The 60,948-nt window shown below is 38.6% G+C and overlaps 1 protein-coding gene across 2 annotated transcripts; it reads right to left on the bottom strand.

Moving 5' to 3' along the window:
• Positions 1-1,642: 1,642 nt before the first annotated feature.
• Positions 1,643-41,186, bottom strand: MEP1A (meprin A subunit alpha). 2 transcript variants are annotated; one of them, XM_003923084.4, is made up of 14 exons: positions 41,112-41,186; positions 41,003-41,027; positions 40,864-40,914; positions 34,258-34,298; positions 33,663-33,738; positions 28,829-28,946; positions 18,745-18,920; positions 13,546-13,767; positions 12,620-12,769; positions 9,525-9,740; positions 7,511-7,984; positions 6,600-6,773; positions 5,830-6,130; positions 1,643-2,459 (listed from the first exon to the last, which is right to left on the bottom strand). In XM_003923084.4, exons 1-14 carry the CDS (start codon positions 41,178-41,180, stop codon positions 2,303-2,305), a joined length of 2,250 nt encoding a protein of 749 aa, XP_003923133.3. In that variant the 5' UTR covers positions 41,181-41,186; the 3' UTR covers positions 1,643-2,302. The 2 variants fall into 2 exon arrangements, with proteins under 2 accessions (XP_003923133.3, XP_010332276.3); XM_010333974.3 differs by having other exon boundaries at positions 2,159-2,459; positions 41,003-41,180.
• Between the last annotated feature and the right edge of the window lie 19,762 nt (positions 41,187-60,948).

Here is a 60,948-nt window from a genome sequence, read left to right as displayed (position 1 = left end):
CACCTTAAAAGAATAAAGTATCTGCTAGTCCTTCTGGAATGATTGAGGTTTTTGGGCTCAAAGAAAAGCTGAATACCATGTCAGATCTATAGTGAGGCAGATCATTAATCAATCCACAGAGGTGACCATTAATAACCAAGAGTGATGAACATAGATAGTACACATGGTGCTGGATGAGAATCTAGAGAGAAATAACTATCGAAATGCTCTACCCTCATTCTGGTACCTCCTTATCATTATTTTGACCTAGCAGTTTTAATCTGCAGTACTAGATGAAAATACTAGGTTGTCTTTGAAATCTGAGCTGCTGCTTCCTCCATAGAGAGAAACTCACATATTTAAGAAACATTGTCCTTGGTTTGGGATGGGGCCTTTCCCACTGAGATGGACCAGAGCATGCTCCTTTTAATAAAACAAAAGGAAAATAACAGCAGCGGCACCAATAAAGCCCGGAGTTCACTTCTGAGGTCAGATACTGAGCAGAGTATTAAGGGCATGGCTTTCTTCAGGCCTGGCTCTGAGTTAGTGGAGGGTTTGCAGAACTGTGAAGCACAGAGAAAAACAAAGCTGGAATCCATTTCCAATTTCATCTTGGACATAATATAACTTGGCTAGTGATAGGATAGCTTCCTATCTAGTCTGAACATTGAATAGTAATATTTTCATACATATTAAACTCTAAGATAGGTTCACATTCATTAGCCCACTGTATTACTCTGCTACTCTGAAGGTGGTAAAGTCGTGTGGAAGGAGATAGCTATTATCCACAAGTTAGTAAACTAAGACCAAGAGCTTAAATGATTTCTTACTAAAATTACCCAGCTAGCTGGTCGGGCAATCCAGGCCTGCAGCCACGATGCTTGCTTGGCTTCCAGACCTGTTTTCTGTCCACTAGAGCAGTGGTTCACAAGGTGTCTGTGAGGTGGGGGTTGTGGGGGAGTCAGTAGCAGTAGCAGCTTGGCCTGGGAACTTATTAGATCCTGACACATTCTTAGATCTTGTTAGATCCTTGCACATTTAAGAATGTACATTCTTAGATCCCACCCTAGATCTACTGACCTGGAAACTCTGGGGGTGTGGCCCTGCTTTGTTGTAATCAGCCATCCCTGGAATATGGATGCACCTCAAGTTTGCGGGTTATTGCCCTCTGAGGTGCCGTTTTCACTTGCTACAAACTGTTCTGATACTTCTGCATTAAAGAAACTCTTCTACTCTCATTTTGTTTCCAGTGCATTTTAACTCTACAAAATTGTCATAAAGCCTCTACTTAGGAAACCTGATAACTTAAAGGACCATTCAGAATCCTTAAAATCTTTTCTTTTATTAAACTTCCAGAGCTGGCTCTTCGCTGATTGGGTATAGAAACTTAGCTGTTTTTGTTTTTGTTTTTCAGTTGATCTATCTTGGAATTTCCTTGCCCCAGCTAGATTTTATCTCCTTAGGAACTATGAAAAAAAGCGTATCTAAAAATACTTTTTTAAAGTTCTCTGATACCTTCAGTTCGTTAATATGATAATGTGTATAAATAGCATATAAAATATACTATTACACTTAAAAGATCTGGGAAAGCTTTTGAACACCCCCACCCTTCAACACACACATGCACACCCATGCTTACATACAATACCAGATACAAAGAAGGTGCTAACTCAATATTTATTAAATTTATTAAAGGCTTTCTCTTAGAATCACAGAGGAAAGCAAATGCTGTGAAGCATGGCTGCCTAGAAGAACTTTTATTTGAAATCCTTAACAAGATCTTAAAAGAATAATGACACTACTGTGTCTAATGCTAAATGAGTATTTGATTCTAACATATTCAACATATGAATTTCGTTATACATATTTGATCTGAAATAGAAATGAGATTTTCTATATCTTATTCATTCTTTTATTGTTTTACTCATTAAATCTTTGTTGAGTGCCCACAATGTGCCAGCCTTGTGTCTAGGCACTTGGGCTAGCATGGTCAATGAAGATGACATGTGCCTGCCCACATGGAGCTTACAGTCTATGGGAAAGACAGTCAATCAAACAAGTGATTTACAATGAAGTGTGATGAGTGTTATCACCGGACACACTAGATACATTAGGAGCACATAGCAGGATAACAGAATTATGTGGGGCATAAACATTACAAGGGTTACACATAGGGCTGGAGGCTTAGTCCTTGGAGGTCTTATTCAAAGCAAGGCTGATTAAAAAAAAAAAAAAAAAGCTGCCTTGAACTGCACTGACCATGGGAAAGGAGGCCCTTTATGGAGGCGGTGCTTGTGCAGTCTGGCCAATGCCAGCAGGCAGGTCACTTCCTTGGCCTTTGGGAGAGGATGGTGATGATGGAGAAGATCAAGAAGATCACGCCAGCTGTGCCTCCAATGGCCAGGCCCAGGACGCTGCTGTGCACCTGCATGGCCTGACAGTGTTCCCCCGTGTAGAAGAAGGCATGTCCAGAGATGCACCTAAGAGAAAAGGATGTGAAGGGAGTGTGGGAACCACCCAGGCCTCAGGTGCCTCCTAGCAACCTATATCACCACAGCAATAGAAATGGCAAATGCTCACTGAGCAGGTCTCCCTGGTGCCTGGTTTCATTTCAAATGCTGTATATGAATCAACTGATTTAACCCTGCAACAACCCTTTGAGGTGGAGGCTATTACTTGGCCATTCTCATCATCTTCATCTTATAGGAAAGTTACAAAACTTGCTCAAGGCCACATTGTTAGTAAGAATTTCACACTTGCAATTTAATCCCAAGAGGTATGCCTCCAGATCCAGGATTCTCAGCCACCAAGGATTCAGGAGGAAGGTTTGAGACACTATAGGAATACATTGCCTGACACTGGCTAAGAATATAAGCTACAAAGGAGATTCTTGAGCTACAGTCTGACTTAGAGCATCAGTTATAGTTTGAAAACTTCTAAATAGTATCAAATAAAATATTACCGTAAGGTTATTGTACTGTCACTGTCTGAGGAGGCTGCCCTGAAGTTCACATGAAATAATGAGGACATGGCACTTATCAAGGTATTTGACACATAAGGGCCAGCCCTTAGTTTTGTACCTTAATGTTATCTAGTATAAAGATCAGCTGACAATCTTAGAACCAAAGCATATAAACAGTAATGTCTCATCCATACCTTTATAACAATTCCAGCCTTTGTTTCAAATATTCCCACTAGAAAGTCTACTCAGCAGAATTCTACAGGGCAGAGTGAAACAACCAGGAGTCAGCATCTTCTGGCCAGGTGCGGTGGCACATGCCTGTAATCCCAGCACTTTGGGAGGCCAAGGCAGGTGGATCACCTGAGGTCAGGTGTTCGAGACCAGCTTGGCCAACATGGTGAACATATTAAAAAAAAAAAAACTAGCCAGGCGTGGTGGCAGGCACCTGTAACCCCACCTACTCAAGAGGCTGAGGCAGGAGCATTGCCTGAACCCGGGAGGTGGAGGTTGCAGTGAGCCAAGATGGTGCCATTGTACTTCAGCCTGGGCAACAAGAGTGAAACTCCATCCCCCACCAAGAAAAGGAAAAATAAGTCAATATTTTCTTTTACAAATCTTGAATGATTTTACCTTCCAAGGACTCCTCTCTATCTTGGGAATTGACTTCTTAGAAATCAGTGAGTAATAGCAAGTTTATTCCATTTTTTTTTCTGACCCAGTTCCCTCCAAACACAACTTAGTGATATCCCCTAGTGTTACTTTAGAAAAATTTATTCTGCCAACTCTAAGCTGCAGGTTTCTAGGAGAGGCCAAGGAGAGGCTGACGTATAAGTGGCAATCCTGGCCTCCCTTAGCCTGAGAAGGATGATGCCTATTAGGGAAACATATTGGAATCTGGCATCCAAGGGCCTATCAGGCAAAGACAGGCAGATCCATGGCTTTGGAGGCCATAAACAGGTGAGCCTTCCCCAATAAAAGGAACCAGAGGGCTTCCTGGAAGAGTGATTGATTCTATGGGTGGGGCAGGGAAAATAAAAGATGAGCCTAGAGTATGCTATTGTGCCAGAAAGTCACATTGTGTTCATAAGGTCTGGTGTTGAAAGAGCGCAGGAGTCAACCTGGAAGAGCTCGCAGAGGCCAAAGCTGGGACAACAGAAGCAACAAAATGAATAATGAAATTATTGCAACAGAGCCCACTGAATAAAATAAATGTTTATGATTCCTTAGTGATAGAAATAAATAATCGCATAAACAAATTAACGGGGTGAAGGGGTCATTATTCTTTACAGAACAATTCAAATGAATGGATGTGAAGGAAATAGGAAATTAACATTAGAAGATCCCAGTGGTGAGTATTGCAGGTAGGATGTGTCAGTAGATGCTGAAATTAGTGTGAGGATTTGAGGAAAAGCAGAATGTCTCTGTGATCTTGAAATATCCCTCCCAAGATATATATTAATTACAGAGGAGGAAATGGTAACTCTTCCGTAGCGAGGCCTGGCCAATGTGCTGCTGGCCGGACGATGAAGGTTGACATCCCCGGTAATGACAGGTATCGGCATCGTGTACCTGCTCACATGATGCAGTGAGAAGGCATATCACGTATTTACCAATCTTGTCACAAATGTGTAACCTTGATCTCATCGTGAGAGAACAAGATAAACCCAAATTAATGAAAAATTTACCCAAAATATATCCCTGACCGGTAATCTTCAAAAGCGTCAAGGTAATGAAAGACAAGAAAGAACTGAGGAATTGTCTCAGATTGGAGGGGATTAGGAGACAGAAGACATAAAAGCTAAATATAACCTGAGATCCTGAACTGGATCCTAAAGCAAAAAAGGACATTAGTGGGAAAACTGGGAAAAGGTGAATAAGGCCTGTAATCTATGTATTAGCATTGTGCCAATGTTCATGTCTTAGCTACACTAATTGTACTGTGGTTTGTGCAATATGCTAACATTAGGGAAAGCTGAGTGGGTGAATGGTATAGCGAAAGTCTCTGTAGTATTTCTGTATCTGAAAGTCTAAAGTTATTTCAAAATAAAAGCTACAAAAAGAAAACAGTGGAGACTAAAAAGAACTAAGAAGAAATATAAAATTTTGAGATTGGCAGAGTGGTTTCTACATCTGCTACTGTCAAATGGAACTGTTGCTTCTGTCATCACCTCCATCTTTTTATGAGACAGTTTTTAGGGTTTTATACAAGCAAACATTGTAAAAAGAACTCTTAAATATAGCAAACTATGCTGCCAGACAGACCTAGATGCAAGCCCCAGCTTCAGCATTTTCCATCTGGGTACATTTTAGATAAATCACTTAATCTTTCTAAGCTTCAGTTTCTTGATACACTAAATGGGGCCAAGGAGAGCCCTTATGTCACAGGTGGCAGTGATCGTGAATTTAGATAATGCATGTAAGATGCTCAGGGTGCATAGCGAGGGGTCAGAAATATCAGGAGTTCTTATTACTATTATTGAAAATATAACTGTAATAATAGCACAGTGTAAATGACAGACCACAGAATAATAATCATTAGGAGCATCCATAGTCAGTAAAGATTTAACCTTCATCTTGAGACCCACTGTCATGGAGTAGAAAGTCCCTAGGCTGAAAGCCATCTTGGATGTTATAGAAATTCCAGGAGTATCCAAGATGCTGATGACAATGCCCCAAAGGAGGAAAAGGGATGAAAATCAAGAGACAAGGAGACCTGGGACGCCTCTGTCCTGGCAGCGTAAGCCCACGAAGAGTCAAGGAAAACCGCACCCAGTTGACCATTTTGCGTAGCCTTTGCCCTGCTCTGCAAACAGTACCCTTTACCAGGGGTAAGCATGCACACCACCCAGGTCTGCTGGCTTCCCTGTCTCGTCAGCCACAGAGCCTACCTGCAGCTCGCCATCCCCTTCTCATTCACACAGATGCCGTCATTTTGGCAAGGGTTTGGGTCACATGGGTCTCTGAAGTACTGTGGCCAGTTATGGTCCTCCAGGGGGCCCATGTTTTCCACTGACCGCTTCTGTCGGCTGGGCTGCCCCTGGCTGAGGCTGACAGGTGGGGCTTCTTCTATCACGGCCTTTCCCGAGCCTTCTTCGGAGACCTGCTGTTCCTGGCCTTGGAGAACGAGGCCTTGGGGGCTCAGTCTTTGGCCTTTAATGGGAACTTCAGTCTGCTCGAGGTGGGTGATATCTTCAGGAAATAGAGTCATAAGGAAGAGCCAGGATTAGTAACTGACTACAATTAACTCCCACTTCTGGTGAAAGTTCCCCAGCCTGCTTCTATCTCCCATGGACATCACCCTTAGTGACACGGAAAAGTGGCTTTTTAAAAAATTTTAAAATAATCAACTCACATTTTTATTTATTGAATTTGCAAAATGTAGTGTAAAGCTAGCATGGACAGACTGATGGAAACTAAACTGAAATCAGTGAACTGTTACCTTTGATAAAATTATCAAAAAGATGACACTAAAATTTCAGTTTCTTTCAAGGACAGTTAAAGATGTGAGTCCTTGGCCACTTGAATAGAAGGAGTATTTTTTCTACAACACATTTTTGTGACCTCGTCCCCACCCTCCACGAGTGCTTTAAAATCAGGATAAAATCAGTAGAGCACCAAGAGCATAGGATTATTTACTCACGAAGACCAACAAAAGTACCTTCAAAGTCCACAAACATGATGAGGTCATCATTTTTCAGGAAACTCCTCCTTTTTAGCATTTGGTGGGAGATGAAACCACTCCAGCCCCAGCTGATGCTTCTGAAACAATTACAGTCCGTATGATAGGTTCCCACCCTGGACGGCCTGTCCCAGATGACAGTGTCATTTATCTCTGCAAAGTTGTAGGTAACATAAAATCACATTACCTCTTTATATTTCACTTTCCAGTTTGTCTTTAATGAGGATATAGGGCTTTGTTCATCAGAAAAATAAAACTGTTGGAGAAAAGTTAGGCTATTTTCTCTTTCCAGGAGAACTGCAATTCAGATTTGAAAGATGGGAGAGGCAGAGAATCACAGCTCTCAGTGATCAGTTGTCTGCTACTGAGCGACTTCCTTAATGAAGAGAGAGGGACAGCTATGGCTTCTGTCTTATGAGGCCTATGTCTTCTCTTTTGTAAAGAAAAAAACAGTTTGCTCATTTCTTAACTGATGGAAGTTTATTTCATGGACATAGTGGCATTCAGTACTATTTTAGGAGTAAGTACATTAGCTCTGCACAGAGCCTAGCAAGTTCTGGGTATCTAATAAATGATTAGCAGTATCTGTCTCCTCAATCACAATGACCTCAATGAGGCAGTAACCAGCTGATTCACTTGTATTCTAAGTACCCAGCACAGAATTTGGCATATGGTAAGCCCTGAATAGATGTTTGATGAGTGAATTTAGGAAAGGGAAGGAGGATGTGATGGCATTGAACATCTTAACTTGGAACTCCAACATGACTATGTTAATGAGATTGCCAAGGGGACCATGTGAGGAGAACGTTACTCTTTCTTGGACTACAGAATCACATCTGTGGGCCTTTCTGGGTTGAGGGGCAGTGCTTATTTATGCTGACATCACCCACCTGGAGATGTGTGCAACTTGGAGGTAGTGAACACCATGCTTGAGGACATCCTATTCCTGACATCAGGCTCCTGATCAAGGATGGTCATTATCACCTGTCTGTTTTCTACCGGCCACTCCAGGATAGCATCATTCTCCCCACTACACAGGTGAAAAGTAAGTCCCAAGTAGCCAGAGCTGCCAGAGCTTGCTCTGCCGTGGGGGTATAAAGTTAACCCAAAACCATATCCCTCTGAATTGTAGAATCGAGGGCTCTGCAGCTTGTCTCCTGGGCTGATGTTCTCAAGGACTTGGGAGAAATTCCGGACTGTCCAGACCCCTGTGGGGCAGGGGGTTTCAGTCAGAGTGATGTCATCCAGGTAAATTCCCCCAGTTGAGTTCTGAGGGCTGCCTTTTGTGCCCTGGAAAAGGTAGCGAAACTTCCGTTCTTCTTTGAGCACCACATGGGCAATTTTCCAATTATGATCATCATCTCCTGAGGACAGAGAATAATGTTGGTGAGAATTGTGGCCAACATGTAATGAGTACTTATTATGAGTTTGGCACAGTGCCATGTGCTTCCCATAAGTGATCTCATTAAATCCTCACAACAGCCCTATAAAATAGGTACTATTGTAAACCGGTTAAGTAACTTCCAGAGTTACGTATCTAATAAGGAAAATGGTTTTTTAAAATGCTATGATTTATTTTAAAATTCATATTCAAATCTTAACCATGAATTTGTTTTCCACTATCAGTATAATTCTACAGGTACTGGATTTCCTCCTGAGTTCGCTGGTTCAACTGCAACCCCTAATGTTAGCACCGAAAGCCCAAGTGTTAGGCTTAATCATATAAAATAGCCATTTTGTAAGCCAACCATCAGAAAATCCTAACTCTGTTCTTACAAATGACCTCTAAGGAAGCTTTCTTCTTGAAAAGCAGCAGGTATATAAAAAATAATTCCTTTCTCTGGACTCATTTCAACTGAGAAATTAAAGGCTAAGATAGGCAGTTGGATGCTAGGATAATCTGGCCATAAATCAAGATCCAGGGTTATAAACAAAGTATTTGTTTTCCTTTGTTGTGGTGGTGGTTCATTCATAACTAGAAAAAGGGAGACAAGTTTTCCTACTTTTCAACAAAAAATTTCTCTATCTATAATCATTTAGATGCTGGCCTTCTTACGTAAATATAAAAAGTGACACTTAGGAACACATAAGTGATTGTAGAAAGATAATATATACAAATGACTTATTTCCCACCGACTTCACAAGTAGGGTTCAAATTACTTTAGCATGTTAAATGATGGCATCACTTGGTTTTCTGAAACAGATGCAAAACACCATGGTCAACTATTTTTTTTCTTTTGAGATGGAGTCTCATTCTGTCACCAGGGCTGGAGTACAGTGGTGCAATCTTGGCTCACTGCAACCTCCACCTCCCAGGTTCAAATGATTCTCCTGTCTCAGCCTCCCAAATAACTGGGACTACAGGTCCATGCCATGCCCCGCTAATTTTTGGATTTTTAGTAGAGATGGGGTTTCACTCTGTTGGCCAGGATGATCTTGAACTCCTGACCTCGTGATCTGCCCACCTTGGCCTCCCAAAGTGTTGGGATTACAGGTGTGAGATGGTCAACCATTTACTCTCTCTCCAGCAGCATCAGTTCCCACATGTCTTTTACCTTCTGATCTCCACTCCTGAATCATCCATTTTCTCAGTCTTAGCCTTTGCTTTCTTTAAAGTTCTAGTGAAAACTGGATTTCTATATTCTGATTGGCTTCTTACAAAAGTATATTTCAGCCCTGCCTAAATCTAAGATACTACTTCTAATTTCTGAGTAGTTAAAACATTCAGAGTAATTAAAACATGCCATATATTATGTTAGGCTCTGAGAAGAGAAGAAAGTGGGTGGAGGAAAAGGAGGAAGAGAGAAAGAAGAAGGAGGAATAGGAGCCAAGATGGAAGGAGGAGAAGAAGGAGGAATCCAGGTTTTAAGCCACACGATTCCTTGTATGAATGTCTCTAAGTACCTTGAAAAGTCTGCACCTTGACCAGCTTGCGAACATTGCCTGTGCTGTCATCCCTCCTGACCCAGACAGTGAGTCTGTCTGAAGGGCTTCCTGTCATTTTATAGAAAAATTGCAGGCACTGCTCCTTCCTCTTTGGGTAAAGAATCCGAGACTCCAGTAGGGCTGCCTCTTCTGCTGACCCCGAGCTGGTGCTGAACTGCATGAAGTAGCCGGCACCTATGGAAAGAGCACCCAAACATCACATCTCTGGCTTCCCACACCCCAGGCTGGGGGAAATAGTGAAATAGTGAACCACAGCCATTGTCCAGGCAACAAAAGCTAGAACTCTTCTGAGAAAAGGAAAAAGAAGGGCATTTGTCAGTAAATATTGTGTCTCAATGGACTTAGTCACCAGCTAAAGCTCGCTCTTCACAGTTGCATTTGATTGCCTTTGCTCCAAGATTGTGAAATGTATACCTCTGACTTAAAGAAACACAGGCTTCAAGCAACGTTTGTTTGTTTGATGGAATTTGGTGTCTGTGAGATGAATTCTATTTTCCTCATTGGCTTCATTCTTTAAATTAGAAATTCATTCCAAGGAAAAGAGTTAGGATGGTCTCCTCATTGTATAAGACACTGTGGAATTCAAAGGCTTAGGATTTGGTTTTAAACATTGACAATGATAAGGGTTCAGTTTCCCCTGTGGCTAGTCTGATAACTGGGTGTGTTATCAGTGGCAAAAACAATCTTTACTGTATTATCAGAAGGGCCATTCAGGACACATGACAGACTAAATGGGAATTTCTCCTGAATGTAAAGGAAGGCATTAGAAGAACCCTGAAGAGGATGAAAAGTGTCTACATTAGTGCCAGAGGTGGTATTTACCTGACTCAGATAACTCAAAACTCTTTCCCCTAAAAACAACCAAGCCAGCTAAACAAATACCACTTGGTAAACCACACACTTGTCCGAGTTGAGTACAATGAAAAATTCTTGAATATAAAGAGGTTCTTTAAACGGTGTTCCTGCAGTCAACCCCATGTAAAAATACTTCAATCAAAACATTTCACAAGATAAAAATAAAATGAGTGCACAGTATGGTGCCGGGCACTGCAGCAATGCTCCATAATGCTCCCAGGTTCATCCTGCGTCAACTGAGGCACTTGCCTTTCATATCAGCAGCAAGCAATGATGGTTTAAATAAGCTTCCCACCAAGCTTAAAATATCACGATGGCTTTAATGCTAAATCAGGGCAAATTATATTCCCTTGTATTTTCTTCTCAATATCTGAACTTGCCTGAAACCTCTGAATTATAATTATGTATTGAATGACTGTGTTAGGGGAAAAAAAGAGCACACAAGGCTAAAAATGTTTCTAGGTAATTCTTACTCAGGAATTCCTGCCTAGGTGTACTAGGAAGTATGAATTGAGAGTCAAAAAATTCAAGCCCAGAACTCAGGAGGCCTGAATTATCCCCAGCTCTGCCGATACCTAGGTATTTATTCATTTCTCTGGGTTTTGAATGAGAGGAATCATCCCAAGGGATCCTTTGAGCTCTTCATGTCTACGCATCCACCTGAATTATGCGAGAGCTCCCTACCAGCAAGACATATTCCATTAAATCACTCCTGTGGAAGAAACATAATAGCCTCTCAAGTTAATATGACACAACTTTTCCAGATCTTTCTTCTGGGGTGTGGTCCTTTCATCTTACTAGGTGCTAGAACATTCTTTCAGCAGATTCCTCTCACAATAAAGATCACCTTTGTGTTTAGCTGGTCATTGCACATTAACCTAGCAGCAAGCCACGGAATAGGTTGGATTAGAGGCTACAATGGAAATTTAGAGAAAACTTCAGGCTTGGATCAACCTTTGGACACTTGGAATGATATGTTTGATAATCTGATCCGTGACAGAAACTTCTACTCTCTGCCAAAGGTAAAGGAAACATGTCAGTGGCTTATCACCTCTGACATTCCCTGTGGTGGCCTGGTATCTGGGTGACAGGCTGTGACCCTTCTGGGAAGGGAATCTCACCAACTCTCAGACAGTTATGGACTAAGTGACTTTGCAACAGTCTAGTCTTTAAAAAGCTGTAATAATCTGTAACTTCACCAGCTTCCAAATATAGTTAAGATGATTTCAATGGTGGGCACGGAATACAAGAATGCTAAAATAGAAAAAACAAAATAAATGGAATGTCTGGAGAGAAAGGGAAAATGGGACAATGGAGGGTGAAGCTGCTGGTCTGCAGGTGGGGGCTTTGTATGCGTTATTCTTCCATTGTCACTGTGAAGTAGGCAACAGTATCTTGATATTTATGGGGGTTTGTGAAAGCCAAGACTTTTTTAAAAAGCACACAAATGACAACAACTTTCTGTGGTCACCTAAGTAAGTGGTGAAGCCATATTTCAAATCAGGTGTGTCTTTTTCACTACACAAATGGCATACAGGAACTATCTGAAGCTGTGCTATCCAATACCAAACCTGTGTGGCTATTGAATGCTTGAATTGTGGTCAGTGCAAACTGAGAGGTACTGTAGGAGTAAAATATGTGTCAAGTTGAAAATACTTAGCATGAAAAATGTGAAGCATCTCATAATAACTTTTATATTGATTACATGTTGAATGCTACTATTTGGATATATTGAGCTACAAAATACATTATTAAAATTAATTTCACCTGTTTTCTTTGATTTTTTTATGTAGGTATTAAAAGTCCAATGCATTACCTGTTGTGCCACAGAGCCAGAGTCACGTGGACATTAGAAAATTCCACAGTACACATGTGGCTCACATTATATATTTCTATAGGAGGGTGTGGCTCTACAGACATTGCCCTTATTTACGAATTTTTATCTTTTTTTCTGAAATTTTATCTTATCAACCATCTATCAATATCAGTTGTGCTTAAATGCATCTTTCTTTTGCATGCCCAGAGCCTGGATGCTTTTCATTGAGTTAATAATTAAGATACAAGAAATGTTCTTTGTCCTTGTTCAGATTTTCAAGTTTAATAACCAACACTCTGATTGAGGCAAAACATAGTGGCTGGCAGAACCTAGTTGAACCTGGTGAACCATATCAGTGTGTTTACTTTCCACTTTCACTGACCTGTGCATTGTCCCACCAAGGTGTGATCCACTTCTCCAGCCTGACCACTGTCCTTATGGACCCAGTCAGTGTCATCTCTGGTGCCCTGAATCATCCCACAGATGTTTGCCTTCTCAAAAGTACAGTGGTCCAAAAGAGTGTGAGTTGTGGCTGGAAATGATATTTTTATCATGGTTAAAAATGAAATACATTTCGTTCCAAATAGCTAATGTCTTAAGCCACTAAAACCTCATTGTTCAAATACAACAGGATCGCAAGCCTGTTATCTTGACTTTTTCTCAAATGCAAATCTTACTGTCATCACATGTTAGTACATGCTAATATAGACACAGCCCTAACCTACCTCACAGATTCAAGATTAAAAAAAAAAATGTATAATCATTCTCTGCTATGTAAATACGAACCATAAACAAGGTACCTCTAATACTTGGCTTTGTACGTAGCAGGTCTTTTGTATATAATTACTGAACAGAATCAAACATTTTATCTCTGAAGGCTAGTGGAATCATCTTTAGAAAACATCCCACCCCAGAAGATTATATTACTCTAGGAATAACTAATGTAGGTAAAGAATTTTATAGGATACAGAATACTTTCAAGTCCATTACCTATCTTGACCTTTGCATAATAATGCATCCTTCAAAGGAAGCAAAAGAAAGTAGACAATAACAGCTCCTTACATTTGTTCAGTACTTTGACTTTACAGAACACAACTACATAATTGGTTTTTCATAACCATCAAGTAAGGTTGGTGTTACAGTTTTTTGTTTGTTTGTTTTTTGTCTGGAGGTAGACCAACAAAAGTTATGCAATTTGTTCTTATTCTTTTAGCTAGAATATTAAGGAAGAGTAAAAGGAAATCTCTAAGGCTGAGAGAATCTCTGTTGAGGCCAGTTTGCCCAGTTCTCAGAAACTGAGGTACTCACTGCAATTGTACATTCGGTTCAGCCTCTCTAAATCAATGTCACTGAAATCCAGGCGCTGTCCAATAACGGAGTTAAACTCAGGGATCTTGGCTGTGATGGTGGGAACACTTGCATTCTTGTTAAATGAGAAAGGTGCGTAGTGCATCAGAGACTCATAATCATAGGGTGTATTAAGGTCTGTGATGAAGCTGTCATCATAGGTGTTAAAGTTGTGCTGGTAACCTGTTAGGGAGAGAATCCACAGGTCCTGCTCAGTCATGTTATTTTCCCCATGCTGCTCTCTTTGATTACTCAGAGACCCTCCAAAAGAGGAAAATAATCAGTTCTATTTAAATGTGTACTTAAATAAATCTATTTAAATATGCATTACATTTTATAAGCAATATGATATAAAATTAATATGCATAATTATTAACATTAGCTAATATCATATTAATATTTAATGTGTATAATGTTGTAATAACTGGGATTACAGGCCTGAGACCGTGCCTGGCCTTTGACTTATTTCACTTAATATAATGACCTCCAGTTGCTGAGGATGACAGGATTTCATTCTTTTTACAGTTGAATAAGATCCCATTGTGTGTGTGTGTGTGTGTGTGTGTGTGTGTGTGTGTGTGTATACCACATTTTCTTTATCCATTCATCCATTGATGGACACTTAGGTTGATTCCCCAAAAAAATGTTGTAATAACTATAAAATACATATTATAAAATATAAATATATAAATATTAGAAATTACTAAATATGTGTACATGTTTATGCCAAAGATACATAATATATATAAATGTGTGTGTGTATCTGTGTGTGCATATGTGTGTGTATGTATTCTCTTTTCAGAAAGAGAAGGTAAAATAGCAAAGCTGAGGAAGGTATTCCAAATGACAGGAAAAAAATTTTGAATTCAGGAAAATGTTCACAACTTGATTATGTTCAAGACACATCGTTCTAATAGCTGAGTACCTCGTCGCCTGAGTCTGCCCAGAGCTGTACCTGCAGCTCTTCATGGGTTAGGAGAAGGAAATCTGAGGGGCAGAGGTAAAGGTAAGCAGCTGAAAGCAAGACAGGGGATCCTGTCAATCAAGGCTCACATCCTTCTCTTCCAGAAATAGCCTCATGGAGAACAAAAATAAAATAGGGGAAAAAAAACATATTTTCCAATTAAAGAGGAAAAGTAAATATTTTTCTTGAGATTAGTGAAAGTGAGATAAAATATGCTGCTATGTAAAAAGCTGAGCAATATAACTGATCAGAGGGTCTTTGAATTGACTAATACCATTGGGAATTCACTGTTTGGGCTGCATTAATGGAAAGGCTTGCAGATTTTTAATTTTCTTCTTGGAAGGACAGAAAAACTGAGTGAGAATGCGACTAACTCTTCCAGTCATAACTTCCCATCCTCATAGCTTTCTCCTTCTCTAGCTCCTCATCCAGTTACTTTTTGTTGTTGTTTGCCTGTTTCGTTTTGAGGCAGAGGTTTTGCTCTGTTACCCAGGCTGGAGTGCAATGGCGTGATCTCAGCTCACTGCAACCTCCACCTCCTGGGTTCAAATGATTCTCCTGCCTCAGCCTCCCAAAGTGTGGGGATTACAGGCATAAGCCACCGCACCTGGCCTCATCCAGTTACTTTGAAAAATTAGAGAGAAGAAAATGTAACTGCCTCATACAGAGCTACATGCAGGGCTGCAGAAGTGTGGTGTGGCTAGGTGGTGCTCGAGTAGGTACTTGAGGGAGTCTCTGAATGCTTTTGGAAAAGCTAAGGAATAAGACCTTCTTTGAGCAATATCTTGCCTTAACTGTAAATTCTGAAAGCTGATGTTTCATTCTCCCAACTGATGGGGATTACTTGAGAGAGATTAAAGCATTTTTGAAGGTGGGACAGGTTTAAAAGAAACAATAGCCTTAACAGGGAAGAGGAAAGTTAATCCCCCCAGAATATTTGGTCCTAGGGTATCATTTGAAGCAATGGAATTGTAAAGAGCATCAAGAGTCTGGGATCTCTTGGTAACTCTCAGTGGTGCCTGAAGCAAAGCACTTTCAAATCACTGGATGTGTTTTACTTAATTTCCCATAAAATCATCTGGTTAGGGGCTGGGTGTGATGGCTCATGCCTCTAATCGCAGCACTTTTTGAGGGTGAGGTGGGTGGATCACTTGAGGAAAGGAGTTTGAGACCGGCCTTGCTCACATTGTGAAACTCCATCTCTACCAAAAACCACAGAAATTAGCACGGCCTGGTGGTGGACATCAGTAACGCCAGCTCTTCAGGAAGCTGAGGCATGAGAATCACTTGAACCCAGGAGATGGAGATTGCAGTGAGCCGAGATTGTACCACTGCACTCCAGCCTGGGTGGCAGAGCAAGACTCTGTCTCAAAACAGAAACAACAAAAATCCCATCAGGTTAGAATAGATTATTTTAATCTGCATTACTTAAGGATTCTTATGAGAATGCCTTAAAACAAATATTTTGAATAATTTAAAAAAATGTATTCAACGTGTTTTTGTTGGGCGTAGTAGCTACTGGGAGCTGTGCTCAGTGGATAGCGGCCCCCAACAGTAAATAAGATAGGCAGTCACAGCTGAGAGCTGAAAAGGGGCTATAATCCAGGGCATGGGATCCTGTAAACCAGGGGTCAGTCAACAAACCTGTTCTATGGTAGATAGAAAGAATGTTCTCCTTTGTAACTGCTCAGCTCTGCCATTGCACACAAAAGCAGCCATTGACAATACTTAAACAAATGGGTATGATTGTGTTCCCAAAACGCTTTCTTTACAAAAGCTAGTAGATATGGTCCATGGACCATCATTTGTTCATCCCTGCTAGGCCTCAAAAGTTGAGTTTTTTCCCCAGCATAAGGAAACAAATTTCAAAAACACAATTCTGATTCAAGAACTGGAGATGGACATTGGGAGAGAATTGCATTGCCAGTGTCTTCTCAAGTTAAACAGAAAGCTTATCATTAACCAAAGTTAAATCAATAAAACTCATAAATTACCCTGATAAATTATACTGCCTGTGTTGATAATCTTATTGGAGTTGATGTCTCTTTTGAGAACAGTTCTCCCATGGTTGCAGGCAATTTAGATATATGGAATTGTACCTTATGAAAATACAGATAGGAGATGAGCAAATATGCAACCTATGCTCAAACCAGAGCTGAGCAAGTCTGCGCTTGACCCTGGCAAATGTGTTGGCTCACTCTGATAAAGGAAACCTCATTTGGCCTAAAACCATTTTAAAAGCACCAAGTATTGTCTTCTATAAGACCTGGAAATAGGAATATTTTCTGCTTTCTTACAAAATTTTCAGCAAATCCAAGTACATGTACAGGAAGGTAAGAAATTGAGGCTGAGAGGCAAATACAGACAAATTCTAATATTACCCTGAGTCGTGAAGAGATTCAGTCCTTCTACCTGTTACTCCATTTCCTTCTTGATTCTACAAACACACAGTTATAATACAACTACCACTGAGGAGAGACAGGTACACTAAGGCTGAGTTATTATTTCATCTCTGGGTGAATATGCTCCAAAACTTTTCTAGATTGTCCTGGGAGGCCAAGAAGAATACTATCTGGCCTCCGTTTTAGTGGGTGGTGGTAAGATGGTGGGAGTTTGTGGGTAGGCTCAAATCTGATGACCTAGTAGACTGTTATAAGTTACAGTTTTCTTCCTTACTACACCAATCCACATTCATAGAATTACCAGAATATGAGAGACTGGGAAGCCACGGGTTGAGAAACCCCACAGGTAACTTTGATTTGCCAGCTCTACCCTGGCTTCATGTGAAAATCATTGACCATCTTACTCCAGAATGAACTATTATAGTCCTGACAGAACATTTTGAGGATTCATATTTAATTTTAAAGCTTGATCAGTTCTTTCAAGCCCCTAAAAGTGAAATTATTATAGATGTACTGCAATATATTAATCAGCATATAAAAACTGGGATCTAAATAAAACAGATACCTACACAAGGCTATTATTTATTTTATAAAAGCCATACATAGAAACATTTAAGGTATTTTAAATACATTAAAGTTTCGCTAATCTCTTACTTCCCAAAACAATGTTTTTCCATTCCCTACACTAATTTCTACTTAAAAACTAGTTACCTTCGGAAACATAGCATTGACGTTTTTTTTTGCTAGAACATCAGGAAACTGCTCAACAAATGTTTTAGTGTGCTCAAAACCACTCTACATCGTCGTCTCAATTAAGGAAAGTAAGAGTTGGGCACGATGGCTCATGCTTGACATCCAGTACTTTGGGAGGCCAAGGCAGGTGGGTAACCTGAGGTCAGGAGTTCAAGACCAGCTTGATCAACATGGTAAAACCCTGTCTCTACTTAAAAAATACAAAATTAGCTGGGTGTGGTGATGCACACCTATAGTCCCAGCTGAGGCAGGAGAATTGCTTGAACCTGAGAGGCAAAGGTTGCAGTGAGTCAAGATCATGCCATTGCACTCCAGCCTGGGCAACAAGAATGAAACTCCATCTCAAAACAAAACCAACAACCTAAACAACAATGAAATTGTTAGAATAATGTAACTGCATGGTATGTAAGACAAAACTGTTACCTTTTGCGTAGTATGAGGTGAAGACAGAAGAAGCAAGTTGCTTAGAAGTGAAGAAGAAAAAACATTAACCTTTGATTAATCAGAACCCAGGTAACTACCCAGAATTAACGTAACTGGGTGTTATTTCAGACAAAAGCATCCATTTTTGTTTTTGTTTTTAAACACTTTTCGTTGATTTGGTAAAGTAACTGAAAAAATACTGCTAGAGTATGTCCTGTAGTCATGGAATAATCAGCTAACCCTCAAAAAGCCTAGAGGCACAGGAGATTTCGCATACAGAAAACTGACTTTAATATCTGGATTCACATTACTCATTAAGACAGGAAAATAAACAGTTTTAGACAGAGTTTTAATGAAAACACTGATATAAAGTGAAGCTTCTGGTTAACTTTCAGTTGACCTCTACAGTGAGTTACCACCATTCCCTGAGATCCTTATGTGCGATGAATTATGGTCAGATCAGCACAGTCCACATAAAGGGCCAATAAATCATAACCTCTTCATAGTCTGCATTCCCACTAGAGAGGTTGAAGCTCCTGTCCTCACAGATTTGGCCTGGTCATCCCAGCTTAGTCTCAGCCAGTGATAAATGTGACAGCAATCTCCACCCAATCACACCTGGAAGAATTTCGTCCCACCAGATGTTCACGTAATCATCGCGGTCAGTCCTTGACTGCTCGTGGTAAAATCCCAAAGCATGCAGGATCTCGTGTTCTATGATGGCCTTATAGTCACATCCCTGGCCAATGGAAAGATTCTGTCCCACGTGTTGGTCACCAACCTCAGACCAGCACCTTCAAAGAGGAGAAGAGGAAAAATATCTTCTAGAGAATTTTTAAGTGGCCATCATTCACAGCACTTCAAAACACAAATTAAGAGGAAATTAGGTTTGATTTTAAAAAGAAATTACCAACAGCATTCTTGTATGCTGATAGTCCAAAGGTGGGGGATGCTTAAATAAGGAACATTCCCTAGAGGGAAGACTATGCAGGCTTTAAAAGTGAAGATACAATACATTATAAAAACGGCACATACTCAGAAGCAAATCAATCCTATCATAATAATTCATCAAGGTAGAAAGCAGTAAGAATTGGCAGTCTTCCTCACCTCCACAAATTCACAGGGCACGCCGAAGAATAACACTATTGCCTTTATCTAAAAAACTGTTGTCTGAGGGAAAACTGTGGTTGATTTAACTTTTTTCTTTTCTTTCCTTTTCTTTTCTTTTCTTTTCTCTTCTTTTCTTTTCTTTTTTGAGATGGGGTCTCACTTTATCACTCAGGTTACTGTACAGTGGCACAGTCACAGCTCATAACAGCCTCAACCTTCCTGACTCTGGTGATTCTCCCACCTCAGCCTCCTGAGAGGCTGGGACTTGGGACTTCAGGCATGCACCACCACACCCAGCTAGTGTTTTTATTTTTATTTTTTTTTAACTTAGATAATTTATTTAGAAAGTAGAAAATAAAAAGTATGATTCTAACATCTATTTAGAATATGAACAAAATTAGAAACAGTTAAACTACAGAAAAAAAGGCAGAGATACTGAAGTTGGTATAATGGCTATCCAATACAAACAAGCAAAACCCAAGTTACTTTCATGCAAATAAGCATTAAGCAAAAGAATATGGGAATGTTTGCAGAATGCACCATGGCCAATATTTTTCAAATTTACATGAGAAACTGTACATAAATGAAAAAATAAATTAGGTAAGTTGCCAGAAGTGTTTTACAGGTTATAATAGGCTATAAGTTAGTTTATTATGAATAAAATTTGTAGCACATCATACATTTTTACATCAGAGACTCAGTGTTAAATGAATCAGACATGATAAAGCTTAACTATAGTATACCTTCAAAGGCTAACAGATTTGATTTTTACTCAAAGATGAATCTTATTTATTTTCTAATAACTTCATTAAGGTATAATTTACAAACCATAAAATTCTTTAATTTTAAGTATACAATTCAATAACTTTTAGTATATTTACAGTGTTATGCAAATGCAACCATGATCACCTTACCTCTCTGATAGTGACATTTTATTACCGAATCAGAGTTTATTCTGCAAAATGTCCACAATCCAAAGAAAGCATTTGTTATTTATCTTTCTTTATATATATGTATTTTTTTCTTTTTACATCCCTCCCCCTATAGAAAGATATAAGTTGTGAAAACAGCATACATTCCACCTCGCTGTGAACTTTTGACCTTGTCTATCTGAAAGAGCCCTAGTTAGCCTCCAACTTCGGGGGACCAGTGCCCTGAAAGGTTAGGGGCACTTTCGGCCAGTTCCTTCACAAAACCTCTTCCTCTCTTTTCTCCTCTCTTAAATTATTTGTAGCAGAGGCACCTCCTGGCCATAGGAAATGGGGTTGCCCAGATTCAGCACTTTTACAAAGAATGTCTCCCAAAGCTGACCTACCCCTTAATCAGATACTTGGGACACAGTTAAAAACACAAAAGATGCCAGGAGAACTTCACTGGGAAAGGGAGAACTTTTAGAAAGTGATTATATTGATTCTGTCTTGTGTTTAAGGAGTTTCTTTGTGGAAAAAAAAAATTATGCCAACGTCATAGTTGAAGAATGGAAATAAAAATGTTAAGAAAATTGTTTCTCTGAAATTTTCAATAAAAAATGAAAGGTTTTCAGCACTTTTTTGAAGGTCAGAGATTGCCAAAGAACATAATGAAATAGTTAAAAGCAGAAGGCCTCTAAAATGTGTGGTCTTTGCAAGGCCTGAGATATACTTTAAATGTTTCCCCTTTGTAGAAAGACAAACTGTCCAACTATGATTGATTATCTCCATTTATATGACCTGCAAAAACTTCAAGCAATAAAACACAGGCTGAAAGATGAGTTTACTCTCCTGCCTCATCAGCAAAGTTATTCTTTCAGCAATATTCTCAGCCTCAGCAAACGAAGTTACTAATTGCCAGTCATCCAAATCAGAAATCTAGACATTTTGTACTTCTCTCCCTTCCTAACTCCTCCCACTAACCAATCTGATAAGTTTAGGTTCTGATAAGTCTACTTTTTCACATATTTCAGAAATTCATTCCTTCTTCTTTATATCATCTGCCTCTTCCTTGGTGTAAGTCCCTTCCATTTTTCCCCTGGAAAATTGGAGCATCTGTTAATTGATCTCTTGCCACCAGTCTTGCTCTATTTTAATTTTTTATCCATGTTGATCAAGTAATCTTTCTACAATGGAAAACTGAGCATAGAATGAACCTTGTACCAAACAAGAAATTCCCTCACACATGGCTGTTCATCACCAGGCTCCTGCTCACCTTCCTGGCTCCTGCTCATTATCTGCTCCTGACATGCAAACCCCCAGGCACACCGAACTTAGGTTCATGTTTTCTCTCTTCTCTTCCTCTCCCTCTTCTTCCCTTTGATCCTCTCCTCCCTTTCTTCTTCCTTCTTCCCCTCCCTTACTCTCACCCTCTCTCCCTCTTCCTGGCCCCAATTTGTCCTCCCTTCTTCTAACACTCATCTCAACTCTCTCTGATGCTTCATCCCACACTTTCTCAGAGGTCCCACTCCTGTAGCGCTGCAACCCAGGACATTTGCTGTCATGTATTAAGACAATGTACTCATTTTCCCATCACCCCCACCTGCCAACTGTAAGCCTGCTGAGTGCTATGACCATATTTCGTATCTTGTTGCACCTATAGTCTAGCATATTTCCTGGAATGTAGTAGGTGTACAATGTTGCTTTGTTTTGTTTTATAAAAGAATGAGCTACAGTAATAACTACTCAGGTAAGTAAGGTATTTAATTTCTACCTAAGTAGTTGTCAGTATTTTGCTTTTATTTAACTGCATTTTTTGCATTTTCTTCTAAGAGGCTAAATGATGTGCTGACTTCCATTTTCATCATACTATTCATCCATGATTATCAAAACCTCATGATCAGGATTTGGGATTAAGATGGGGAATAGGAGGCAGGACTAGCTTGCAGCTCTCTGGATAGAGCAGTGTGTGGAGGTCAATTATTAAGCCAATCAAGGAGGCACCAGAGAAAGGTAAAGTTCAACTTAAAGAAATCAGAAACATCATGAGGATATGAAAGGAAACTTATTCACTGAAATAGATAGCATAAATTAAAAAAAAACAGTAACAACTTCTGGAAATCAAGACACATTTGGAGAAATGCAAAATATGCTGGAAAGTCTCAGCAATAGAATTGAACAAGAAGAAAGAACCTCAAAGCTCAAATATAAGGTTTTTTAATTAATCCATCAAAGACAAAGAAAAAAGTATTTTAAAAAATGAACAAAGCCTCAAAGAAGTTTGGGACTATGTTAAATATCCAAAACTAAGAATAATTGGTGTTCCAGAAGAAAAAGATAAATCAAAATATTTGGAAAACATACTTGAGGGAATAACAGAGGAAAACTTCCCCAGCCTTGCTAGAGATCTAGAAATACAAGAAGCTCAAAGAATACCTAGGAAATTCATCTCAAAAAGATCATCATCTAGGCACATACTTATCAGGTTATCTAAAATCAAGACAAAGGAAAGACTCTTTAGAGTCATGAGGCAAAAGCATCAGATAACCTATAAAAGAAAACCTATCAGATTAACAGCAGCTTTCTCAGTGGAAACCCTACATGCTAGAAGGCATTGGAGTCCTATTTTAACCCCCTTAAACAAAACAATTATCAACCAAGAATTTTGAATCCAGTGAAACTAAGCATCATAACTGAAGGAAAAATACAGTCTTTTCCAAACAAATGCTGAAAGAATTCATCACTACCAAGCCAGCACTACAAAAACCGCTAAAAGGAGGTCTAAATCTTGAAAGAAATCTTCAAAATACACCAAAATAGAGCCCATAAAACATAAATCTTACAGAACTTATATAACAATAACACAGTGAAAAAAAAGGTATTCAAGCAACAAATTGCACAATGTATAGCATAGAACCTCATATCTCAATAACATTGAATGTAAATGCCCTAAATACTCCACTTAGAAGATACAGAATGGCAGAATGAATAAGAATTCACCAATCAAGTTTCTGCTGTCTTCAGAACTGTCTATTTGTACTCTTTCAGCCTTTTGATGTCGGCATTTAATGCTATGAACTTAACTCTTAGCAGCACTTTTGCTTTTGCTGTGTCCCCGAGATTTGAAAGGTTGTGCCACTAATATCATTCAGTTCAAAGAATTTTTAAATTTTCATCTTGATTTCATGCTTGACCCAATAATTACTCAGGAGCAGGTTATTTAATTTCCACATACTTGCATGGCTTTGAGCACTCACCTAACACATAAGGACTCACATAAACTTAAGGTAAAGGGGTGGAAAAATATATTCCATGCAAATGGACACCAAAAGCAAGCAGGAATAACTATTCTTATATCAGAAAAAAACAAACTTTAAAGCAACAGCAGTTTAACAAGACAAAGAGGAACGTTATATAAAGATAAAAAGACTAGTCAAACAGGAAAATATCACAATTCTAAAAATATATTCACCTAATACCAGAGCCCCCAAATTTATAAAACTATTACTATTAGACCTAAGAAATGAAATAGATGGCAACACAGTAACAGTGGGGGACTTTAATACTGCACTGACAGCACAAGACATGTCACCAAGACAGAAAGTCAACAAAGAAACAATGGACTTAAACTATACCTTTCAACAAATTGACTTAGAAGATATTGACAGAACATTCTATGTAGGAAATTTATGACCCCCACACATAGGGTACCAGAATATAGGAATTTATTAGCCTTATGTTGGGCACCAAAATATAGGGAGCCAACCCTACATTACCCGTGGGTACCCCATTTGGTGGCAACAAAGGAATGAGAGAAAGACAGACTAAGAGAAAAAGTGGGACCAGGGGACCATCACTTTATTACTTTGGAAGTGACAGAGAAGGCCCCCAGCTCTGATTATCCACACTATTTATTGATTACAATTACTTTGCTTTACAGGGTAGGGATGGAGTAATGGTGGGGAGAGGGTAATGGTGGAGTGAATTAGTGAGCCGGAACTGGTATATCATTCTAGGGATTGATAACAGTGGCAGTCTGGGAGTTTCACAAAACAGGAATATGTGGTTGTCTTTACCTTCTTATCTATGTACCGTTCATGGAACGTGGGCCTTACAAGGAGCCTACAAGTTTGGCTATGTTATACGTGCTGTGAAGGGGTTTTAGTCCTTGAGCACAATATTTATGGTAACAGAGCAGAGGTTACCCTGTACTGGAACATAAGGCATAAAAAGGCCTTCCTCCTTAGAGGCTTCCTGCAGCCCTCTGCAGTTTGCTATTCCTTGCTTACATGTTACTTGTAACCAATTTATGTAGACACTTTGTAAGTTCTTTCTCCTTTGCAGCTTTTCCCAACAATTCTACCCAATAACTGCAGGATATACATTATAGTCATCAGCACAGGGAACATTCTCCAAGCCAAACCATATGATAGACCGCAAAACAAGTCTCAGTAAATTTAAGAAAATCAAAATTAAATCAAGTACACTTTCAGATCACAGTGGAATAGAATTGAAAATTAATCCAAAAGGAACTCTCAAAATCAGGCAAATACACGGAAATTAAATAACCTGCTACTGAATGATCACTGGGTCAACAATGAAATAAAGATGGAAATTAAAAAAAAATTTGGACTGAATGAGAATAGTGATATAACCTATCAAAACATTTAGGATACAGAAAAAGCAGTGCTAAGAGGAAAGTTTATAGCATTAAATGATACCAAAAAGTCAGAAAGAGCACAAATATATAATCTAATGTTACACCTCACAGAACTGGAGAAACAAGAACAATCCAAAACCAAACCTAGCAGAAGAAAAGAAATAACAAAAATCAGAGCAGAACTAAATGAAATTGAAACAAAAAGAAAAATACAACAACAAGAAAAAATGAAACAAAAACCTGGTTCTTTGAAAAGATAAATAAAATTGATAGACCATTAGCAAGATTAACCAAGAAAAGAAGAGAGAAGTTCCCAATAAGCTCAATTAGACATGAAACAGGAGCTATTACAACTGCTACCAAAGAAATACAAAAGATTATTCAAGAGTACTTTGAACACCTTTATGTGTATAAAATAGAAAACATAGAAGAGATGGATAAATTCCTGGAAATATACAACCCTTACAGATTAAACCAGGAATATATAGAATCTCTGAACAGACCAATAACAAGTAGCAAGATTGAAATGGCAATTTAAAAATTGCCAACAAAAAAATGTCCGGGACCAGATAGATTCACAGCTGAATTCTACAAGACATTCAAAGAAGAATCGGTACCAATCCTATTGACACTATTCCAAAGATAGAGAAAGAGGAAATTCTCCCTAAATCATTCTATGAAGCCAGTATCACCCTAATACCAAAACCAGGGGAGGACATAACAAACAAAGAAAAGTACAGACCAGTATCCCTGATGAACATACATGCAAAAATCCTCAACAATATACTGGTGAACTGAATCCAACAGCATATCAAAAATATAACCCACCATAATCAAATAGGTTTTATCCATGGATGCAGGGATGGTTTTACATACACAAGTCAATAAATGTGATATATCACATAAAGAGAATTAAAAACAAAAATCACATGATCATCTCAATAGACAGGGAAAAAGGATTTGACAAAGTCCAGCATCTCTTTATGATTAAAATCCTCAGCAAAATTGGCACAGAAGGGATATACTTTAAGGTAATAAAAAACCATTTATAACAAACCCACAGTAAACATTACAGTAAATGATAAAAGTTGAAAGCATTTCCTCTGAGAACTGGAACAAGACAAAGATGCACGCTCTCACTCTCACTACTTCTATTCAACATAGTACTGGAAGTCCTAGCCAGAACAATTAGACAAGATAAAGAAATAAAGGGCATCCAAATCAGTAAACAGTAAGCCAAACTGTCACTGTTTGCTGATGATACGATTGTATACCTTAAAAACCCGAAACACTCATCCAAAAAGCTCCTCGAACTAGTAAATAAATTCTGCAAAATTTCAGAATCCAAAATTGAGGTACACAAATCAGTAGGTCTGCTAAACACCAACAGTGCCAATTTGAGAATCAAATCAAGAACTCAACCCCTTTCACAAGAGCTGCAAAAAAACCCCAAAAAAAACAAAACAAAACAATAAACTTAGGAATATACCTAACAAAAGACTGAAAGACCTATACAAGGAAAACTACGTAACACTGCTGAAAGAAATAATAGATGACACAAACAAATGGAAACATATCCATCCAAAGCTCATGGATGGGTAGAATCAATATTGTGAAAATGACCACAATTGCCAAAAGCAGTCTACAAATTTAATACAATTCCCATGAAAATACCACCATTATTCTTCACAGATCTAGAAAAACAATCCCAAAATTCATGTGGAACCAAAAAGAGCCCACATGACCCAAGCAAAATTAAGCAAAAATCACAAATTTGGAGTCATCACATTACCCAACTTCAAAATATACTGTAAGGCCATAGTCACCAAACTAGGAGAGTACCGGTATAAAAATAGACAAGTAGACCAATGGAACAGAATAGAGAACCCAGAAATAAACCCAAATACCTACAGCCAAATGATCTTCAACAAAGCAAACAAAAATGTAAAGTGGGGAAACAACATCCTATTCAACAAACGGTGCTGGGAAAATTGGCAAGCCACACATAGAAGAATGAAACTGGATCCTCCTCTCTTACCCTATACAGAAATCAACTAAAGATGGATCAAAGATTTAAATCTAATACCTGAACCCATAAAGATTCTAGAAGGTAAAATTAGAAAAATCCATCTAGACATTGACTTAGGTAAAGACTTCATGACCAATAACCTGAAAGCAAATGCAACAAAAACAAAGATAAATGAATGGGATTTCATTAAACTAAAAAGCTTCTGCACAGCAAAAGAAATAACTGGCAGAGTTAACAGATAACCCACAGGGTGGAAGAAAATCTTCACAATGTATACATACAACAGGGGACTAATATCTAGAATCTACAAAGAACCCAAACAAATTATCAAGAAAAAAAAAACAAACAAATAATCCCATTGAAAAGTGGGCTAAGAACATGAATAGACAATTCTCAAAAGAAGATATACAAATGGCAAACAGACATAGGAAAAAACATTCAACATCACTAATTATCAGGGAAATGCAAATCAAAACTACAGTATGATACCACCTTACTCCTGCAAGAATGGCCGTAATCAAAAAAAAAATATATATATATATATATATATATATATATATATATATATATATATATATGCTAGTGTGGATGTAGTGAAAAGGAAACATTTTTACATTGTGGGTGGGAATGTAAACTAGTACAATGACTATGGAAAACAGTGTGGAGATTCCTTAAACAACTAAAAGTAGATCTACCAATTGATCCAGCGATCCCACTACTAGTTATCTATCCAGAGGAAAAGAAGACATTACACAAAAAAGGTATTTGCACACACATGTTTATAGGAGTACAATTTACAATTGAAAAAATATGGAACCAGCCCAAATGCGAATCAATCAAGTGGATAAAGAAAATATTATGTACATATATAATATATTATGTACGTGTGTGTGTGTATGTGTGTGTGTATTGCCTTTGTGTCCTCATAGCTTAGCTCCCACATATGAGTGAGAAGGTACAATGTTTGTTTTTCCATGTCTGAGTTATTTTACTCAGAATGCTCTCCAACTCCATCCAGGTTGCTGTGAATGCCATTATTTCGTTCCTTCATAGACACACACACACACACACATACACACACACATCATGTAATACTACTCGGCCATAAAAAGGAAGGAAATAGTGGCATTCACAGCAACCTGGTTGGAGTTGGAGACCATTATTCTAAGTGAAATAACTCACAAATGGGAAAACAATTTTATATTCTCACTCATATGTGGGAGCTAAGCTATGAGGACACAAAGGCAAAAGAATAATACAATGGACTTTAGTGACTCAGGGGAAAGGATGGGGTGAGGCAAGGGATAAAACACTACACTTTGGGTACAGTGGACACTTCTATGGTGATGGGTGCATCAAAATCTCAGAACTCACCACTGAGGAACATATTCATGTAACCAAAAATAAATAAATCACACTTGGTCATAACTGCACAACCACTGCAGGCAAGGCCTGGAGGCAGCGATGGGAACTGCAGTGTGAGGAAGGGAGGAAATACCCGCAAGTGGAGCTGAAGACACAAACATATAGGGTCACAGTAGTTGGTGGCTTTGCTTCCCGGTCTATTGGTTGACAGAAACACCATTGAAGAACAATGGCTTCTTTCTTGATATACCATTCAGTTCTTCTGAGAAATAAATCACTATGAAGAACAAATTGATATCTAGAACTTTTCAAAGAAGTTTAGCAACAGAGTACTACAATTTAGAACAGTACTCTTTAAAGGGTGAAGTTTATACTTCAATAAAGTTGACTTTTTAAAACATGACCTAAATCTAAAAATAGTATTGAAATGGATTTCTCTGAAGCCCAGACATATCCAAATAATTCATCCCGTAAGGAGTATGTTAAAAATGTTATATAACTTAAAGATTCAGAGTGAATAATTTGATTTTGCTTTCAGTTTTGATTTCTTCTTTTCCCCTTTGAAAGAGATATGCCACTTTTTATAAACCAAAGTATTCATGATTTTCACTATAAAAATTTCATACTAACCCATCAAATTGTTGAAATATGATATATGAGCTCTCTCCTTCATAGGGCTTGAAATCCACACAGGACTTAAGGCGGAACATTTCAAAGGCATACAGAATGGCTCCTTTAGCATTCAGCCCTGCAGAAATCAGTAAAAATATCAATGAACATTATTTAGACCTTGGATAATATCTATAACTTATAGTTTAGAGAAAACCATGCTACCACATGAAATCCACAGAGGTGCATTATAGATTTTTTGGTAATAAATAGATTTCCTAGTAACTAAAACTGCAAAATTGGTCGTGGGCATCTGTAAAATTAGTTGTGGACATAAACATTAAGTGCATACTTTAAATGCCCAATGCAGATATATCTATAAAGTAAGAATACACACGTGTATATGGCTAAATAATATAATAAAATAACTTCCACTCTTTCCCTTTCGCTTTCTCCCACTGAAGCAGAGATTTGGAGTCACATGGCAGAGCAGAAAACAGAAGTCATTTGTGAGTAGCTCTGGCTTTAGTTGATATAGATAAAGTATTTTAGAGTGAGGCGGTGAGAATAGTGTTCCTTACCCCTATCTAAAAAGATATTCTGTCTTTCTGGAGCAGAAAAGCAGAACTTAGAGAGATTTGTGGGTTCTGAAAGTGTAAGAAGCACATGTGGTATTTTACTCTGCTTCCCAGGAAGACGCCTGAGAGATGGCAAGACTAGATAGCTTATACTGCACAAAGCCTTAGAAAAGATTTCTGTATCCCAAGCTCAGTACCCAAGCAGCAGTGGACTTGAAGGAGCAGGAAAAATAGATGCTGATTAGTAACCTGTGGGGACCAATGACAAAAGATCAAATGCCTTTCCTTTCACCTAACATGCATGCACTTTGGCTCCGTTAGACAAAGATGGGGTAGAAAAGAAAGATGCTTCAGAGGAAATGAGATTATGTTTTATTTTGTGTGCATTTTTCCCTCCAATCAACTCACTAAAGATTAGAATCTAAGTTAAAAATTAAGATAAGTTATACAAAATTAAATTATATTTCTTGCACATTTGAATTTAGTTCTTTCTCTCAAGGAGTTTGTAATGATTGGCCAGGAAATTACATCATGTTTTTCTAGCCTTTATTTCATTTAATAAACTATCAAATTGGGATTCCACAGCCTAGGTGTCATAATATCATATCAAGATCATTAAAGAAACAGTCACTGGAGTAGTCAATAAACTAATTGTGGAAACAACACAGATAACAATAACAAGAGCATTCATTACATCTTCTGGGAGATTTTCATGCACTTTTACCTATTCTTACTTAGTTACTTCTGTAATATAACGAGCTCTACCCAAGATAACTGTGGTGTCACAAAAATGTAAGAAGAAAAGGTGTGGAAGGCTATGTGGCTTTTGTTATCCTCAATCCAAACGGTGGGATTTCTGAGAGTGGTTAATTTTAAAATCATACCTCTTCTTCCTTCTCCACACCTAAGTAAATTTTAAAGAGGGAACTAAGAACCTATGTAATAATTTTGTAAAAACTGCCTTAACATCATTGGGATGAATGGAAATAGAATCCATTTAAAGTCTTCCTCTTCTCCATGAAGGCAACCCTGAGTGCCCCTCCTCATGTGATTTTCTTATTTATTTATTTAATTTTCTCTCTCTTTCTTTCTTTTCGTTTCTTTCTTTCTTTCTTTCTTTTCTTTCTTTCTTTTTCTTCCTTCCTTCCTTCCTTTCTTTCTCTTTTTCTTTATTTCTTTTCCTTCCTTCTTTCTCTCTCTCTTCTTTTCTTTTCTCTTAGGAACAAGAATTACAAAAAGACAAAAAATGTACCATGATGTACCATGTTTATGGATTATAGGACTCAATATTTTTAAGATATTGGTTTTCTACAAATTTATACACAGAATCAACACATGTCTATCAAAATTCCAGCAGGCTTTTTAGAGAAATTGATTATAAAATACACATAAAAATGCAATAGATCTGGAGTAGGCTAAACTGTCTTGAAATTGGAGAGCAAAGCTGGAGCACTCACTTCAAGGTTAACTATAAAGCTAGAACAATGGACATAGTGATTTTGACATGATGGTAGATAAGTAGAATAAGATAAGAAAATAGAGATACCAGATCAAGAAACAAAGAGTCTTCGCAAACTTGGCAAACAAGAGTCTTGCAAAGAGTACTCAATGAGGAAAGCAAAGTTTTATAGCAAATGATGCTAGAACAACTGGGCTAATAAATTACCAATCAATCAATCTCAATCTCTTCATCCTGATGTACACAAAATTAGTTTGCAATCAATTATAGACAAAAATTGAAACTATACAACTTCAAAAAATATTGGAAAAATATCTTTGTGACTTGGTTTAAGTACAGATTTCTTAGAATATAAAAACACGAACCATAAGTTAAAAAATTGATAAATCACACTTTTTTGGCATTTAAAGCTTTCATGTTTCAAAATTCAATGCTTGAAAAACAAAAACAAATAAGTAACAGACTAACAGATAATATTTGTAATACATATATCTGACAAAGGGCTTTAGCCATAGCATATAAAATCTTGCAAATAATAAAAAGACAAACAATGTAATTTTTACAAATTGTGAAGGAGTTGGACACACTTTCATAAAAGAAGATAAAGAAATAGCCCATAGCATTCTAAAATGTGCTAAATATCACTAATCACTACAGAAATGCAAATTAAAATCATAGGGAGATACCATTTTACAACTGCTAAAATGGCTATAATTAAAAGATTAATACTGTCAATGTGAGGATGTGGAGCAAATGAAATGCTCATATATTTTCAGGAGGAATGTAAAATGGCACAGCCACTTTGGAAAACTATTTGGCGTTTTCTTACATAGTTATTCATATCATCAAGCAATTATGTTCCTAGTCATTTACCAAAGATAAATAAGAAATTTATTCACATAAACCTGTAAAAGAATGATCATAACAATTTTCTTCTTACTAGCCCTAACAGGAAAATGGACAATAATTTGCAGTATATTAATATAAAGAAATATTAATTAGTAGTTTAAAAAAAGGAATTAACTGTTGATCCACAACAATATGGAAGAACTTAAAAAACATAAGTCAAGGAAGCCAGACACCTAGTATTTATAAAATAAATACTGTGGCATATGAGCTCATATATCTGTTGTAAATCAGGCAGAACTATGGGAAAGAAATAGAATGGTGGTTGCCTCTTAGGGAGTGGAGATGGCTGCCTAGAAAGGAACTTTATGGAATGATGGAAGTGTGGATTATATAGGTATATGTGTTTGTCAAAAGCCTTATATATTGATTTGTGTATTTCACTCCATGTAAATTTAACTTGAGTAAAAAAAATTCTATACAAATACTGACTGAACTCTAGTTAGAAAGTTTGCTTTCACAATGGTCTGAGTCTGGGCATCTGAACTTTAACACTAAGATGACCTTCACGTGGTGTTGCTTGAGAGATACTGCTGTATCCTTACTACCTTTATCTTATGTCAGATCACTTGTCTCAAATTACTCTCAGTTATAATTTCTTACCTACCTTGCAACTATAGAGACCTTACTACTTAAGCTGTGGTCTGTGTGGGGACCAACAGCACCACCATCACTGGGGACTGCTGGATATGCAACATTTCACACACCAAACCTGACCTACTCTGTAGGTTCACAAGATCTTCCTATGAGTCCTATGCACATTAAAGTCTAAGAAGCACTGCCTTACACCTCCCAGAGACATGGTGAAGGTTACTTAAAATATTAGATAAAGGCACAGTGCCTGGCACATAATACAGTGGTGCAGATGAGACAACCAGGATAAGAAATAATTGTAATAGGAAAGAACCCCTTTTAAAAAGCTGATGTTTCTTAAACCATGTTCCATTAGGTATTGGTGTTCCATGAATTTGCAAGGCAAACACTGGATAAAATAACTCAATTTTCCAACTAATAACTGAGAACAACAGCATTTTTTTTAAATATCTAGCTGTTCTCCAGAAAAGAGATAAAAGGCAGCACTGATAAGAAGGATGGAAAATACTGAAACATAATCTACATTTCCTAAGAGAGGAGCTGCCTAGCAGCCCAACAAGATTAAGCAACCTTGTCCTGACTTCCCCTATTCACTCTAATCTTGTCTATCTGTCTAAGCAGGAGTGGTCTTGCAGGCATTGAGTCATCATGGCTGCTCAGCTGTCCATCAACTGCTTGAGGATCAGCCAGTGACTACATGCGGCTTATAATATTTATTTATTTCTACCAGTTGTTAGTTCTATACTCAATTTTAGCTAAAAGGTGAAGTGATTCCACCAGTTATTATTTCTAACAATGAGTAAAATGTAACATATTCAGATATTTTTCTTAAGAGAGAGAAAAGAGTAGACATTACTAACACCAAGAAAAAAGGATTATGAACATGCGAAATTTGGACTTTTTCATTTCTTTTTGTGGCATGTTTCTCCTGTAACAAAAAGAGAAGAAATTGATATGCTAAAAATAGTGTACTCCCACTACATTTAGATTTACCTAAACAAAGTACAAACTTTTCATTGCTCTGTTGCAAAGTATGTTTCATTGGGTTTTTGCTCTTTTATATTGTTCCTGGTTATATTAATACTTTAATGTGTATGGCATTTTAAAAGTTATTTTTGGATAGTGTATATCTCAGACTAGTTAAGCAACACTGGTTTTGATGTAATGTCATGTCTTTCTCCCCATGAGATAAAGATTCATCAGGACTTGAAAATCCTCTGGTTTTCCTTGTGTTTACTCCCAATGTGAAACCCATGAATAGGCTAACGGGGAAAGAGAGTTAAACTGAAACCCCCTAATTAAGAACAATTAATATTACCCAAATTATCAGCCAAAATGTAAGGAATGGGGAATGTCCACCTGCTGTTTGGGTCTCTCAGGCCATTTCTGGAGTTCTGTGAAAACAAAGGTAAAAATGAGTGGGAAGTCCAGTCCTCAAGGTCACCTTGACCCCCTCCTTCACTAAACTCTCACACAGCAAATAGTCTATCATGCAATTCAAACAGTTTAGTGGCAATTTGTCTTCTGATTATGGAAGCAATAGAAGTTCTTGAGAGATAATTTGGAAAAATCAGAGAAATTATTAAGAACAAAATTAAGGGGGCCTGAAATCTCAAAAAACTGAGATAGCTGTTACAGATGTGTTGGTGCATTATCTTCCCTCTCATTCTTCATTTATTAGGAAAATTGGATAGATAACCCATTTAATTATTTTAGACTCTTTTGTGCTGTTTGCTTATTTTCCCTCTGTTTTTGTGGAACTATAGTGGAACTCCTCACTGGAACAGATTATAGATGAGATTTCTCTTATCTCCTCCACAGTGCCCATCCCAGGGCTGGCCACAGAACAGCAGCTCACACCCAGTCATACTGCCTCTCCTGAGGAATTTATTGCATCATTTAAAGATACTCACCTGCAAGAGGATGTCCCCTTGAAAGAGATCCAAGCCTGCAGCTAGAAGTTAAAAATGTTTTTAAAAAGAATATTTGAGTAAACATTATTAAAAGGCATCTTTCGTAATAAAATCTTTGCCATTATAAGTCTTTGAATATTAATCTTTATGTGGCAAAACTCTTTTTGAAACAATGCAAAAATTCCAATTGAGCAAATGTGAATGACCGATGAGTATCACATCTTGTCATAGCCTCTGTTTTCAATTTTGGAACAAGAAATCTTGTCTAAGAATCTTAGAAGTAAGAAATAAGTTAGAAGAGATTTTACTGATCACTGACTATAAAAAAAGGATTAGAGGCAGTGCTATTAAGGAGGATGAAAAATATTGAGAGAATGGCTGGGGGTGGTGGCTCACACCTGTTATCCCAGCACTTTGGGAGGCTGAGAAAGGTGGATCACCTGAGGTCAGTGTTGGGATTCACTCAGGGTGGCTGGCAAAATATTAGGGAAATTTTGGATTTTTATTTGGTTATTTATAATCTTTTAATATAAGATTATAGTCTCAAATCTTTCAGAAGGCCAAAAGGTTTTAATGGGACAGATTAAAGACAGCCAGTTCTTACATCAGAACTTTAAGTCATAGGGAAAGGGTTAGAATAGTAGAAGCTTCTACAGTTAAGTCTGTTTACCCCACATTCCTTTGTCTCCATTTACTCATGTAAACTTTGTGCTGAATGGTCCTCTCAGGGGGAGTTCAAAGGGAAATTACCCATTAATAGTATGTATTCTAGGACCTGGAACCAACACCTTTTATCATTAGCAAAACCACTCTTTTAACCATGTTAATTATCCACAAGAATGTTGACTTAGAACTTCTATCATTAAACCTATACTAAATAAATGCAAGGAGGAACAAAGAGTCATGGTTGGTTAGCTACAATCACCCTCTAAAAACAGTTGACAACCATCCCAAGCCCACTCACATCACTGTACTGGGTGTGAGAGTGTATTTCATTCATCGGTTGCTAAGTCAAGGTCTATAAAACAAATCTCTGCATGTAGTAATCAAGGTCTCAAGTAGTAACACTCATCACAGCTGGTGCCCGAACAGAGACATCAACGTGACTGACACCACAGCCAGTGCCCCACTCTGAGGAGATCTGACCAAGACAACATTATAGCAGGTGCCCAAACATGGAGCAAACCTATATGATCATTGCTGCAAAAAAAAAAAAAAAAAAAAAAAAAAAAAAAAAAAAAAGCGGTGGACCCCTAGAAAACCAGAAGGAAGAAAACTACACAGTCAAGTAAAGTAATCAGTAAGTCATTGGTACCCACTTAAGCAGCTTTGGAGGGTTAACTTTTAGCCTGCCTGGTAATTAAAAATCAGCAAGGCAATCAAATACATGAACCCATTTCTTTAGCACTTATAAAGAACTCAAAAAAAGTATAAAGGAAAATGGAGCTGCTAGCCCATTAAAAAGGAATGATTGAGGTTTTAGCAGACTACTTCCAAATAACCCCATGGGATTGGTTAACGCTAGCTAAAATCACTTTGGAGCCCAGCCGATGCCTCCTCTGAAGAGCAAAATGCGAGTTGTGTGAATAACAAGCCAAAAGGAATCAGGCAGCAGGGCAAGATACAACAGCTGCCATGCTCCAGGGGAAGAGGCCCCATGCCAAGGCATCACAACAGCTAGATTTTGACTCCTAGGCCATAATCAAGTATTGTCATATGCCCTCAAGGCCTAGGACTGAATTCCAGAAAGTGGACCTCAGCTCTTTTGTAAATGCTCACCAAGGGCCTCAGGAGTCATTTGTTGAATTTATTGATTAGTTAACCCAGGCAATTAAAATGCAAATTAGTCATGACCAGGTTGTGGATATTTTATTGTTGCAATTGGCTTATAAAAACACTAATGTAGATTGCCAGCAAGCAATGTAGGCAGTCAGAGGAAAGGCAGCCACAATCAGGGAACTTACAAAAGCGTGCCAACTAGTAGAAACAGAGACATAGAAAGCCAAAATACTGGCTATGGCATTAAGGCCTCCTAGAATGAAAAGGGAGAGGAATTCTAATTGTTTTCTATGGGGAAAGCCAGTTATATGAAAAGACACTTCCCAAAGAATAGAGACCAAGGTTAATCAAGGAAAGAATTTCCTTTTATATGTCCCCTATGTAGAAAGGGGAAGCATTAGGCAAATCAATGCTATCTAAATTTAATAAAAACGGCAACCCCATAGGTCAAACTAAGGCAATGCTAGCAGCTTTCCTCAGCCAAATGGAAAGCCCAGGGTCCTCTCTTTCAAAGCAGCCACCACTAGGAGCACAGAGCTAAGCTTACTCTGCCCAAACAAATTAGTCTTAAAAGAAGGAGATGACCCCAAAAGAGTTGCTACAGGGAGGTCAGGAGTTTGAGACCAGCCTGGCCAATGTGGTGAAATCGCATCTCCATTTAAAGTACAAAAATTAGCTGAATGTGGTAGTGTGTGCCTGTAGTCCCAGCTACTCAAAAGGCTGAGGCAGGAGAATTGCTTGAATCCTGGAGGCAGAGGTTGCGGTGAGCTGAGATCAAACCACTGCACTCTAGCCTGGGTGACAGAGCCAGACTCCATCTGAGGAAAAGAAAAAAAAAAAAAAAAAAAAAGAAAAGAAAAAGAGAAATGGAGAAAGAAATAGAGTCCAGAGACATGAAGTGATGTGCTATGTAATCCAGCGGCAAAGTGAGCATCAAAACTCCTGCCTTCCCATTCAGGGCTCTTTCTGCCACTGTACCATTCTGCCTCTTGTCCCAAGGTAAATAAGAGTGTTTTGCTCTTTCCCATGAAAAAAATGATACCCTCTAAAACCAAGCTCAAGGTGCTTTCCACATCCTAAGGAAGGCCAGGAGAATGTAGAAAGATTCATTCAAAACCATATCTCCAAACATCTGTTCTCAGGTGCTTAGCAGAATATACTCTCTCACTGCTGGTATTGCTTAATCCTGGTCTCATTGTGTTTCAGTAAGCAAGATTCTTAAAAGGGAAGATCTTTGTGAGAAAATTTCTCAAGCATTAAAAGATCATCCCTTGTCAACTCTCACATGACAAGCAACATTTTCTGTAAAATGCAGCAACTTCAGACAGAATCACTGGATTGAACTTCATTCTGAGACTAGCTCTGACTTACAAGCTGAGAAACCAAGGCAGAGATTAATCACCACAGCCTCAGAAGGCAACAGAGGCCCCATTTGGCAAAGCCTGTGGCTCCTTCAGGAACCGGCTCCATTTCTGCATAGGACACCAAGGACGTGTTAGGTATTAGTAGGCATCATGATTCTACTTGCTAATGACTAACTAGGGCTATCCCCACATCACTGCCTTCCTCATGCACACATTTCCTAGAGTGCTTAACCTCCTTAACCCTGACCTGTTCCTATGGTAGCAGTACAATTAAACAACCACAAACAGTACTGACATCACTGCCTCACTGTCAGTAGGACCCAGATTTGAATCATCTTTGAAATAGAGGGACTGTTCTGGTTCACCTATTTTATTGAGATTTGTCCTATGCAAAAATCTGTGTTTCCTGACACCTGGCCTGGATTATAATGGGATTGAGGGAGCTCTTCCAGAGTGAAGTGAACAAGCCCACTCAGACTTTGGCCCCAGTAGTCGGTCAGAATGGATGGGGTCACTGGGGACAGGGAGAACTTCCCAAAGAAATGTACGTCCAGTGAAAGCAAGCCTCAATCTGTTCATTACCCAGTGTGTTCATGTAGTGCACACTTATTAAATGCCTAATGTGTCTTAAGCATTTTTCTAGATGCTGAGGATATAGCAGAGAATAAAACAAAGTCCTTAAGAGGAGATGGCACTCTTGATTGGGGGAAGAGGGAGACATACAAATAAGCAAGTAACTGTAAAGTATGACAAACGGCAAAAAGTACAATAAAAAAGAAACATACCAAAGGTAAGTTGGGAAAGTGCTGAGGTGCGATAGGTTTGCTATTTTATTAAAGAGTGGTCAGAGAAGGCCTCCCAAAGTGGTGGCATTTTAGCAGAAATATGTTGAAGTGAGGGAATGAAAGAAGAGTAGTGGAGGTAGAGGCAACAGCAGATAGAAAGGTCCTGTGGCAGTAAAGCCTTGATGTCTTAGGGCAGTGATCCTAAACTTTAGCGTCAGAGTCCCCTGTAGGGCTTGATCAACACAGCTTGATGAGCCCCTACCCTTGAACTTCTGGTTCATTAAGTCTGGGGCAGAGCCTGAGAATGTTCATTCCTAACAAGTTTCCTGATGATGCCAATGCTGCTGGCTGGGGGACAACACATTGAAAACCACTTTTGTAGATGAGTAGCTGTGCAGTCAGGGTGGCTGGAGAGCTCAAGTAGGAATGGGAAGAGTAGTCACAAATGAGGTCGGAGACGCAGCCAGGGGCAGATTGACTCACTCTAATGTGCATAGAAACCACTAGAGGTCTGTCAAAATGGAGATGCTAATTTGGTAGGTCTGGGGTGGATCCCCAAATGATGCATTTCTAAGAGAAAGTTCTTGACACAGGTCACACTTTGGGAATCAAGGCTTGAGGGCCTTTACTTTGTGTTGGAGAAGAAGTCATTAGAAAGTTGGAGCAGAGAAATGACATAATCTGAGGGAGACTAAAAGGAGAGCTCCATGCCGTGCAGAAAGGGAAGCACAGTTATGAGGCCCCTCAAAGGACCAAGATAGACATGAGGTGGCTGACCAAGGTGGGGGCAGTAAAAGTGCTGAAAAGTCTCAACTGTGATATTATTTCAAAGTAGATCCAGATGGTGTAGGGTGACTCACACTGGTAATGCCGGCACTTTGGGAGGCCGAGGTGGGCAGATCACAAGGTCATAAGTTCAAGACCAGCCTAGCCAACATGGAGAAACCCCATCTCTACCCAAAATACAAAAATTAGCCTGGCATGGTAGTGGGACCTGTAATCCCAGCTACTAGGAAGGCTGAGGCAGAAGAATTGCTTGAACCTGGGAGGCGGAGGTTGCAGTGAGCCAAGAAAGTGCCACCGAACTCCAGCCTGGGCAACAGAGCAAGACTCCATCTGAGAAAAAAAAAAGTAATTCTAATCTAATAGTATTTTCTGACAGATTGTGCATAAGGTGTGTGAGAAAGACAAGAGTTAGGGGCAACTCTAAGATTCTGAGCCTAAAATCTAGAAGGAGTGAGTTGCATTTAGCAGGTCTTGGGGCGGAGGAAAAGAAACGTTAAGTCAACTTTGTGAGGTGAGAAGAAGATGGTGAAAGGTGGCAATTTTCTCCATATGCTTTTTCCAGTCAGTTTATGGTGTTAGAACCTGGCCATATGGCTAGCCCAATCAATCTGGTGGCTTGGTTGAAATGGCTGAAAAAGGAAATACACATGGTGATGAGATTTCTTCAGTGGGGTCAAGGTTCAGAGTTGGCAGTGGGCCTAAAGAATACAAAATGGCAAAGAAGTGAAGAATGAATTTTTATTAGATAAATAAGGATGACATTAGAAAAGCCCTAATTCTAATTCCAGCCCTGTTGTAAAAATACAGCAGATTCTCTGAACTGTTTACAAAATGGCTGACTCTACAGAGAGATATTTTAGTGCCTGCTCTGAAGTCTTGGGACCCATTTCTGCTTTCACCCATTTACTTTCCTAAACTATTTCTACTCTGCCTATTCAGTCATTCTCCAGCTATTTCAATTAAATATCAACTAACTGGCTTCTTTGTGAGCGAGACAAAGCCAGAAACATTGACCATTAGGCATGAGAATTTTAGTTTTGTAGTCTTCTTCAGGTGGCACTGAGCTATTAAGGTATGGGCTGCAAGATCTGGAAGGGAGCCTTCCACTGCTACCTAGGATCTTGAGCAAGTTACTATAATCATGAGAAGCCACCTGTCTCTTCCCAAAAAATGAAAACAGCACTTACTCCACGACAAGACTGGACACATCACTATGCAATTGGATATAAAGGCTTTTTGTAAACTGAAGGTAAATGTGATCATGAATACCTCTGCTTCCACAAATCCTGACCAAAGACACTAGGAATTCAGAGGCTTCTCTCTCATTCCAGAAGCAGGACAACAGAGAGAAAAGATAGATGATGACTCAGCTTCTTTCTCCTCTCAATAATGAGTGAGAGTGATGAATTTCTTCAAGAAATATGTTTATGAACAAGTATCTAAGTGGAGACTTCTTTACACTGACCTCTAAGTCTCAACCAAAGAGTTGTTAGTGAATATGATGGGTCAGTGGAGGGGTTGGGTTTTGTTTCCCCACTGAATATAACCAGAGGCTTATTCTTGTCTTTTTCTTTAATGATCAAAATAATTATCTATTTGCTTTCCTTTTTTTCCAAAAACAAATTCGAAAAAATAAAATGTTTAAAAGAAAAACTTGTTATGTGTTTCTAGATCCATTGAGGACTCCCTAGCTCTCCTAGAAAGTCTGGTCTAACTATCTTCTCTTTCCACATTTTTATCTTTCAGAAAATGCAACTTCTCACAAAGCACCAATAAATATTTCTTCCCAAAAGAATCACAATACAGTATTATGAAGAAAAGAGCTTTTCAGTAATCCCATCATTGGGTTTTAAATAATTTCAAGACTTTAATAATGCAAAAATTGAACTCACCTAAATTGATTTCTGAAATGTCCTTCTGTTCACCAAAATCTGCTTTGTGTACTGATAAAAGTGAGAAAAAAATTATTATTAGTCTTGCTAAATGAAAAAAGTTCAAAAACACTCTCTGTGCATTTGAACTAATTCTTACCATTTTCTTTAGGAAGATAATTAATCTGCAAAAAATAAATATACAGAAAATGGGTAATGTATACTAGAATTAATATTTCTAAATATTCAAAAAACAGGACTCTACTTACCGATACAGCTGCTATGTGGGCAAAAAACAAGGTAAAAGAGAGAATGCAAGTGGATATAGTCCAAGCCATTCCTGCGATGAGCTGCTTTTAGTAAAGACAGCTTGCCGTAAATGCTGTTTAGACTTTACCCGGATTATCATATTAGAAACTTTGACCCTTCCATATGTACTGTAGAGATTACAAAATATAGTCAAAGATAACATCGTTGACTCTTTTGAGGACAGATAATAAGTTGACCTTAAATACTTAGGCTCCAAAGACTGGGAAAAGTTTGAAAAATTAATACTGAAATGAGCATATAAGAACTAATAACATTCCTATAGGGCAGCCATAGTCATTCTTATAACAGAAGATCCTCTTAACAATAAAAATAATTTATAAAATAATTAAGTTTTAACTCTAATAAAATATAAATTAAAAAAATTTTAAATTTTACTTTAGGTTTTGGGGTACATGTGCAGATTGTGCAGGATTGTTGCATAGGTACATACATGGCAAGGTGGTTTGCTGCCTTCATCCCCCCCATCACCTCTATCTAGTATTTCTCTCCTCATTATCCCTCCCCACCCTCCTCACCCCTGATGTCCCTCTCCTAGCCCCCACCTACTGACCACAGTGAGTGATGCTCCCCTCCCTGTGTCCAGGTGTTCTAATTGTTCAACACCTGCCTATGAGTGATAACATACTGTGTTTGGTTTTCTGTTCTGTGTCAGTTTGCTGAGAATGATGGTTTCCAGATTCAATCACGTCCCTGTGAAAGACATGAACTCATCATTTTTTATGGCTGTGTAGTATTCCATGGTGTATATGTGCCACATTTTCTTTATCCAGTCTATTGATGATGGACATTTGGGTTGGTTCCAGGTCTTCGCTATTGTAAACAGTGCCACAATGAAAAACGTGTGCATGTGTCTCTATAACAGAACAATTTATAATTCTTTGAGTATATACCCAGTAAAGGAATTGCTGGGTCAAATGGTATTTCTATTTCTAGGTCCTTGAGGAATCGCCACACTGTCTTCCACAATGGTTGAACGAATTTACACTCCCACCAACAGTGTAAAAGTGTTCCTATTTCTCCACATCCTCTCCAGCATCTGTTGTCTCCAGATTTTTTTAATGATCGCCATTCTAACTGGTGTGAGATGGTATCTCAATATAGTTTTGATTTGCATTTCTCTAATGACCAGTGATAATGAGCATTTTTTCATATGTTTGTTGGCCTCATGTATGTCTTCTTTTGTAAAGTGTCTGTTCATATCCTTTGCCCACTTTTGAATGGGCTTTTTTTTTTTTTTTTTTTTTTCTTGTAAATCTGTTTTAGTTCTTTGTAAATTCTGGACATCAGCCCTTTGTCAGATGGGTAGACTGCAAAAATTTTTTCCCATTCTGTTGGTTGCCGATTCACTCTAATGAGTTTCTTTTGCCATGCAGAAGCTGTGGAGTTTGATTAGGTCCCATTTGTCTATTTTGGCTTTTGTTGCCAATGCTTTTAGTGTTTTGGTCATGAAGTCCTTGCCTACGCCTATGTCCTGAATGGTTTTGCCTAGATTTTCTTCTAGGGTTTTTATGGTGTTAGGTCTTATGTTTAAGTCTTTAATCCATCTGGAGTTAATTTTAGTGTAAGGTGTCAGGAAGGGGTCCAGTTTCTGCTTTCTGCACATGGCTAGCCAGTTTTCCCAACACCATTTATTAAACAGGAAATCCTTCCCCATTGCTTGTTTTTGTCAGGTTTGTCAAAGATCAGATGGTTGTAGATGTGTTGTGTTGCCTCTGAGGACTGTGTTCTGTTCCATTGGTCTATATCTCTGTCTTGGTACCAGTACCATGCTGTTTTGATTACTGCCAAAATTGAAAGAGCTAGAGAAGCAAGATAAAAAAAAAAAACAAAAAAAAAAAAACAAACAACAAAAAAAAACTCAAAACCTAGCAGAAGACAAGAAATAACTAAGACCAGAGCAGAATTGAACGAGATAGAGACATAAAAAACCCTTCAAAAAATTAATAAATCCAGGAGCTGGTTTTTCAAAAAGATCAAAAAATTAGACCACTAGCCAGATTAATAAGAAAGAAAAGAGAATAATCAACTAGATGCAATACAAAACAATAAAGGGGATATCACCACAGATTCCACAGAAATCCAAACCATCATCAGAGATTATTACAAATATCTCTCTGCACATAAGCTAGTAAACCTGGAAGAAATGGATAAATTCCTGGACACTTGCATCGTCCCAAGCCTAAACCAGGAAGAAGTCAAAACCCTGAATAGACCAATGACAAGATCTGAAGTTAAGGTAGCAATTAAGAGCCTACCACCCAAAAAAAGCCCAGGTCCAGAACGGGTTCACAGCCTAATTCTACCAGACATACAAAGAGGAGCTTGTGCCATTCCTTCTGAAACTATTCCAAATAATCCAAAAAGAGGTAATCCTTCCCAAATCATTTTATGAGACCAACATCATCCTGATACCAAAACCCGGCAGAGACTCAGAAAGAAAAGAAAACTTCAGGCCATTATCCATGATGAACATACATGCAAAAATCTTCAATAAAATACTGGCAAGCCAATTGCAACAGCACATCAAAAAGCTTATCCACCATGATCAAGTAGGATTCATCCTGGGGATGCAAGGCTGGTTCAACATATGCACGTCTATAAACGTAATTCACCACATAAACAGAACCAAAAACAAAAACCACATTATTATCTCAATTGATGTAGAGAAGGCCTTTGACAAAATTCAACAGCCCTTTATGCAAAAATCTCAATAAACTAGGTATTGACAGAACATATCTCAAAATAATAAAAGCTATTAACGACGAACCAACAGCCAATATCATACTGAATGGGCAAAAACTGGAAGCATTCCCTTTGAAATCTGGCACTAGACAAGGATGCCCTCTCTCACCACTCCTATTCAATATAGTATCAGAAGTTCTAGCCAGAGCAATCAGGCAAGGAAAAGAAATAAAGGGTACTCAAATAGGAAAGGAGGAAGTCAAATTGTCTCTATTTGTAGATGACATGATTGTATATCTAGAAGACCCCATCGTCTCAGCCCAAAATCTCCTGAAACTGATAAGCAACTTCAGCAAAGTCTCAGGATACAAAATCAATGTGCAAAAATCGCAAGCATTCCCATACACCAGTAACAGACTTCAAGAGAGCCAAATCAAGAATGAACTGCCATTCACAATTGCTACAAAGAGAATAAAATACCTAGGAATACAACTAACAAGGAACGTAAAGGACCTATTCAAGGAGAACTACAAGTCATTGCTCAACGAAATAAGAGAGGATACAAACAGATGGAGAAACATTCCATGTTCATGGTTAGGAAGAATCAACATCGTGAAAATGGCCATACTGCCCAAAGTAATTTACAGATTCAACGCTATTCCCATCAAGCTACCAATGACCTTCTTCACAGAACTCGAAAAAAACACCTTAAACTTCATATGGAACCAAAAGAGAGCCCGCATAGCCAAGTCAATTCTAAGCAAAAAGAACAAAGCGGGAGGCATCACACTACCGGACTTCAAACTATACTGCAAGGCTACAGGGTCTTCATTTTTAATAAAGACCCTTGTGACTCTGATGCAGGTAGTCTGTGGAATATACTCCGATGAACAGAACACTGTGGAATTTGCGTCAGTCAGATGCTTCCACTCTCATTGTGGTTATTAGATAGCTTTCCTCTGATTCCCTTTTGATAAGAAAATCGAAAGATCATAGAATCTCCAGTTTCCTAGTGGAGAATATATCAGATGTTAAGAATTAGAGAGATCATCAACACAGAAATCCACTTCAGGAGGCCTCCAGGAAACAACCCCTCGGAGGTGTGGTTTGAGGACCTGCATTTTTAACAAGTTTGGGGGTTATTTCTATATGGAAAATGTGAGACCTGGCTACCATGTCAGACAAACTGTGTTTTGAAATGTGTACAAACACCAATACCAATGATTGGAGAGGCAAGGGGGACTTCTTTCTCAACTGGGCACTGAGGACCCTAATAAACTATTCTTTAGGGTCAGGTGGGCATTCAGTGGGTTTGGGTTCAGCATTTTCCCTTTTATAGAACCCAAAGGGCACATTGTTATCTTTCTCTCATGACGTAAGGAAGAATCAGACGAGTAGCATAATTCGTTTTCCCAGCTCTCTTTCTACTTATCTAACCCTCATAAGCTGACGTCAACTCAGCTGTGAGCTACAAGGTTGTCCCCTAATTTCAGGAAAAGTTTCCAGCCTCTGCTTATTACAGGAATTATCACTGCTCACGAGGTCTAGTTGGACTGTGAGTCTGGGAGAAAAACTGAGCACGTGGGAATTGTGGAGTAAAGGGAAAACACAACTGAATTGGGCTTTTCTCTGAAAGGAAACGTGATTCCTATGAAGAAGTGTTTTCTACTGCTTCTGAAATAAGGGTACAGGGAAACAAGCTTAAATAGCAAAAGGGACACTTGATCGTTAGCTATGAAGACCTTCCTGGTCACTGAGGATTCTTGGATCCTAACGTATTTTAAGGAGGGAGACAATGTTAGTCCAAGAAAATAGTGCCATAGTGGCAGGCTGGGTGTAACGCAGGCACGGACAGAAAAAATTCTTCAGGAAGGGTGGTATTGGAGAAACAATGGGTGGGGCTTGGTTTGGGGATTTTCCTTGTTTGTCCTATAAATCATTCAGCTTTGAGGTCTTTTAATAGAAACAAGATGATAATAAGTTACACATGAAACTTGATCCAGACAGGAGGTTTAGCCATTTAAGAAAATAAACAGCATTTTTAATCCTATTTCTTTTTGAAAATGGCAAAATTGTTTTTGGTATAGTGGACTCTTTTATGCAAGTGGACAACAGCTCTGTTTAGGGCCAATAGCAATATCTGCCACTTTAACAGGAATCTCAGCTGAAGTAACAAGGGGAAGGTGATGGGGCACTTTTGGAAATTCTCAGAGTAATTGGTCAAAGTTGATAGACTGGAAGAGGAGGCTTCCTGAATTGGTGGCAGGTGAGATTATACTCATATTCCAAATCATACCTTAAAATATAAGTTTACCTTCTAATTGCCAATGGTGGGAGTAAGAAGACTGCAACGGTAGCCACTTTCTAAAACAATGTCACATATTACACTAATGAGGACAGCGTTGCACAAACACGCCAGCAAGAGCGTCAGTCACTGAGGACCTGTGAGTAGATGCATTACATTTCTTCACATGCTGGGAAAAGAAGAAAGCTATTAATATCTACACCTTGGTTTTTCAGTTGAATTTCTAGGAACAAGAGTTTGCCAACCCCTAAGTTCCAAAGCTTGAATGGCATATCTTCTTATTGAAATAATAGCAATTATTATAATACCCAGAGGAGTTATTAGGTGTTTATTATAGGGCAGGCCCTGTGTAAAGTGTTTTGCATAAGTTATCTCATTTAATCCTCATTAATAATCATAAGATAAGAATTGTTTCCCTCAATTTATGAAAGACTGAGCTTAGTCTAATGCCCAGAACTGAAAAATGTCAAAATAGAGAAATTAGTTAACAATGTATTTCTTTTCGTAGGCCAGTCTCCATTCTCAGTTAACTAGCTAGACCAGTGTATGGATACATGTGTTTACTCACTTATGCATTCACTGATGAAAGTTTTACTAAATGCCTCCTCTGTGCCAAACATTGTATTAGGCACTGGGGAAATAGTCATGTCCCAGACAGACACTGTCACTGCCCTCATGGAGCTTTGATAAAGATGGGGGAGGCAAGGGCCCACCAGCATTTTAGTAGACCCAAAGTAAATGTGGATTAACAGGTAAACAGATGAGTAAGTTGTGATATATTCATAGATTCCCATAAAATCCTCCTAGAATAAAATACACAATAGAATACTTACTGTCACCATGGACTATGACACAGAAATAAAAAGAATTGAACTACAAATATAGCTAATAGCATGGATATATCTCAGAAAGTGTTATACTAAGAGGCCAGACACAAGATCATATGCTCACGATTTTACAAACATAAAAATACAAGAAAAGGCGAAGCTGTAACAATAGAATCCAGATCAGTGGTTGCCAGTGGCTGGAGGTTGGGAGTGGAAGGAGATTTGACTACAAAGACAAGAGGAAACTTTGGGGGTGATGGAAATGTTCTATATCTCGATTGTGTTGGTGGTTAAATAGTGTAAAAGTTTGTCATAACTCATGGAATTGTACATTTAAAATTGGCAAATTTTCTTGTATGTAAGTTACATGTTAATAAAGTTGGCTTTTAAAAAAATGAGGGACCCTGGGAGCCATATCCCACCTCTTCCACTGACACACCAGGTGACGTTGGATAAAACACTGAATTGGTGTTTTTGTTTCTTCTTTTTTAACATGAGCTAATGAGACCTTGTCCGCTTCTCTTATTAGTAGGTCAAGAGAATTTCAAATGTGCAAGTAAGAGGCTTTGTAATGTATTAGATGCTATGTAAATATGTAACTTCATAATTATTGTCCCCTCACTGAGGACTATGCTTTCACGATTCTCAGAGTCCTAGAGTCTATTTGTTTTGATGGATTTCATAACATTTCGGTTTTGATCTCCCTGTAAGAAGGGCAGCCTAGGAGGCTGAGCCAGGGCCTTGTGGTCCCGGGTCAGCATGTTTGAGGGAAGACCCAACCCTTAGCTCTGGATTTGACCCATCAGGTGGCTAAGCGATGGGAACAAGATCTTTGGAAGCTTTTTGCCAATAACCACCTATCCCTAAATAAACAACAAATCTATGTCCCCTATATGACTGAATGAGAAACCAATGCTGAGGGTGATCCGAGCAGAGTCTGCTTATGGAACAAAATGAGCAATGAGGGTTAGCTTTGTGGTTAGAAAGCTCCTTGATTCTCAAGCAAGGCTATATCTCCTTAGTGCTGGCTGTTTTCCTAAAGAAGCAAAAAATATGTTCTCCATTCTGAAAGCAATCCTTCTCCCACCAGTTTTTATTCTATTTATGTTAGAGCTCAGTATCACTGATTTCAAAACTGCTCATACTGTAAAGAAACATGAGTAGCACAGATAAATCCATCTTGACATACCCAATCAGTATTTGATCAAGTCACCAACATGCACTTGGACCCACACTGAATGCTGAGGGGAAACTAAGAATTATATTGCACCGGCCTTGTTCTCAAGGCCTTTAAATTTAATTTTTCCTGAGACTTCACTCTCTTCATTTACTGAGTCAGTGGGAAAAAATGTTATGGCATTAAATCATGTCCATTACAAAATTAAATTTTTCTTTAATTAAAAAATATGAAAATAAAAATTACTGTGAATGCCACTGCTGACTTATGGTCTGATTCTTTCCAGTTTTTTATTATTTATATAGACATATTTTATAATAATATAAAATTTATCCTCTTAAATTTTGACCATTAGGGCTTTCAAAGAATCACTGAGTTGGACTGTCACCCATTTTTCCTAAATTATCCTTCTTGGGAGCATTAATCAGTGCTCCATTCTCCCCCAGCAGACGTTGGTCAAGGCAGAGCGCCACCAAAAGTATTGTGGGTCCCAGATATCTCAGCTTTTTAAAAAGTAATACTTATTAAGTTATTCTATATTTACAGTTAATAGTTAATACAAGAAAATCGAAAAAAAAAAAAAAAAGCAGCAGGAAAATGCTAATTTTAATCTCAAAGTAACCACTGCCAGCATCTTGGTATGTGTCCCGGATGTTTCCTCCATGCCTATTTTTCTTTGTAAAAATATTAATGGCATTACACTTATAGACTGGCTCATAAATATTTTTCCATGTCGACAGATATTCTTTAACGGCATGCATTTCAGCAGTGACCTATCATTCCATTAAATGGATATGCTGAATTTAACTAACCAAGCCTGTACTGTGAATGCAGGGATTATTTCCAGTTGATTTTGCTTGTCACAGGCAATGCTACAGGAACTATCCTTGCATTTGCAGTCTTAAATTATTGCCTTAGAACAAATTCCAAGAAGTGGGATTGCTGAGTCAAATGTATTTAGTTTTTTTTGTTTTTTTTTTTTTTTTTTAAAGGGAATATAATTACAGAAGATCCCCAATTCCCCCACTCTCTGAAAGCACCTTACAGAAAAGTGAAGGCAATTTGAGCCCTTCAGCCAAAGAGCCTAAAAATTCAGGAATTAACTCCTCAAGAGAGAAACAAAGTGATTGTCTTATGGTTTGGTGGCTTACAAAAGGCAACACAAAAATGAGAATTATTAGGACTAATAACGTGGAGAAAGCAATTTCTACTCTTCCATTCCTTGATAGATGTTGTGTTACAAGTAATAACTCGTTTAGCAAAAATGCCAAAATATAAGTTTCCTATAGTATACCCTTCAAATGGAATTATAGTTATAAATTCAAGAAACATGACCTGTCTCTTAAGGGGCAAAAGAAATCAATTCTGTTATCTGTAATCTACTACCAGAAAACAGTCAGGAATTTAGCACCATAATATTACTTAATCTTCACTAAGGCTCCTTGACATTTGTTAGGGAGTGAATGTTTATGTCCACCCATCCTCCCAACATTCATATGTTGGAGTACTAACCCTAGTGTGGGTATGTTTGGAGATAGACCCTCTAAGGAAGTAAGCAAAATTAAGTGAGGTCAAAAAGGTGGGTCTGTGATCAGAGAGACTATGTCCTTAAAAGAAGAGGTAACTGAGAACATACTTCCTTTCCCTCTCCCTGCCCCCACACACAGAGGAAATGTCACACAAAAAGAGAACCCTGGCCGGGCGTGGTGGCTCACACCTATAATCCCAGTACTTTGGGAAATCGAGGTGGTCAGGAGATTGAGACCATTGTGGCTAACATGGTGAAAGCCCGTCTCTACTAAAATACAAAACATAAGCTGGGCGTGGTGGCACGCGCCTGTTGTCCCAGTTACTCAGGAGGCTGAGGCAGGAGAATTGCTTGAACGAGGAAGGCGGAGTTTGCAGTGAGCTGAGATCACGCTACTGCACTCATTCCAGCCTGGGTGACAGAGCAAGACTCTGTCTCAAAGAAAAGGCCCTCACTAGAAACCAAATTTGCCAATACCTTAATCTTGGGTGTCTCAGCCTCTCAACCTGTAAGAAAATATAATTTATGTTGTTTAAGCCACTCAGCCTGTGATAGCTTGTTTTGGCAGTCTGAGAAGTCTAATACAACATAGATATTATCATCATCTACATTCCAGATGAGAAAACTTTGAGAAAAGCTAACAGTTTACAGCAGATCACACAGTAAGGATTTGACAGCTTTTGAACTCACGTCTGCCTGAAGGCCACAGCTCATGTTCTATCTGCTTTATCTTCTTGACTCTACGAGAAGGAAAAACGGTGGTGCCTACCTTGCATGTGTGATTTGAGACACTGTAGCCAACTGTACTAGGTCCTAAAACATGCTCATTATTATCTGCCTCCTTCCTTGAAATCCCACCATTAAAGAATCGGTGCCCAGTGTTCTAAGGTTTTCCCTCTCTTTCTGGAACTTTTCTCTGAAATTCTGAAAACTCCCAAAAAGAATAATATTTTAAACCAAGGAATCTGACATATAGTCCCCTCCCCAAGGGTACAGGCCACCTGAAGGTTTCAGAACGTTACTTTGTCTAACAATTTAGATGGTAAATAAGGAGATGAACCTGGTCTACTCAGTTGCCCATCAATGCAATTATGTTGCAAACAAATGCCAAGCAAGAAGACTAAAATAAAAAAAGTAATCATAATTAAAACTAAATGCAATTATTATATAATTTAGAGCTACTTAGTGCTATTATAATTACATCTTAAAACATGTATTATGAAAGTTTACTGACAAAAAGATAATAGAGAAGAATAAAGCCTCCATTATACCATTTTTTGTTTGTTTGTTTCTGTTTTTGATTTTTCAAGTCTTAGCAACACATGCAAGCCAATCAGGCAAGAACTTTCTCTAATTCCTTCGCTATCAATCAAATATTCTTGCAGAAACACTCCCACACATCCTCCGCTTCCAATACATGCAAGGTTTCAGATTATGTGGCCCGATCCTCCTAAAACAATGTACACAACATAGCTAGTAACTTTTTGGCCACAATTTATTAATTCAAGCCTGTTCTTGCTCTCGTATTTCCCACCTCAATTGCCGTCCACTCAGTTGCTCCAAATCAGAAACTTGGGAGCCATTCTTCCCTCTTCCTTTCACAGCAACCAGTTTCAATAGGTTCTGTGGATTCACTCTCATCTAAACTCTAAACCATCTGCTTCACAGTCTTCCTGATACCCCCACCTCATTGCAGAGCAAGGTCAGCGTCATCACCCCCTTCTATCAGCGCATTGCCTCATCACTAGCCTCCCCCACCAATTCACTTTTATGTAGGGTGAGAAACTTCAAAAATGTCTAAGGGATAAAGGTCCATAAGGTATTATTAAAAGTATTAATTTTTAAAATTAATTAAATGTATTAAATAAATTTTAATAAAAATGAATTAAAATGTATTAAATAAATTTTAATAAAAATGAATTAAAATGTATTAAATAAATTTTAATAAAAATAAATTAAAATTTATTAAATTAAAATTTATTAAATTATAATTTTAAATTAATTTTAAAAGTATTTAAAAAGGTACTGAAATATTTGCCATACTGCATGTTTATATTTATCTTGAGTAATATACCTTCAGATGTTTTATGCATACTCAGCATGTTAAGGCTATTCTCATTAAAGGTCTTAAGTCCTTAGTAGGATCTCAGATTGTTGCTATTTTATGATTTAAGGATAAGTCACTTAATTTCTTTGAACTTTGGTTGCTTTGTCCATCAAATGTGACACCTTGGTGATATAGTTCTAAAATTCTGAGGCTCTCGGTTGTCTTGAGTAGACTTGTCCACTAAGGTTTTAAATTTGCTCCTATAATTCATTTCTAAGCGTTCAGTGCATACATTGGTGAATGAATGCTGCTGTACTTAAAAGACTGTTTATCCTTTTTGATGAATGCCTGCTTTTCTTATATATTAAATGTTCCACAAGAGGGCGCCCACTTTCTGGCAAATTGGATATTACAGCCACAGGCCTCAAATTTTAGGGAAATCCTGGGGAGCAATTTAAACAGTAGTTTAAACTTGTAACGTGTGTAAATAGCACATATAACTTACTTAAATATTTCAAAAGATAATTCTTAGTACAATTTTTATTTAATTTTTTAAAAGAGTATTTCTACAAATGGGGTGAATTGGTGATTTTTCAACGATACTGAAATGATGAAAGACATGAAATTTGTATGCAGATAGACTTGGAGTTCTATTAGACTTTCTAGAGAACCTTCAATTATTTAACTTCCTGCTTAATAGCCATGCCTCCTAAATACATCTGAATATGTATTTATGGAGGATGATTTAAAGTACATAAAAATGATTTGAAACATTATATAAATATAGGCTATTGTTTTTAGGCAAGAGTTTATTGCTGAAAAATCAGGACTCATGTTGTGTCTTAATTATCTTAATTATCATTAGATATTTATAGTAAGAAAAGGTAGGACAAAATTATGCAAGATCCAGTTTTTCATCTTGAAATGTGTCTATTTGAAATTCCCATCAAGTAGATGAAAGGCAACCACATAAATAGCATGCCTGCACTCACCCGCATCAAACTTTTTATGCTACATAGTGGCTTTATCAAAATAAAGCCACTGAGTCAGACATTTAAAAATAATAATTTTGGGTAGAATTCTTCACAAAAACAACAAAGCACTCTGGAGAGCAAATAAGTAGTTTTGAGGAAAGATTCCACTACCCATTGAGAAAATTTGATCCATGGGTCCACATTTATAAACTGTAGGCAAACTATAATGCAGTCTGATGATGGAGATGATGGTGATGGGGAAGGGAGTTGGACAAAGTTGATGGGAATAAAGAAAGGGAAGTAAATGAAGTTGGGAGATTGGTGAGGGATGGCGAAGGAGGAACGAACTGGTAGTCAAAGGGACCCTGCAGGCAGGAGGACATTAAGTCAGGACAGCAGACACAAGAGAGCAGCTTCCAGGCTCACTGGACACTAGAATAACTCAAAACATCACATAAAAGGCAGAGCACCCACCCAGGGGGCTAGCCAGGGCATCAGAAGACGTGACAGGTGACGACTATGTATGAGGTTATAAAATTAGTAGGAGTATAGGTTTCTCTTTCAGTATGGCTTTGAATGACTTTGAGAAAGTTAATTAATGATTCTGAGCTTCCATCTTGTCAACTTTTTTTTCTTTCCTAATCTATTTTATTTTTTATTTATTATTATTATTATTTCAATAGGTTGGGGGGAACAGATGGTATTTTGTTATATGGATAAGTTTTTTAGTGGTGGTTTCTGAGATTTTGGTGCACCCATCACTCAAGCAGTGTACACTGAACCCAATGTGCAGTGTTTTATCCCTCACTACACTCCCAGCCTTCCCCCTAAGTTTATTATATCTTTCTTATGCTTTTGTGTCTTCATAACTTAGCTCCACTTACGAGTGAGAACATCGATATTTGACTTTCCATTCCTGAGTTACTACAATTAGAATCATGGTCTCCAACTCCATCCAAGTTGCTGTGAATGCCATTATTTTGTTCCTATTTATGGATGAGTAGTAGTATATGTGAGTAGTAGTATGAGTGTGTGTGTGTGTGTGTGTGTGTATACATACATATATATATATAGCATATGGTATATATATATATATATATCTAATCTATCTATCTATCTATCTATCTATCATCTATCTATCTATATATATATATATAGCACGGGTTCTTTATCCACTTGTTGGTTGATGGACATTTGGACTGTTTCCATATTTTTGTAATTGTGAATTGTGCTGCTATAAACATGCGTGTGCAAGTGTCTGTTTCATATATTGACTTCTTTTCCTCTGGGCAGATACCCAGCATTGAAAATGGTAGACCTACTTTTAGTTCTTTAAGGAGTCTCCACACTGTTTTCATAGTGGTTGTACTAGTTTACATTCCCACCAGCATGGAAAAGTGTTCCCTTTTCACCACATTCATGCCAACATCTATTTTTTTTTAATTATTTTTAAAGTATGGCTTTTCTTTCAGAAGTAAGGTAGTATCACATTGTGGTTTTGATTTGCATTTTCCTGATAATTAGTGTGTTGAGCATTTTTTCATAAGTCTGTTGGCCATTTGTATATCTTCTTTTGAGAATTGTCTATACATATCCTTCACCCACTTTTTAATGGGATTGCTTATTTTTTTTCCTGCTGATTTGTTTGAGCAGCTCTTCAACTTTAGAACAAGGATAATAATACTTATCTCTCAGTGTTATAATGATTTAATAAAATAAAACATGCAGCTGCACATGGTAAATACTATTACACAAAAACAGTACCTCTACCATCACCAACATCATTAGCCTCCTCTCCTTCTCTTCATCTTTATTTTTATCTGTGTTGTCACACATTATTTCTGTTTTAAGACTTGATGATGTGGTAAGTCCTTCAGTGAATGCACCTGGCTAACATGCTTCTGTGGCTTTCTATATATGACAATTAATTTTTTTTTTTTTAAAAAAAGCTCTTACTAAGTTTAACATACATCTATCTGGTGACCAAACAACTCCATTCCTAGGTGTTTACCAGAGATAAATGAAAGTATTCATAAATAAAAAGACACATACTAAAAGTTCATTGCAGCTTTAATTGTAATTATCTCAAACTGGAAGCAATCCAAATGTCCATCAAATGGTGAATTAATAAACAAATTATGATATATTCATCCAGAGAATAAACTACTGACACAATCAATAATGCATAAATCTCAAAATCATTATGTTGAGTAAAAGAAGCAAGACACAAGTAATGCATACTAATGATTTCTCTATAAAAAATTGAAGAATACACTAAACTAATCTATGTTGACAGAAATCAGAACAGAAGTTGCAGGCCAGAGGAAGAGGGAGCAAAGGAGCAAGAGGGACAAGATTGGAAAGAATTGACTAGGCAGGGACACGATGGAATGTAGAATGAGAAATGTTTTCATCCCGCGTAGGGTGTGGTTTTTATGAGTGTGCACATTCAATGGTTCACTTATGCTGTGTGCATTTGATGTATGTCAATTACATTCCAAAAGCATATCAGTTCTTTGGAAATGTAAGAGAAAATAAACAAGTCTGTGAGATTTAAGTAGTGAGAAAGAGCTCACAAAGTGAAACTGATCTACCAAGATACAGTGAAAGGCAACACATACAGAGATAGCTTCCCTGGAAAAAAGACTGAAACCTACAATGATGAATGAAGTAAGAGCAGATTTCCAGAAGTTGCTGAACTCATAACTTATGAGAAAAATAGGGGCTGCCCCCAGCAAATTTTCCCTGTGCAGAAGCTGAATTGTCATCGAGCATGATCAGTGTCTGTGAAACAGGTTGATGGGGCATATTCTGCACATTTACTGCACATCCTACTCACCCCGTAACTGAGTCCTCTGCCAGGCCTTCACAGTATGTCTATAATCTGGCCACTTCTCACCACCTTCACTGCAGCTCAAGCCACCATCCCCTCTAGCCTGACTATGGCAATAGCTTCGGTCTTGTCTCCTTGTTTCTACCCTGTCCTATTTTTAGCACAGCCTACTCTTGGCACAGTAGCCAAAGAAACCTGGTTAAGATTCTCCAGTAATTTTCCATGACCCTTTGCACAAAATGCCTGATCATTATTGCCTTGGCCTACAAGGTCTGCCTGAACCTGCTGCTGCTGTCCACCTCTCCAACTTTATCTCATTCCCTGAGGCACTCCCCAGCCCTTTGTGATCCACCCTTAGGTTCTTACTGTAGCTTGGATATCCTAAACTTGTGCCAGATATAGTTTTGTATTTGCTATGCTCTTCCCCTGGAATGATCCTCTTTCACAGCTTCTGGTTTTTAATTCATTTATGTTACTGATCTTATGGCCTCTCCCTGGAGATGCCTTCTCTGAAAATCCTTTTAAAATAGTACCCCCAGTTAGCATCTTTCTCATTAACCCATATAATTGTTAATTTTATGTGTCAACTTAACTGAGCCATAGAAGTACCCAGATATTTAGTCAAACATTATTCTGGGTGTTTCTGTGCAGGTGTTCTGGGATGAGATGAACATTTAACTACATAGACTGAGTAAAGCAGATTGTCCTCCCTAATATGGGTGGACAATCAGCTGAAGGTCTGAATAGAAAAAAAAAACAACTGACCCTCCCTAGAATAAGAGAGTCTTCTTCTGCCTAATGGCTCTGCAACTGGAACACTGGCTTTTCCTGATTGTACAGCAATCTGCCAGCTTACAGGCTCAAACTGGGGCATCAGCTTTGCAAGTTTTGGACTTGCTCCCTCTCCATAATCACGGGAGGCAAAGCATCCTAATGAATAAGTAAATCCTATTGATTCAGTTTCTCTGGAGAACTCTAATACAACACGCTTTATTTTCCCACAGTGCTTACCACCATCTGACATACTTTATATTTCCTCATTTATTTGTTTATTGCCTGACCCCTCATGTAAGTTCATGAAGGCAGGAACTTTGTCTTATTTTCTGCTATAGGTAAGCAGCTAGCACATAGTAGATGCTCAGGAAATAATTGTTGAATGAACTCTACTTGAAAAGCTTATTCTTCTTGAAAGTCTACTTAAGATTACTTAAAAGGCTTTCTCTTACAACACGAAACATATAGAGTAGTGGTTTTCTACTTTGGTTACACGTGAGAATCAATAAGAAGCTTTTATGTATTTTGCTTTATGCTTTTAAAACATGATTCTGAGAAGCTTCACCAGGCAGCCAAAGGAGTCCATAGTACACAAACGCTAAGAATTTATCTTGCTCATGGACACAGCGGGAATTATATCTTCATCTTCACTCACAGTGCTTAACACATTGCAGCTGTGCAGTGAGTCGTTCCAGAGCAGAGTGTGAGTTGGGGAGGCTGTGATGGGTCCCTGCCGTTCAGTAGCTCACATTGCTGAGCACCTGGTGCCAGGCACTGTGTAAAATGCTGTAGAAACCTTGTCACTTCATTCTCACATTAACAATCCCTTGAGGAGAGTATTATTATTTTCCCCAATCACAGATGAGAAGTTTAGAAAAGTTAGGTACTGTACCCAAGTTCCCCTTTGATCAGTCTCACTTGGGAATCCAAGCCTTCACCTACGGTGCTGTGCTGCCTCCCTGTGCCATCTCTTACCTGGGTTACTCCAGAAGTCTTCTAGTCAGTCCCCCTGCCTGCATTTTTTTCCCTGTTCCAATATGTTTGCAATGCCACTATGTCACAACCAACTTTACCTAAAGACCTCCATAGGCTTCTCATTGCCCTCAAAGTACCATCAAACTGCCATGCCCTGGGCATCTGTGACCTGACTTCATCTGCTCCCTAGGGTCACTAGAGCCATCACTTCCCCTCCCTCTCCCAGCACACACACACACACACACACACTATACTCCAGCCTTGCCAAACTTGCTTTGGTCTCTCAAACTTGGCACGAATTCTCTTAGGTCTGGGCCTTCCTAAAGCAGCTCCTTGGCCTAGTGTGTGCTCTCTCCTCCTCTTCTCCTACTTAAACCCAGCCTACCATTTAGTTTTCTCTTCAGACACCACCTCCTCCAGGAGACCTCCCCTGAATTCTTCAGCCTACATTATGAGCTCCAGGTAAGGGCTCCTGAGATCCCTGGACCTCCTCTTTCACATTCCACCCCTTTACTGTTTTTAGCGGGTTAACCTTTTTGCCTTCCCAACTAGATGGGATCTAGCCTATATTGTCCACTTTAGGGTGAGGACCCAGCACCTACACAGTGCCTGGCACATGAAGTGTGCCTAATGCATATTTGTTACATGACTGAATAGATGAGTCATTAAGATACCTACTCTTAAGAACTCATCTATTCATTTGCATGAAATGTCCAGAAAAGGCAAATCTATAGAGACAAAAAGATTAGTGACTGCCATGGCATATGAGTGAATGTGGGCAGTGATTGCTAATGGGCAAGAGAGATCTCTTTAGGGTGTTGAAAATCTAAAATTGGTTTGTGGTGGTGATTGTACAACCATGTATCTCCTAAACATCATTGAATTATACACTTAACATGAGAGTCTTTTATGGCATGTAAATGAATCTTCAATAGAAATGTTTTAAAAAGGAACTCATCTAGCCTTTGCTGGCTCCTTGCCAACCAGTTCCAGAGATTGCTCTGGTGGCAGGAAAGCCATCCCAAAATCTTACATAGCTTAACATTTTTAGAATAGCAATAAGGGCCAGATCCCAAGTTTCACTATACAACCTCAACTTTTCAGTAGAAAGCATTTTGCTATCTTAGATTCTTCAGAGTCTGTAGTCATCAAGTTTCAAGGAAACTGATAAGGAAGTTCAGAGTCACAAGGCCAGGGAAATTCCTGTACTGAACATTAAAAAATAAATCTTTGTGGATGAGTTTACATGGAGACTAGCACAATGTGCTCGGGTGTTAGATAAGGCCAGAGAAGCGTTTGAGTGTGAGCAGGCCAGAGATAGGAAGCCAACTTAGCAGAAGCTGATCTCTTTGATTTCTGAACCCCCGCTGAAATGTTACTAGACGTCATATGGTTCCTAGTTGGTGGACGATCTCTGATTTCTCTTCTGCAAATGTCGCAAGAATGAAGAGTTCCCCAGCCCAGTAAGAGAAACATGCATGGCCACAGGCTGACCTTGGAACTCCAGTTATATCCTGCAGGGGAGCTTCTCCTTTGCCTTAGTTTTATCAAATGGCATGAGGCAAGAAATGGTTTCCTAAGAGCCTGCCACTGTACTTATAATGTTCCCACAAGCCTTACCAGAGTGCCCAAAGAGAAAAATTATAGTACCCCTAAGTCATCCCTGGAGAGCTCGTGGCTTCTGCCCCAAAGTCCTTTGGTCTGATGGAACCTAGAACTACCCAAATTTTGAGAACAGAGTGACAAAGCCAGCAGGGGAGAGGACTCCTGAGCTGTCTCTTAGCAGAATTTGCTCTTTTGCATAGGAATTGTTGGTGATGCCTGATTGCCCTATAGTTGGTATATGTAATTTTATAAGATGGGGGAACAATCCTCTGGAGGGAGTGTAGAACAGTGGACAGATTACTGGACTAGAACACAGAAAACCTGAATTCAAGTACTAATTCTGCAACAAATCTGCTGTGTGAGCTTGGGAAATCACTTTTCTTCTACTCTGAGCATCTGATTGCCCATCTGTAAAATGAGGGTTTTTGGTTAGATGAACTTTAAGGTCCTCTTGCCTCCAATAATAAGAAGAGTAATAACTATAATCATGAGTGCTAAGTACCTCATGTGTAATCCTAAGAGGCATGCATAGCTATCACCATTTACACTTGAGGAAACTGAAGATATGGCAGACTATACAAACTCCTCAAGTTCAAACTGCTCAGAAATAGAATTGCTTGAACTTGCCCAGATCTGTCTACCCTAAAATAGATCCTGAACTCTGACTACACAGCAGAATGTGAGGGAATTGTTTCTCATTTCTTGGGCTTGTGGGCACCATAGACATTTCCAAAGGCCACTGGCTGCTGCAGAAAAACCTCTAGATCAGGCGTCCCCCAACTACGGCCCGCGAGCCACATGCGGCCCCCTGAGGCCATTTATCTGGCCCCCTGCCACACTTCAGGAGGGGGCACCTCTTTCACTGGTGGTCAGTGAGAGGAGCACAGTATGTGGCGGCCCTCCAACGGTCTGAGGGACAGTGAGCTGGCCTCCCGTGTAAAAAGTCTGGGGACGCCTGCTCTAGATATTCCCCCTAAGATTACATTTAGAAAACTTTCAAACACACAGAAAAAATAAAAGAATTTTACAGTACCATCCTAGTACTTACCTTCTACTAGCTCTTACTTTTTGCTTTCACATGTAACTAATCACGTGCCATCCCACTGTTCCTCCATCAATCTTATTTTTTGAGAACTCTTTAGTCTTGATGAATTCTAGGAAAGCTGTCTCTCATTAAGCTTTCTCAGTTTTTTCTCACTGGCCACATATTGTTTAATCTTCACAAGCGTCAATGAAGCCAGCATGAACGGGCCTTATGGAGGAAGAAACTGAGGCTCACAAAGGTCAGCAGCTTGCTCAAGGCCACTGAGCTAGGAAGTGCTGGAACCTACCTGCCTTGGGCAAAAGCCTCTGCTCTTACCACCATGTTCCGTTGCCCTCTGACACAGCACTTTTCCAAAGCATGGGCATTATGCCTTCATTAACCAGTCATTCTTTACTTCCACTGGGGATTTTTTTTCCCCCTAGGACATTAATATCTTCAAGGCAAAAGAAAACAAAATAAAAACAACTCAGGTTTTATTCACTCTGCTATGAGAGAACTTCATGTATAGTGTCCTAAAAGAGAATGAGTAAATTATGTGATCCCCCTCCCATAGAAGTGAACTTTACTGTCTGGTTTTGTGTGTGTGCATATATGTGTATAGTTGTGTGTATTCCCCACTTTTTAATTTTAATTTTAATTAATTAATTAATTAATTTATTTATTTATTTGAGTCTCACTCTGTCACACAAACTGCTCAAGTTCAAACTGCTTAGAAATAGAATTAACTGCTGGATTGCAATGGCACGATCTTGGCTCATCACAACCTCCACCACCTGGCTTCAAGCAATTCTTCTGCCTCAGCCTCCCAAGTAGCTGGGATTACAGGCGTGTGCTACCACACCTGGCTAATTTTTTGTATGTGTTTTCAGCAGAGATGGGGTTTCGCCATGTTGGTCAGGCTGGTCTCAAACTCCTGACCTCAGGTAATCCACCTGCCTCGGCCCCCCCCAAGTGCTGGGATTACAGGTGTGAGCCACTGCACTTGGCCCACTTTTTTAATAAAA

Source organism: Saimiri boliviensis, chromosome 4, assembly GCF_048565385.1.
Source record: "Saimiri boliviensis isolate mSaiBol1 chromosome 4, mSaiBol1.pri, whole genome shotgun sequence".
Taxonomy (NCBI): Eukaryota; Metazoa; Chordata; class Mammalia; order Primates; family Cebidae; genus Saimiri; species Saimiri boliviensis.
This window is presented reverse-complemented; position numbering and strand designations above follow the sequence as displayed.

Bases quoted from the DNA above. Each gene is read 5' to 3' on its own strand.
- MEP1A (XM_010333974.3), bottom strand. From the start codon at position 41,180: ATGGCTTGGACTATATCCACTTGCATTCTCTCTTTTACCTTGTTTTTT. The intron at 13,768-18,744 runs GTGTGATTGGGT...TCTCCCTAACAG, and splicing joins GTGGGACGAAATTCTTCCAG to GTTACCAGCACAACTTTAAC. The intron at 7,985-9,524 runs GTACTTAGAGAC...CTCTGTCCTCAG, and splicing joins CAAGGTGCAGACTTTTCAAG to GAGATGATGATCATAATTGG.